The 62,211-nt window shown below is 40.1% G+C and overlaps 2 protein-coding genes across 2 annotated transcripts; one reads left to right on the top strand and one right to left on the bottom strand.

Annotated features, from left to right (window-relative positions):
• Positions 1 to 24,760: 24,760 nt before the first annotated feature.
• Positions 24,761 to 53,679, bottom strand: foxo1a (forkhead box O1 a). Its single transcript, XM_042486281.1, has 3 exons — positions 52,612 to 53,679; positions 29,602 to 29,793; positions 24,761 to 28,967 (listed from the first exon to the last, which is right to left on the bottom strand). The coding sequence occupies exons 1-3, from the start codon at positions 53,260 to 53,262 to the stop codon at positions 27,780 to 27,782; spliced, it is 2,031 nt and encodes a 676-aa protein (XP_042342215.1). The 5' UTR covers positions 53,263 to 53,679; the 3' UTR covers positions 24,761 to 27,779.
• A 1,394-nt stretch (positions 53,680 to 55,073) lies between these two features.
• Positions 55,074 to 60,394, top strand: slc25a15a (solute carrier family 25 member 15a). Its single transcript, XM_042486997.1, has 5 exons — positions 55,074 to 55,203; positions 55,317 to 55,362; positions 55,558 to 55,638; positions 57,635 to 57,893; positions 60,313 to 60,394. The coding sequence occupies exons 3-5, from the start codon at positions 55,584 to 55,586 to the stop codon at positions 60,392 to 60,394; spliced, it is 396 nt and encodes a 131-aa protein (XP_042342931.1). The 5' UTR covers positions 55,074 to 55,203; positions 55,317 to 55,362; positions 55,558 to 55,583.
• Positions 60,395 to 62,211: the final 1,817 nt, after the last annotated feature.

Genomic DNA, 62,211 nt, shown 5'->3' with positions numbered 1-62,211 from the left:
GTTGTAGTATAATATGTTGAAAAAACATGACATATATACTATACTATATATATTCTATGACATTATAAAAAATGTCTTAGTACTGTGTGTCAAAAAAATCATAAAAACTGTCAAAGTTTATTATGCTATAAAAACATAATTAACAATATCATTGTATAGTGTGTCATAAAAACATCCCCAAAAATGTGATAGTTTAGTATGTCCCAAAAAAACATTAAAAAATGTTTATAGTATATCACGCCGACAAAACATTATAAATATCATACTACAATATGTTGAAAATACGTCTTAAAAATAGTAATAATATTATTAGTATATAATAGTAATAGTATAATACGTCATAAAAAAAATAGCATTGTATAATATGTTGAAAAAAGAAATCATAAAAATATCATGGTATACTATGTCAAAAACAATTTAAAAAGGCTAGTGTATAGTATTTCATTAAAAATCCTCAAAAATGTCATGGTACGGTGTGTCGGAAAAAAAAAAACATAAAAAATGTCAAAGTATCATATCACATCATAAAGAATGTCATTGTATAGTATGTTGAAAAACAAAAAATGAAAAATGGAATAGTGTAGTATGTCAAAACACATCATGAAAAATAGCATAGTATAATATTTTGACAAAAAAAACCCCACAAAAATGTCATAGTATATGTCAAAAAAAAAACAAAAAATATCTATACAATGTTTTTTTTAGGATGTTTTTTCAACTTACCATACTGTATTTTTTATGATGTTCTTTAACATATTATACTATGACATCATAAAAAAAAAATCTTACTACTGTATGTCAAAAAAATAGATAAAAAACATAGTTTATGATGCCATAAAAACATAACTGACAATATCACAATATAGTGTGTCATAAAAATGTCATAGTATAGTATGTAAAAAAAAAAAAAATAAATAAAAAAATTGTTATACTATAATATGTCAGAAAAAATGGCATGAAAAACAGCATAGTAAAATATGTTGGGAAAAAAAATATAAAAAATACCATGGTATACTATGTCAAAAAAAAGTATAGTATGTTGAAAAAAACACATACAAATGTCAGTATATGTCAAAAAAAAGATTAAAAAATGTCATAGTACAATATGTTGAAAAAATAAAAAAAAATCATATTATGTCATAAAAACGTTAAAAATGTCTATACAATGGTTTTTTCTATTAAGTTTTTTTTTTAATTACTATGCTGAAATGTTCTTTTGACAGACTATACTATGACATCATAAAAAGACAAAAATCATCAAAATATCATGGTATACTATGTCAAAAAAAAAACAATTAAAAAGTGCTATTGTATGGTGTGTCCGGAAAAACATAAAAAATGTCATATTATAGTATGTCGACAAAACATCATAAAAAAATATCATAGTACATTATGTCAAAAAAAAAGCATTTAAAAAATGTCATTGTATAGTATTTCAAAAAAACATCATTAAAAATGCCATAGTAGGGTCTGTCAAAAAACATAAAAAATATATATTATATATAGTATAGTATGTAGAAAAAAATAACATTAAAAATTCCATATTATAACATCATAAAGAATGTCACTGTATAGTATGTTGAAAAAACATCACAAAAAATGTCAACTGAAATGGAATTTAAAACATTCCCAATATAAGGTCAGGTCTGAGTGCAGTAAACAAACATTAACAATAACAGAGAGCCAGAAAGCGCAGCTAGTACCGGTGTATCAACACTGCAGAAAATATTGAAATCATTTCAAATATTCAGAATCTATACTTTTGACAGCACTATACTGCTTTTAACTTCAGTTTTTTATAGTGTTACCTTTCTGAACAGATTTATGTGTTTGGACTGGGCTTGGAAAAAGAAAATACTGTTGGTATGCATTTTTTAGCAGTGACACCATGGTTCAGGTAAAATACCTTCTTCAGTTTTCCAGCTCTTATCTTCAAACCCAGATAACCTCCTTGCCATAGGAAGTTGTTGAGAATTCAATGACGAAATAATGGACTTTGTGCCACTAAAATACAATGTAAAAACACTGCAAGGTGTACAAATGTTAACGTGTTATCTGTTTTGATTACACTTTTCATTTCACAAATTGTGCTCTACCTGTGGATTATGGGCAGTTGCATCACAATAATGGGCAGTTGTGTGACCCCTTGTTAAACACTGAGCACAAACATTCTGCAAGAGGGGATGTTTTTATCTCCAATAATCTAATTCATCAGTCATTATGTGACGTGGTCTAAGTCAATACTTGAAGAGCGCTTTGTTTCTAGATTTCATCACCTCAGCCGAATTCTTGGTTTTAATTGAGTCAGTCATTCCCCTCACCTCTAACATAACTTATTAAGGCCATTAGAATAAAGACATTAGTTATGTAACATGCTCTCCATGCTTTGTGCACTAGCTGCTTTAAGCACAGAGCTTGGTCATCCATCTTATTATGGAGGCCAAAATATCTCCTGCCTCATATCAATACTACTCGTAATTACTTCATCACATCCCTTTTATTATTTGGAAAGGTTACCTCATGTCTAACCTCTTTCTCTTCGGAGGCTATTATGTAATTTGTCTATTAGCACAGGAAGGGGAACACTGTGAAGTACTGACCTGAAACACTAGTGCACAGTAATTAATTTTCTTCTCTGATTCTCTGCTGCTCCCATCCCCCTAATTAGCATTTCATTCAGTGCTCTCAACACAACACAAGGCTCCAGAAACTTCAAAACTGCCTCAAAAGTCAACATTTGCCGCTAATAATTTTGGCACATAAGACACGGTTATTAATGCAGGTCCATCTGGCACTGCTATTGACAGGCATACTCCCTGGCTGACCAGATGCATGTCCAGGTGGCCTGATAAACAAAGCATATCAGAGACACTAACAGCACAGTGTTTGGTTAGTTGTGGGATGAGAGGAGAGCGCAGAGATGACTGGCTCTCTCCGGCCAAAGATTAGCCAATGATGGAGCTGCCTTGCGCTGGCGCTGTTGGAAAAGGTTGGACCCCCCGATGGTGCCCCAGAATGCTTGTACAGTATTGCGTGTAGCTGTGATACTTCATTGTGTAAGCTTTTCCACCCAGCAGAAACATGTTTGCTTTTGCTGGTATGAACACTTTGTACAGTTTCCTGGGGAGAGCACAAGCATGATCACTGATTTTGGAATTGTTTCACTAATGACCAGATCTGTCCTGTGTTGCTGATTTTCGTCACCCATGAAAAATCTCTTACGTTTTTTTTTTTTTTTTTTCCTGGCATGAACATAAAGTGCATCACGAAAGACATTTTTGAATATGATAAACCTTGTGGCGGTGATGTACTTACAGATAATTTTTTGCACTAATTCATGTATATTTGGAACTGAAGAACATTTTTTAACTTTTTTAAAGATCACCAGGTTTGTCACCAGCACACAAACAAATCTATGAACCTGACAGACAGACAGACCTATTCACACTAACAGAATAGAGAACAAAAACATGTAACCAATTCACCATGATTAATGCCTCTGAGTAATCCAACATGCTGTCAATCATTACTCACACAGAGAACACTGTCTCCACTCTTGTTGGTCCGAATGTGGCCCTGCTGTGCACTTCTTCAAAGCACAGTCCCGTGACTCTCATCCTGAGGTGACAGACCAGTGCAGAGCTGTTAGGTGCAGGAGAGGAAAAAAGGGCAGTGAATATAGGGACAGGGGTTGTTCTTGTTACTGGGTTCATGGCCACAGACCTGGTCACTTCACTTTCATGTGTCCCTGCTCAAGGACAATAATCAAACATGGCTGCAAGCACAAAGCTATAGCTGCATTACACACGGCCGTGTTTTGATGCCAGAGTGCCTGGTAGGTGATGCAACAGTGGGACAGGAGGCTGTGACCCACTCAAAGGTGGCAACACGTGCACTGCTTCTGCACTCAATCACTCTACCTTTTGTACATTGGTGGTCAACAGATGAGATCAATTTGTATGCGGTCTCTACCTCACATTTCCTGTGTTATTTCTTGCTTAACCTTTTTGAAACCTGAGCAAAGTGACAATTTCTTTCAAAAAGGAGAAGGCAATGAGCAACATACCAAGACATGACCCAAAAAATGGTAAGAACTTAGTTAAAAGTGACAAATACAGGAAAATAAACACATAAACAAACAAGAAAATGACACAAATAAAGTGCAGAAAATGCAAAAAAAAACATAAATGTTTTTTTTGGGGGGGGGGGTTACTAAAACTCCCCTTTACCTTTTTTTTTTTTTTTAAAAAAAGTCAAAGTTCAAGTATAATTAAATTATTAGAAAAAAATATGTATTTTAAAAAGTTATAAAATTAGCAACAGATTCTACAATTTAATACCATATTTCCCATAAGCCCCTTTCTTATTTTAAAGTAAATATCACAGCTTGCACTGGCCTCATTACCAATGGTTCCTCAGTCCAAAGTATTTTCACTTTGCCTTCCTCAGCACTGTGAACAGGGGGAAAATGTTTACTGTTTGTACTTGAGTCTTTCCCTCATTCCAAATGATATTTTTGCCAGATTTTTAGTTTGAACATTTGCAGATATTTTGTTAAAACTATACCAACTAACTGTTGGTATAAGAATTTAATGACAAGTTCATGTTTGCATATTTTGACTCACCTTCTACTGTCTTGAAGGCTGTTGTGGCCAACCGCAGAAGTCTGTGGTCTGCTATGGAAGGGTCAACAGCTGATAAGGCTCACCTGGGTCCTGGGGCTTGAAAAGCTGGGCCATATATCCACTCAGTCTCTGCCTTTCTACAGCTGACATCCACCCTGCATCACAGACCTCTTCCACAGCAGACAATGTGACACGCCATGGCAATGAGAGCACAGGTGTATTCAATAATGTTACTGATAGCTGCATTCCACTCAGCTGAAGCCCTAGTGTTCTGCATGTTGGCTCACTGGAATAGCTTACTGGGAAACTATATGGAACTGAGCCATCAGTGCTTTTCCTACTTTCAAATGTCTGCTGTGAAAAAGCTCCATTATTGTTGGATTTTGCACCTTCAACACCTTCAAAGCCCACATGGCACACATCCTTTGGTGACATTGCTGATCCACACAATCAATTTTTGCTTTTGTGTTGACATTATTTAATTCAGAGAGGCTAATTTTTTAGAGTGAACAATAATTTATTTCATATTACACAATAAAGATGGATGGACAGTTCTTTGGCAATAAGACCCCATCATAATGTGTATATTTAGGGATTAGAGATGCCATGGGTAGTTTAGGAGTATTCCCGGTGGTGGAGGTAAAGAAGAGGGTTGGCTGAAGGCTGAAGATGATGGGATGAGGAGCTGGACTGGACAGGGGATTTGTCTGGAGGTGAATGGGGTGGAGGAGGGTCATTTCTAGTCATCCTGAAATGACACGTGACAGCAGAAGAGAGGAGAAAAATGTAAAATTTGACAGCGGTGATATGATTGTTTTAGGGAGATTGTTGCAAAATGTTGTTGGATTAGGTAACCAATTGAAACATGAGCAAAGTGACTTGATTAACTTCCAAAACATGGGAAAGCGGCAACGAACAACAAAAGAAGAAAGGACACAAAATTACCAAGACATTAGTAAAGTAAACAAGACAATTGCCTGAAAATTAGTTAGTTTATTTAAAAAAGGAAAGAAAAAGAAAGAAAGTCCAGAAAAAGTGCACAAAGATATAATAATTTTGAAGCATAATTTTAAAATTTTAATCATGATAATTACATATTATTTCCTTAGCTTTTTCACCTTTTTCCTAAGACATTGGAACATTGCCTTTTTCCTATGTCTTAGAGAGAAATCGTACCAATTTGTTCAGGACTCAAAGGTTTGCATACTTCTGAAAGCAGCACGAAAGGGTGATATGGCTTCAGGTTTCAAAGGGTTAAGAGCGACGCTCATAGTCAGCTGACAGTGCAGAAGTCGTATTTGCAGAGAGATTTGTGAATAAATTGAGAGCATAAAAAGAGTCTTCCTGACAGAACTTCACAAAATAAATTGTTGATTTTAAGTAAATCCTATGCATTGACTCCCTCTTCATCATATTCTTTGAGCCAGTAGCTGACCACAGATTGTATAAAATAATGGACGCACCTACTGTTATGTCACCCATTGGTTTATGTACTTCCATTTTGAAGCCTCAGGTTCGGTATTTCATCTGTCGCTGTTTTGAGTATTTGGGGCCAAAAGTGACCATATTTGGATAAGAGGCTGAAACTATAGAGGAGAAAGGCATTGATCTGACTGAGAAGCATAGGAAACTATCCACAGACAGCCTGTCATTCACAGTGGCCCACCCTTAATTATGCATAACTTAAGCCTTAATAAAATGTAAATGGGTAGGTTATATAACATATCAGCCTCTGAACAGTTGTTATGAATGGGAAAGTTGGGACCAAACTTGGGCATATTAATATGAATGTCTATGGGGATTGACCTGCTTCTGGAGAAAGCCTCAAGTGGTCTATTAAAGAAGTGCAGCTGTCATTGTTGGCTTCAGTGATCAGCCCCGGAGGTTGCTGCTTGTTTTTGACAAATATGTATGAAAAATGACTATGAAAACTAGAGTATTGCTTCACTGTTTCTTCTTTCAAAGAGAAAAGAGGTGAGAACACAGTGATACAGCTGTAGTGTGTGTGTGTGTGTGTGTGTGTGGTAGGAGGTGTGGGGGTGGTTGCACAGGAACAACACTAGAGGCCTGAGAGAGGAAGAAGAGAGCCCCAGTTACTGAATAACCCGGAGCAGCAGTCCCATACTCACCTTTCCCCTAATAGCCCTTCACCTTCCGAACCACGTGAAGTGGGCCTGTATGCTGACTCCCCAGAGTGTGCACTCAGACACACACACACACACACACACACACACACACACACACACACACACACACACACACACACACACACACACACACACACAAACAAACACACAATAAAGCTTAGCCAGTGACAGAGAATCCCAGCAGCACACACTCATAAGAACATTAAGTAGAAGTTTCCCTGGAAGGCAGAACAAGCAAAACAGCAGCAGCTTAAAAGTGGACGATGTGTCATTTTCGCTGCCCGATAACACAAAAAGACCTCACTCGGCCAAGATTCACTTTCACACACTTTGAGGCCCTTACGCACCAAGCATTGAGTGCTGTTGGGTTATGTGTGGTGTTTACTGTGTGATCAGTGCAGTTGGCTTTAGTCGGTCATCATCAGTGGCCTTTCAGCAGATTGAGCATTTTTTGAATTGCCGTTGGAGGCAGCTGGCATTAGCATTTAGTGACGTTTCTCAATGTTATGCCTTTCACCTTTGAGTCTTAACTGACTTCTTAAAGTGAAACGTTACGTTGCTCTTTTTATTTCATTTTTTATTAAATGGATATGTATTTAAAGCACAAGCCGAGACTGTTTAATCATATTCACTGTGGTTTGTTTTGTGTATCTCTCTACAGTGTTTTTTTTGGGGGACATCTGCAACTACTTAACAGTTTCACAGACACAGAAAGCACAGGCGTGTTGGCAGCAAACTGACCATTTACAAGAGTTGCAGGGATCTACTGGTTTTAAGGTATACCAAGTGCAACTTTTTACAGAAGGCATGCTGCATCCGTCAGTCTTTCCAAACATTAGTCCAGTCAGGGTACCTGACAGATTTCCATAAGCAACCAAAAACATACACAAAACATAAAACTCACAAAACATACAGCTGTGAATGCTAACAAACCTTGTGTTTCTTCTGCACTTTCTAATGGAGTTTCTATAAGCTAAAACATTTATTTTGAACGTCATTATTTGTGTCACTTACAGGCCACCATAGCCATAAGGACAGATTGGTGCTGTTGTTATTCATCAGGCACTGGTCGATTTTCATATAAGCTTATGCTGCCTTAAAATAAGACTCAACTAGACTTTGTGGAAGACATTTGAATATGACTGTATAGAGAAATGTGTGGGAATGTGTTTGCCACTGTGTCAGCAGAAAGCCACTCCTTCCCATTGTAGCACTTGAATGAGTAAGATGTCAATGGAAAGTATGAGTCACTAGACCTACAACTCACAACAATAATATTTAGCATGAGCAGAGAACTCGGAGCAGTCTGCACAAGGTAGATTGGTGATTAGTGGCTTTATACGCAGACTGGGAGTGGCTGTGACAAAACTGCTGGCCTGACATCATTAATCCATCCCAACCCACACACTCTCCATGCCAGACTGGTAAGGGAGGTACCGGTTGAAAGACAGGCTGCTAATTCAGTCCGGGGTGAGGAGCAGAACCAGAGCAATCCAGATCAGCCACACTGAAACCTTTGCCCGTTCCCTCATCATATGGGTGTGACTGAGAGCTTTTCTGGTAATGCTCTGTCTCAGAGAGAAAAAAAAGGAGTGTGCTTTCTCACACTACAAAGTGCATTCTTCCAGGTCATTACGCACATTCTGTGTAGGTAGTGAATGAGTAATAAATAAAAAAATGTGTTATCTCAAGGTAGAAATATGTAAAAATTTACTTCCAGTGGAAGAATATTTTTGTATGTTTAAACAGTTTGGCTGGTGTCCATCACTTTTAATCAAATATTCGATGAGTCGTTCACTGTTTTTTTACAGAAATTTGAATAAAATGTCCATGTTGTTTAGCAGTATGACGGGAATGAGAAGTCTGAATGAGAAACTTTGTCACTTTGCTGAAAGCTCTAAAATGTGTGATTTGTTCTAAAACAAATGTCCCTCTATCAGCGGACTCACTGCTGTTTGGAAGAGAAATCTGAACATAATTTGGACATAATTTCATTGTGAAAGTGCCACATTTCTGGCAAGAAAAAAATCCATAGTGTTCACATTGGTATTATGGAAGTGAAAAGGCCTTTTTTAAGGTTTAAGGTTTTCTAGTGTGTGGGATTTAGGGGCATCTATCGGCAGAAATGGTACCAATAACTCTGTTTTCGTCAGAGTTTAATGATGCAGTCTGGAGTCAAGCCTGTGGCCGATGCATCAAGGACATAGCCCCTGTTACATGGGACGCCTACTCTGCCAATCTTGTGACAACAATCAAGATGTAAAATATCCCTTATGGTCAAGTTAGAAAAGAGAGACACTTATTTTAAATTATAAAAACTGTGCAGTATTCTTGCTTTGAAAATGTAGTTTTTTCAAAACTTTCATACTGTAATTTTTGGCTTTCTGGTTTTATTGCCTTTTTCTAACACAGCTTCCATGTCAGATACACACTAAGTATTTATGGTGTACACATCAATTTGAGTAATCAATCAGATTTTCAAATCTGCCTGTGAATCACGACTACATTGTGGTTGAATTTCAAGTTGGTGGTGTTGAGTCAGAAAATGAATCACAGAACCTGCAGAGAGCCCAGATCATCTGAGCAGCTGTCCCAACAAGCTGGGGCCGGGGCCAGATCAGGCCCTGTTTTCACTTAGGAGGAGGAGGGAGCAGAGAGACCTGAGAGAGAGATCTGAAAACTTTCCACAGAATGTTTCTGAAACGGTCAGTTTCAAATCATGGAAGCAAATCAAACCCATGCTGAGAAAACAAGCTTTGGTATTTAACCTGAGTTCACAAAAGCAAAGAAAGTGTGTTATTATTGAGCGACTGGCATGGTGGGTAAACTCTTCAGCCATTTCCTCCCATTCATATGCTGAAAGGTCTTGACTTTCTCTTAAGTGATATCTTGGCTCCGACAGATGAAATGCTCCAGATTGATCAAGAAGTAGGAAGCTGTGTTTGACCTGAACTAGGAAATCGCAGTAGGAAGTTAGATAAAATTCAAGAATGGAGAATCAGGCTTACACAAAACACTTTTCCATTTGTCTTGCAGTGATTTATGTGGATTTGTTTTTGCCTTTGTCTGGGTTCAGCATCCGTAAAGGCAACATGCCAAATTATCAAAAAGATCTTGTTTGTCTCACAACTCTTACTTTCACTGGAGTGTAGCTTACCTGTGGTGCAAAGTCTATTTTTCTGCAGGAAAAGGAACATGATCTCTATGTTGTACTTATTTTGCTAAAACTTTGCAAAAATGCAGTATTTATGACATGAGTCCAGAATCTAGCTTCTAATTACATTTTTTGTGTGAGATGAAAGAAAAAGTTGTTTTGAAGGTATAAATTATGGTTGTCGTGGAAACAGTGTGTTTTAGCTTAGCGCTCTCATACGTGGGTGGCCCAACATGTGAGTCAGCGAAACAGACCACTCGCGTTGCATCTGCTGTCACGATATGAGAGGGATCATGAACTCTATCTATTTTTTATTCCCTGAGGAGCGGCCATATGGTCGAGCCTGCATTCTGCTGGTTCAGTCCTCAAACTGGGTTGTCTGATTTGTTTTTCTCCAGATTACAGCAAAAAAAGAAAAAAAAGATGTCAGATGAATCAGGAGCATTAATATGCTGCATTATGCAATGAAAAAATAGGTATATATGGCAGCCACACAAAAGACCAAAAGCATTTGCATTTGCTGCATCAGTGTACCCTCATAATCAATCTGCTTTATACAAGAAGCTGAGCAGGTGGATCCAAATTAACGCTTCTGATTTCACGAATTAAAGCCTCTTGACGAATGACTGACATAATCCACCAGTTATCAACTCTAAAGCTCACTCATTAACACATCATTTCAGGTTTGTTTGTGGCTCTTTTTTTTTTTTTTACAGAGCTCAGATTTTAAATTGGGACCCTCAAGAACAAGAAAGTCTTAGGTGTTGAGCGAGATTACAAGAAAACCTTACTTTCTTCTGTCTCATCATAAATTGTACTCAGCATCAAATGCCCTTCAAAGAAATCTCTTCAAAGAATGTGAAGTAAATAACATGTTGGAAGAAGCAAGTCGACTTCCCTCTAGACAGTGAAAGTCGGCCCACTGATGAGCTCAGGGAGTCCAACAGGCAGCTGTAGCCTTCCACCTGCTCCCTGGCTCAGGCACCCATGGGAGCAGGTCTGGATCACACATTGCATGCAGCGCTGTGGCCCCAGGAGATGCCAAGCTACAGAAGGCCTTGTCCAGACTTGCCATCTTACAGTCGAACTGACTCCCACCATACAGGTCAGGCCTGTTTTCCTCAGTCTAGCCTGGAGCTCTGTATTGGATAATTAGCAAACTTTCAGGGATGAGTATAACCCTGGATTAAGTGTAGCACCTGAGCCACCACCATGCTGTATGTGATCCTGTGTGAAAATACATACATACATAATACAAAAACTGTAAATATTAATATCAATTTGTCTACCTGGAAGAGTAAGTTAAGATGATGTAAAGCAGAGATTAACATTCCAATAAATGGTCTGTGAAAATCATCAATCTTTTTTTTTTTTTAGATTATTTTTTGGCTCTTTGCAAATCACAAATTCTAGATGCCTCTGTGGCAAGGGCACAGCCTTTGAACATGGGGCACTGATCTACCAGGTAAACTGCGGGCACCTCATCAATCAAAACTTTTTCAACTAACTACACTTTTACTACAGTTACTACAATTTAAAAAAAAAAATAAGAGTAATAAACCCCTATTTATATTGGGTTTAATTTGTCACATGGCTTTTTATATGATTAGCAAGCCAGCTGTGAAGGTTTTTCATATCCACAATAGGACAATGATACAGATTATTATGACCTATAATTTATTACTTGCTAGCACTTATAACTGCAGACTTGGTGGCTGAATGACTAAATAAAGGATCACAAGTTTCTCTTTTTAATAATTTACCAGGCCTGCAATTGTTATGTTCTGAAATTGTTAATAAATGCATTTTGGTCTCCAAAATGGAGTTCTAGGTGCAGGACAGAGGTATTTATACTACCACATCCACATATCTGAAGTGTTCATAGAATCGGCAATCCACAAAACAGCCCCCACTCACTGGTTCCTGCTGGCAAGGTGCACTGTGTAAGTCTCTCCACTGTTTCAAAACCTAGTTGATGCTACATTACTGTGTTGCACTGGCTCATTGGGAGCCTCAGGCCTTTGGGGACTGATAATGTCTGTCATGCATATTGTAGTAGCCCACAGATCCAAGGGTGAGAGCCATTTTCCTCACATACAGTGGGCCTGTGGGCATCAGCTGGGAAAACAAGCCAGGGCTGATAACAGATCAGGCACCACATTCCATCCCGGGCTGTGCTGAGGGACAAAGTAGACCACCAATTCTCACACACGGCGATAGCGATTAGCGTGGGAGTAAGGGTGAGGCCTACAGAGGCACACGGTTGGCGGTGTTTCACAGAACTCCTCTGCTTTGATTCTTATCTCATGTCACGACCAGGTTACGTGTCATGTGAATGCCTCTGCGAGAGATGAAAACAAACACATACATCTCACTGGCTTTATTCGGTGTCAGTTTTAGGCTAGTCTGTTTTTAATAATGTGAGGAATGGTTTGGCACTGTAAGGCCCAGGTGCTGACAGCCCTCCCGAGGCGCTGAGCACGCTCTCTGGGTCCATGCTGTGCAGGCCTGGCTGGGCCCGGCTGGACGGCTGAGTGCAGGTTGCCCAGCAGGCTGTGTTGTCTCAGCCTTCAGCCAGGGATGATGGATGGAGCTGGAAATGCTCCCAGAGAGGGGGTGAGCACATGTGTGGCAAGACGTGGCAGGTGGTGAGCGCTGACTTGACAGCAATTAAATGTACAAATCTTTGATTAAGCTCATGGGAAGCCAGTCATTAGCAACACTGAATCGGCTCTCCCCCAACACACACACACACACACACACACACACACACACACACACAGACATGCACAGCCTCTCTTACTCTCACGTACAGGCACACATTTTTCATCTTGACTAACACTAGCGCTACTGTAGTGACTCAACAGTGCGAAATTTGTACAGAGGCAGATCTGTTCACTTTTGATGTGCTTTTGAGCAAGGCACTTATTGTGATTTAGAATTTGAGATTGATATCTGTTAAATTGTTATTAAGGTATCTCATATTCATAAATTATTCTATACCACTCAACCAGTATGCACACCGTCACAGCCCTTTGTATGGAAACAGTAAATAAATAGAGTCTGCGTATGTACTTTGAAATGTTCTCTTAAAATGTATTCATGACATCTTGTGATTACCTCAACATGAGTGAATGACAAAAAGGATGGCCTTGGTATAATGCCATTCATGGTTTTAAACAGATAAATCACCTTATTAATGATGTCATGATATCTTAGTAGTATCTCCTATAAAAACGTTTAATACCTCACACACGTAATTGGTAAGATGGTTTGATCAAGCCCAATATGACATTGTGAAATATAACTAAGAACTCAAACTTTAAGAAATTCAACTCATGGTTAGCAGTGGTCTTTCTTTTAGATGAGAGGTCTATCCATACAGCAGTCTCTCACATGTAGAAAAGGTGCCCCCTTTATGCACAGTGTATCACACAGCTAACGAGTCCCCTTAGAGTTGCCGCTCTCTTCCTGGGGCTCACAGTAGTAACTTACCATCCTCTCCCCATCTCACCAATGACAGCGAGGTTGTTCCCTGTACCTAGGCTGCCCCTGGGTTTGGACATATCTCACTGTCTATATCCCATAATCCCATTGTCTTCGAAACGCAGGAATGCTTAAAGCTTTACACCTGACAAGCCTCCAGTGAATTCGATCAGCTCTTGGTAACCACACAGGATTACTAAACATAAATCAGTGCTCAGAGCAAAGTAACAGCTTTCAAACATCAATGTGCAGCTTAACTTGATATATTTTTTATATCAACTGGTATTTTTAAGACACTTTTTCATTATTCCGAGGGCAAATCTGTTTTTGTTTATTTAAGATTAAGCCAATTACCCATTTTTTAAACAACGGTTTCACAATTTGATGACAGTTTTGGTAAAGAGAGACGCTTTGTTTGTTCTCTTTAAAATCCAGAATGTCTCGTTTTAGAGCAAAGTCATTCTTCTTCAGTGGCTGTTGAGTGTGCTGCACCTTTCATGGGAATCTGTTGCTGTGGAGATGCGAAGGTGATCCCTCGCAGCCAGAGCCGGGGGAAACAGCAGCACATCCCACTGGACCCAATCCATCCTCAGAATTACAGCATTTGACTGATGAGATAATCAGAGACATGCATCTTAATGTGACGCCATTACATGACAATTATTCTGTACTTAATTCTAATTTAAAAGGAAATCACAAGGATACTGGAGTAAAAAACATTTAAATAGACTTAGATAAATAGACTTCATACCAGCATTAAAACACAAAATCAAACTTTCTAGAAAAAAAGGTGACTAAATTGCTGGTACTAATAAACAGCCTGACATTTACTAAAGATGATATTCTAAACACCTTTTATGGGATCCTTTTGTCCCAGGATAAATGTTTTCCTGAGTGTATTTTATGTTTTCAGAAGCAGCATCAAATGGCAGGTAAAATAATATTTCACCGAGTGTACTTTTCTCTACACATTACACCTGGGCCAGCAGTATATGGCGCTGGTGCAAAGGTGCAAAATCCCAGTGCAATAACCACTTATTAACAAAGGTATCACTAATTTCAAGAGTGACAAACAAATAATTAGACCCATATAAGTCCAACTCTCCTTTTAGCAGCCCACCTACCAGAAGAAACTGTTGGTACTGTACATTTCTGCAAATCACAGATATGTTACATTTTTACATTTCATATGTTCCTAAAGAGTTGGAACTCCAATTACATGTATATTAGCTGCTTTGTCACGGGAGGTGGAGGGAATGATGGATGACATAACACCTTGGCTAGATGGCTGCAAGCTTGAGACAACTGTTCCTCCTTTTTTTTTTAATTCTCTGTATCATAATTATTAAAAAAAATTCAAACAGTTCCTGACAAACAAACAACAAAACCATCCTTTTTAGCAAGGCAGCATTTCTAGCCACCAAAACTGAATATTTTAAGCGAAATCATCATTCTAACCATTAACAGGTGAGTTTTGTGCCAAAACATAACTAACGCTAACCACAGCGCTGTTGAAAATGTTAAGTTTGAACATATATGCTAAATATTAATGTACAAATGTTACATATCCATGGTTTGCATGTTTTGGTCATAACTTAAAGGAAAGTGACATTGACATTGAGTGTCATTGAACATAGTAAATGGATCCACCGTCACATATATTTATAACTTAATCTTTAAATTCTAGTCTGCTGTTAGAGAGATTTTAATGGTCTCTAATTGCTGTCTGAGAGAGATAATTTTAGAATGATAAATGTTTGATGATATTTTTGTTTTGATGAAGTCAAGATGTTGATCACATCACATCATTATATTAAGACTGCTCATGTTGATGATCACTAGCATTTCCTGGGTCTTGTTTTATTTCCCCATGTTACCCGGTCCACCCCTCTTCTAAGAATACGCCGGCTGGCCTAATCACAGGAACCGACCCAGGCTGGAGGTGCATGCCTTTGCACATGGCAGCACAAATTAAAATGTCTCCTGCCGCCCGCCTCTCTAATTCCCTGGCACTATGCCCTGGCCTGTCCCACAAATTACAACCAGACCTCTCCATATGGTGCAGCCAGCATGGGGCAGGCTAGCTTATTGACATGAGCTCCTCCCTGAACTCTCAAAGTCAATAAGCGAGGAACTCAGATCACACACATTAAGTCATTTGGAGTGCTAACTCCATAACAGTATTAGGAGGACTGGTAAAAGGCCTTGAAGGGTATCAGCAGTTTTTTTTGTCCATTATCAAAAGGAGACTGTCACTTGATACCTCAACACATACGCTATGCAGAGAAATAATCAAGAGTTTATCCAATCCTGGACTATTTCATCTGCCTTGAGCTGCACTGTGTGATTCTTGGGCAGGGGTCTCTGGATCACTCCTGAGTCTAGACTGAAAACAAAAAAAGGAATGGACCATTTCTACTGTGTCTTGCTCACAGTTAATGGTTTAAAAGAAACACGGTTTCAAAGATTTTCTTTTCTCTTTTTTTCGCTGCAATAATCTCGATAATTAAGTATTATTATCCCTCAACCACTGAAAGATGTTTGGTTTTCTCACAGATAATAAGTAGTGATGGTTCAGCTTATTTCCTTTTAGAACCTTTATCAGTCAAAACATGGGCATTGTCCATTTTGATAAAGTCAGAGGTTTCTACTTTTGGAGACATCAAAAAAGTTACTTTAAAAAGACAAAAAAAAAAAGTTATGTTACCATAGCAACAGTGCGGAGTAGGTGTTAATACTTGTATAAGTATTAACCATGGTCATTAACAAAGGCCATTAAAGCATTAAGAAAAGTGTGTTAGGCAACAATTGGCAGTTTTTAATAGTAGTGTTTCAATGAAGGCAAAAATATAAATGAAATCAGAGAAGAGCAAATGATCAAACAGGTCTAATGACAATTTATGACTTTAAACTTCATGTTTTCATATATTTCTGAGTTGTAAATGGAACCTTTTTGACCAAACTGAGAACATTTTGTTTCGGTGTTTATGTCTTGAACAAAACATAAACACATTTTACAGCTTCTTCATAGATATAAAACCTTCAAAAATAAACGTTTCGAACATAAATTTGAGGATGAAAGAAGTGAAGGGAGGTTACAGACCGAGAGCATTTAAGCTTAAATAATTGATAACTTGAAATAAAATGCAAGAGTGTTTACCACAACAAAGCGCAGACAAAACAAAAATCTTTTGGTTGCTCAAAAGATGAAAAAAAGAACCTATGCTATAAATCTGAAAAAAGGAGGGTATTGGTTTGCTATTTCCTTTGCCTTGTTCTTTGCTGGGTGTATCACTCGTTGATTTTTTTCCACGTCTATTCTGTCTGCTTCTCAGCTTTGTGCAGATGAAGTAATTAGCTAAAAAGCAGCCGCTAAGAATTCCCCTTTCTGTCGACTGCTTGACACAAACACAAGCTGGAATATTTCTCTTATTGTGAGCTTGCATTGATAAAAACGTAATTCCTGTATGTCAATTTCAACATACAAACTCAAGTAAATGTACTGTTGTGAGGCACAGCTCAGAGGCCGAAACCAGACAATGATGTTGTTGTTGACGCTGTTATCAGAAGACAAATCTTTAACCGCAGCAGAGATGGGACAAATCCTGTGGTTGGAGCATGGAGACGGACCGCCTCCACCTGCAATTCAGTGCCAGAGTTTTACAAACACACATGCTGCTTTGTTAGGATCAGCCATCAGTGTTTGTCAGCTGCACTGAGTGTTGTTGATGGTGTTGTTTTCAAATGTCCTGCTGATACTTGGTGCTCGCCCACATGTACCCTGGATGCAGATTATAAGGCCGGAGCTCAGGTAACCAATATGTTCCTGGATAAAACGTAAACAAGCGTGAAACACCTTATGACACACATGAGTAGAGGCGACACAGAATCTAATACACCTTTGAATAATTTCATCAACGGCTCAATGACCCACTGTTGCACCTTTTGCCCATTCCCTGCCATTGATGAGTAACACCTTAAAACCCATGACTTATGGCAAGGTAGAGCCGAGCAGTAATGAATACTAACATGTATGTCCTTTGACTAAATAAAAATGACATTTTGAGAACAACAAACTCAAAATAAAGTGTAATTCTCAGGAGCTAAAGAGGCCATTTGTTACGTAGGATGAACAGCTCCCTCAATGGAAAACCAGAAACCACAACTCATAGTTGTCAGTCATGAAAACATCCCGAGGCAGCTCCAGAGCAGGCAATCTTTGTTGGCTTACAGGTAATAAGAGACTTTAACAGTTAGAGAGACATTAACATGCAAATGGGTATTATTGTTCCAAAACCAGAGAATGGACTGTACCACGAGCCACAAGTTCAGTCAAAGCATCCTGTTTTTCTTAAATTTTAGTCTCTGCGGAAGTGTACAGCTGCAATCTGTTTGAAGGAGTTGTACATCCATTGCTGAGTTTACATGAGATAGATTTTTTTTTTTTTTTGGAGGTCATATGAAGAGAAAATGAATTTACAAGAAAGGAAATTTTGAATTTGAAAGTGAAAAGTTGGAGTTCTTGCCATTTGTGGTTAAAAAGATGTCTCTGTAAAACAGTGGAATTATGTTCAAATGTTAAACAGAAAGGCCATTTGCAGCACTGTATTTACTGTAATATAGATTTAACAAATACTTCAACATGCAAATAGATGCCTTCATTTTTTCCAAAAGTGCTTTGTACAGTCATTTCTCACTTTTTATTTCTGCCAATCAAACATTTAAATTTTTGCTATGCTGTTGGGTATTTAAATTTTAATTCTAATCTGGTTTGTTTTTCTGTCCTTTTGTTGTCTTTTGAACACTTTTAATACATGTCAGGCTTTATGCAAAGCAATTGCCACTATGTTTGAAGTTGCTACACAAACAATCATGCCTCTAACTCTTTTTTTTTCTTTCTGTTGATGTTTTCCTTTGTCCATATCTCTCACGTCTACTTTTCTTTTCTCTCCATCTTTCCCTCTTTGTCCTCATGTAACTCTGCCATAGAAACTTCAGTGTTTACATCCTGTCTGCCTTTCAAGAAGCCCATGTTTATTCTAGAGAGTGCCGGTGAGTGACTCTCTTACTATCATTCTGGAGGAAATACCATGAGTCGCGTGCCAGTCGCAGCTAACCACAAACCCAAGCTGGGTGGAGAGGGGCATTTTTCATATAAATCATGGAAAATGGCTGTGAGCAAGCCATTGCCAGGCTGCTGCACAGTCATAAATAGACTCCCATTGCATGTAGTAACTGCTCTGAGCAACACAAAGCCAGACTGTCGTAACTAAGGCCTGTGGAATAGCTGGTGAAAAGGGCTCTTGTTGTTATTGAGCATTGCCGAGTAAGTCATAAGATATTACCAGACTGTCAAGTTCAATTCATAAAGCTTTAGAAGTGAACCTCTGAAGCTGTTTCCAATGCTTAAAATTCCCTAAATATTCACTTCAGTCCTCTCCACCCAGCACTAGAGGGCTTGACAGTATGACAGAAAACTCCTTTAATGAACCCCACTTCAGATGTCAGGGACAGGCGGCTCTGACATACTTTGGTCTTCAACAAAATACTTACTCCCATGCTCTGCGCTGTCTAGCTCCACTACCAAAGGATTGCTTACATCATGGCATAAATGGAGCTCTGGGGGATATATTTTTTAGTGCTGTGATGAAAGATACTAAAATAATGTCAGAGGTGGTTAACGAGGGCTCCTTGAGCAAGATAGTGTGACAGTACAAAGGCTGCAGGGAGCCAAGACTGATGTGGAATGTAACTAACCTGGAAGCTGAAGTCAGATGGGGCTAATCGGTTCCAGTGATGCATGAATTACAATGGGAGGAACTGTGACGGTCAGCAGCATGGTCACAAACTGTGGAGATAAAACAAGAGAGGGTTAGAATCAGATCAGTGTGTGTGTGTGTGTGTGCGTGCGTGTGTGTGTGTGTGTGTGTGTGTGTGTGTGTGTCCTGACTGTTGGGTGTCTTATCAGGGCTGTTGGAGAGGTCAAGTCAGGACACAAATCACACCCCTCAAATTGGGCTGTCTGCTCTCAACTTACACAACAGTCGAGCTACATCTGTTTCTCTTTTACCCTCTCTGTCTCTCTACGTTTTTCTCTCCTGTCTCTTGCCACCACTGTAGCTCCTTTCACAACACCGCAGATACAAGTTGTTCTCTCACACAGAGAAACGAAACATACATCAAAACACTGCACACAGTGCAACATAAGAAGTTCAAATAAAAAACTACAAAAATGGCGGAAAGCACCAATATGCACAGAGTGGAGCAAATACCTCGTTGGCTGCTTGTCATGAAGAGTTCCAAAAGTGCACAAAAGTCCAAAATCCTTTCACTCCAACACTCCGACAGTCCACTTCGGCCTTACATATGAACACACAGTCGAGACCAACAACAATCTCCACAACAGACTACACACGGAAGTCTGCCTGTCTCACTGCAAATTGTGCTGCAGCAACACCTGATAAGAACAAATGGTTCCGCCACAGAAATAATGAATATAACACAATGAAATAACGCTAAAATATCAGAAATATATACTTTTTAACTTTTTACAATTAAACAACACGAAATTTATGAATTAAATTATTTTTTTACATATATTTATAATTTAGTAATGAACTTGTGCATGCATATTTTAAATTGAACAGTTTTAAACAATGCTTACAACTACTGAGGTTTCATAGTGACATATGTTTGCCCAAAAGTGGGGTTGCTTTGGTTCAGGGGGATGTGTAACTGAGTACAGCTTATCATCTGATAAGGCTTGCTGTGGGACAGGGAAGCAGGCTAAATATTTATGGTTTGTTTTGCCCCAAGGTCACATCAGATAAGCTCTTGAGACAATCATAGAAGCACATAGACTTACCATCAGGGCACTTGAGCCAACCAAAGGGTCACTTGGGGTCATCATGGGAGCACAATCGAAAACCAAAAAGACACTTGAGCCAACCAGACGGGCATTTGGAAAAACTGGGCTTTCTAGAGAGGTACTTGAGCCAACCAGAGGGACATAGGAGCAGCAATTGAGCTTACCAAAAGAGCAGTTGGAGTAACCAAAATGGTATCTGAGCTGGAAAAAACAACCAAAGGTGCACAGGGCTCAAGTAGAGTGGTACTGAGGCCAACCATAACAACACATAGGCTCACCAGAAAGTCTTTTTGTTCAACAAGAGGGGTACCTAAACCAACCAGAGTTACATGTTGGCAAACCATGTGCACTTGGGTTTACCAGTCGGGCACTTCAGCCAACCAAAAGGATACTTACCTGAGGGGCATGTGAGCAATTTATGGACATTTGGACCATCTAGATGGGCACTTGAAACCAGAGTGCATTGGGTTGACTGAACAGTCATTTGAGCTCCTCGGTTTTGCATTTAAGGCCAAAATGAAGCATAGAACCATCCAGTTAGCACACAAACATTGTCATTTTCATTTTTAAAATATACTTTCTGTTCATGGGGCCATAGGGTTCAAAAATAATATTTTTTCATCAGCCAAAACCATGGATATGCATATAACAAGCAGATAAACAATTTGAAAAAGGAACTAGATGAACTGGTTAACAAATGAAAATACTATGTTAAATTCTGCTGGGTAAATTCCCTCAGTGCAGTAGGCGGGCTCAGCTGATGCTGGGGACCACCCATGGGTCTGTCATTCACGTCTGCACCTCACTAGTTACAGGCCCTATTGCTTGGCGTCTTTTGGGCCCAAAGTCTCTCTGAGACCTATTTGTTTCACCTACAGAGCCCAGAGATACACCTCCAACACAAACACACGCACGCACACACACACAAAGGATGCATGCTCAGGCTTGCATGATAGCTGGAAAAGATAAATATAATTGTAAGTACAGTAAATACAGTAAGTAGTAAAATGCTTTTTGTATGTTTTCCTAATTGCGTTTTAAATTGTTTAGATAATGTCCCTTTGAAATATGTTGTAGGCTATTATATAATTAGATCCTTATAAATGTTATTTTGTAGCCCGACTACACATACAGGCACTAATAGAACCCTTCAAAGATGTTTTGCACCATAAAGTTTTCTACGTTTTATATCCACATCACTGTCTAATATGGCAGCAGTGAAATTGAAATAAGACATCCTTGGATTTAGTCCAGGATTTGATTGATTGTGTTTTAATGAGCTCTTTAATCCAGTCAAACATTTTTCTCTCTCTTTTTTAACAGGTGTATTGACCCAGTGTAACTTAGACTGTAACACTTTTTTTGTTTGCATAACTACAAGACCCTCACCTTTAAGCAGATGTTCCATGTTGCTTTTGTGATTATCTGTAAATATTCCTGATTAATTCTGACTTCTATTTTCCACAAAACACTTACGCTTTATTTGTATGTGACTCACTTTAGGCATTTCGTAAAAGCTTTTCTTATTTTCAGGAATTATATTGTGAAAGCTCATACAAGCACATTATTAATAGCCACATACGAGGAAGTGGCTGACTTGAATGTTGGCTACAGTATTCTTTATTAAGATTCTTGTGTTTGCAAATATTGACTCAACAGTCCTGCTAAGTGAATGACAAGAATTTCAATTTAAGGAGTTATTCCTCTTTTCTTTTTTTATCTCCCCTTTATTTTAAAATTCTGTACTTTTTATTTCTCATTGTCTCATTGTCAATTGGTTGGAAACTTTTTTATTTATTTATTTTTTATTTAACCTGTATTTAGCCAGGTCGGCCCCATCGAGATTAAGAATCTCTTTTCGAAGGGAGACCTGGCCAAGACAGTCAGCACTGAGAACACGAAGTTGCAGGCAGAGACACAAAGGGAGACGAAATACAATTCACAAGCAATAAAATTTGCATGAAAAAGAACTATCTGGGGTGCCTGGTGGCTCAGTGGATAGAGTAGGCTCCCCATGTGTGGAGGCTGTGTTCTCTCTGCAGGGGCCAGGGGTTTGATTCCAGCCTCGGCCCTTTGCTGCATGCCCCCCCAACCCCCCCGAAAGAGAGCTTTCTGGGAGTCAGTTGTACAAGCAGACAGGCTAAAAACATGGACATCTTATAGAATGTGCTTCTAGACTGGAGGTAAAAAGTGAAAACAAATGCAAGGAAGAGAATGAACTCCCTGGCATATTGCGTACTCGGACTACGTCTGTGTCCTGACATGGCCCCAGCCGTCTAACCGCATTTTGCCTTCTCGCACTCAGGGGAACATAAGGATCGCATATGCCTTTGGCAGGAGTCCACACCCACATTCCTCAGCTATGCACTCACAAGCTCCTCACTGCCCCTTTCTATCTCCCTCCCACTTCGCTCTGACACCAAAACCTTGGCCCACATTGCTTTGCACGGTAAAGAAATTCAAACACTATTTTGTTCCCTCCTGGACACAGGAGGAGGTGAAACATACAATGTGCCACTTCTTAAGCTTAGTTGAACCCTCCAGGTCCTCCACCACATGCTAGTGGCTAATCTGACTGTTATGCATGCAGTTTCTGGGATGGGATTCAGTTGTAGTTATACTAGTTATACTCAAGTTATACTCATTTCACTGAAATTTCCTGCAGTCTGACAGTAAGCCCTGTAGGAACGAGCAGGAGGAGAAAAATGTCATAAGACAGTGTTAAGCACTGGAACAAGTCTTGAGGCCAGCTTCTTCAGAGCACTTTTAGTCAGGGCATTTCATGAGACTAGTCCCTGGTGGCTTGTCTAGCTAAAGGTTATCTTTTACTCACAACTCAAAGTCAAAGACACTGGGGCCAGAGAGGTTGTGCAGTTTGCTGTGTGGGGTGACTGGGTTCAGTGGTAGGGGGTGCATAGCTAGGAGGAATCACTGTACGGAAGAAATGAGACGCCAGAACTGAGGGTGCAGCACATGAATTGAACATTTTCTTTTTTATAAAACAAGTCTCAGCACATGTCTTAAATCTGCAAAAAAGATTCTGGTTTATGCCCTTATTCCTAAAACGACAATATTCCTACTGAGCTGCTTTACATGGCAAATGAAAATTTATATTTCACTAATATTACCCATTTACATATCGCTGTACATGCTCCAATAAATATGCCCTGACATGTTCATGATATTTATGACATCAAAATATGGAAAAGTGAAATGGCTGGAGCTGCTTTTGCACATAAATGGGATTTTTTAAAAAGTTCTCCTGCGGTAGCAGACTTGTTCGACCAGAAGACTGCAGCCTCCCTCTTTCATTCCTTCAGCCACTTTCTCGCAAAGGTCAGTGTTAGGATATTGCACATATTTATAAACTTGTTGATATTCAAGTCTTTCCAAAATGTTTAAAAGTCAGTGTGTTTCTCCTTCCAATCAGAAATGTGGCCTTTTCTTTGGATGTGCATCTCTACCCCGCAGCTTTGCAAACTCAGCACACAGAGTTAACTGTAAACAGGCAAGATGCCATGTGTCACAAACAAATTAAACCCAGGTGAGACCCACATTCTGAATGTGCTGTATACATCTCCAAAGGATGCTTCTAAAACCAGAATACAACTGGCATATCCCCCACGGAAAAAACTATATTTAGAATAAAGCCTAATCTGGAATATCAAAACGGATTATGCTGTGCCCAGATGAAATTGAGAATATTTTCATATTCAAGATAGAAGTGGATTCTTATTGTATATGTAAACATTCCCAACGTGTGCTTTCCAACTTTTAAGTGTGGACACTGATTAGAAGACGAAAGTGGGAAATATACTTTGAATTTCAATTCACAATAGCTTTTGCCATCTGGTTTACGTGTTATTTTTCTGTTCCACACATAACAATGCTACATGTTAACTCCCTCTACACTTTGCAAATAACACTCTGTACTGCTCTTTATTTGATGTCTTGTCAAGTATTGTAAGTCTTGTAACACTACATGAGTAACTTTGACCTAGAAATGTCAGTTGGCTTTTTTAATTAGGATGAAAATTTGACCTTAGGCCAGAAAACTTCAGACAATTATCTCAAGTAAAGCCATTCTCCTGTTTAGTTAATATGGTACTGAGTACTAAAGAAGAAAAATAATATCATTTTGGAGTTTTGGGTATACAATATTTCATGACTGACTACTCAGGGAGCAGGAATCATTTGTAGTTACAGGTATTATGAAGCTCAGAGGTCTTGTTAATAGCTAAAAAGTTAGCTTTGCTGATTTTCTGAATGTAAACAAGCTACATATGCCTGTTATCCCCCTATTTATCCTTATCCTCATGATTCTGTACATACATATATTGGGAAAGTAATCGTTTCCCATCTACTTGTATTCTGAAGAATAGGCCCCTTGAACTAAATCAGGTTTGTATCAAATCCAAACCGATGCTCAACTTCTGCATTCAATATCATTCTTATTGTTAAATGAAAAATCTGACACATCTTTAACACAGAAGTACATTTATTCAGGTCTTAATACATTAATATTGAACAAGTTACATATTCTTGATTGCAAATCACACAGCACAATTCCAATTTATTCCCGTATATAAGTTCAATGTAACAGATTTTTTTTAAAATATGTAATGGGAACCCTTTCACTTGTCTCGAGGAGCACTTTGTTATAAAATGTAAGTAAAAGTGCAATGTCTTTCTACTCATAAAATTACAAAAAATTGGTCCAGAATCTGCTTTCTTAGCAGAATGTCACTGACAGACTAAATATTGTGTTTTCCATTTTAAAAATGCAAGATCTTTATATTTTTTCAGTAATTTGCTTTTTGATGCTATTTTCTAAAAACTGTAGCTAAATACAAGAAATACAACATTGTCAGTTTACAAAAGCTTAGCATATTAATCACTGCATCATCTATTTTCTAAATAAACTTCATTTTTTTCCCCATAGAACTATCTGGAACATAGAGTTTTGACAACAACGACACCATAATATCTCACAGCGCTATGTTACAATAAAATATCTCTGTCATAAGTTCAAAGAAAATGAAAATATAACAATAGCAACATAAAATTAAGGAATATAATGCATAGATTCAATCATTTAAAAATGTAGAGATATAATTTACTCAGTACAGCTCTTTTTACTTTTAGAGTGAATCCTGTGACACTGACTTCATGGATTCATTACAGTTTATCCTGACTTGAGTGACCGGCACAAATATATATAATTATGAATATATCACATGATAAAAATGCTAAATATATCACTTTGACTTCAAAGGCAAATTTGGCTATAGTACACTATGGCAAGTTTGGGTAAGAAAAGGCAACACCTGGCACCAAAGCCAAACAGCAGCTTCTTTGACGGCCTTTTGAAATGTTAAGAATTTAATTTTTATGCTCCCTGGCTTTCTTAAAAGGTCAGCAGTGTCAGATCATGTGCCATTGCTGATCTAGAGTATTCAAGTTTTAAATTTTGGTGTTTTAACTAAACACCAAACGTATTAACAAGCTTCCCCCTCTGGTTGAAGGTGAAGGACTTGAATAAAAAAGCTGCATACTCAAGAGTCTTTTACAACACATGATCAAGCACATGCTTATATATGTGGTTTCTGGATAAATCATGCAATACACAACATGTCGAATAGGCAGTTTTCAGTTGTAGTTAGGTCTATCAGCCACCAAATGAGTCGACTTCATCAGAAGCAGTCATGTTTTACAGACGCCATCTTCACAAAGGTAGCCATGATCTTGCACACTATTTGTGACTGTGCATAATAAGTCACTGACGGGCTGACAAGCCCATTGTTAGTACAGTGGTGAGTGGGAAAAGCAAGTCAGAAAATGCAAATATACATGCTAGATATTCAACACTTAGTGGCACTTTTCAGGGGCAAAGTAATTAAAAAAAGACATGTTATTAAGAAGATGATTGAAGCTATCAAGTCACATGTTACCTTTATATCAAATGTTTAAAAAGACATTGAGATATGTAGAGGTAGGAGGGGCAGAGTGAAAGTGGAGTCTCACTGAAAGCAGTAAAGCTGATCCTGCTGACAGCTTCAGAGGGCTCTTCTGGACACAAAGGTATCAAACTGTACTAACTCTAATCAGTCACACTAACCTTCTGAGACAAATAGGAATATAATAAAAAAGTTCTGAAACTGGACAGAGGACAGGCTGGTTACTCACAGTGACTTTAATGACAATCTCTGGCAGGTCTTGGACTCAGCCTTGATGTAAAAACGACAAAAGCACTGAGAATATCTCATATCCACCAACGTCCCTTGACCTCGTAACATTCACAGAGCTGCAAAGCGTTGAGGAAACCCTAACAACCCTAAAGCAGAGAATTAGAAGTAAAGAATTCACTGTATTTTTCTACAAGACTGCTGGATTTGAGTATCTTCTGGACCGTAGACATATACAGTATATAAAAACCTTCAAGCCTGCAGTTGATATCTACTTTGTTAGGCACAATAAATAGGCCCCTGTGGTATTAAGGTTCAGAGTGACGAATGACTCAGAACAATTCTCATGTCTGAGTGCAGGTTACGCACCAGCATAAATCTATATTAACCACAAATAATTTAGGTCTCAAATATATACTAAATCTAGTAAACATCTAACACATCGTTTTAATATACATTCTTAATGTATGTACAAGCAATCATGAATTGTGTTACCATTTTACAGCCTGATTGAGTTGAATCCTCAAGCACAGATCTGTACATTCGACATGTGTTTCAAAGAATCTGATCCAGTTTTTTAACTTGAGCTTGTTTCTACTGCCTTGACTTCTGCTTCCGCTCTGTAAACACTATTTACAGTCTAAGAAAATACACCAAGAGGCCCGATTTTACAAACTGTATGACGACGCTATGTACATTCAGGCAACAACAGAGTGAGTTATTATGTAACATCATCCGAGGATCCCTTGAGAAGTCTCTCACTTTACATGATGTCAGTCCACAAACCCAAGAGCCAGATTATCTTCATAAGTCTTCTGCAGTGGTAATCAAATATCACTACACTGTACATGCGAAAAGCTTGATTGTAGAAACAGTAAACATCATGGTGTGAGTTTGTGCACTCCTACAGATTGTGCTGCTGCTGATGAGATGTAGCTGGCAGTGTCACTTGCAAAAATTGCAGACACAACACAACTGTAAAGTATCTGTAACCTTGGTGAGTAAACCAGAGAGGTGTGTTTCAGTTTGGCTCTTATGTTAAGGCAAAAATGTTTGGCACTTAGTTTGTACAGAATATGTGATATTTCAAAAATAATTCTGTTTTCATCTTCACCAGTTCAGGGGCTCTAATGGAGATGCATCCTCAGCTCTTCACGACCTGTCTGAGTCTGCTGAAGTGGTCCGAAAAGTTCTTTTTGAAACAGAAATGTTGATGGTGAAGTTGGATTGAGGATTAAACATCCTAAAATACACTTTTTGTCTCAGATGAGTTCTGATTGTGCCTTTAAACAAAGAGCAACAGCACTACAGTCTCTACCCTGACACCCAGCTGTGTGTGGTGGTCTTCACTCCATGGGGGAAACCTTGTTGGGTCACCATTGGTTCAAAGTTGAAGTCCAGGGAGTCTCCGTCCATCAGAGTGTCATGGAGGACTGTCTCCATGTCAAACTCAAATTTCTCGATGGACATGTCATCCAGATCGCTCGGCAGCTTCTCCTGGTGTAAGGGCTGTGGCAGGCCTGGTCGGCCGTATCCGTTGGTGTTGAGAGGGCAAAAGCCACCAGGCATGCCTCCCGCACTGAGGTGGCTGGAGAGACCATAAGGCATCTGCATGGGACTTTTGGCTGTAGGCAGACGCGTGGAGCCCCCGCTGTGGCTCAGGGACATGAGCAAGCGGCCATTCATGGCTGGTGACGTGGCCGGGGCTTGGCTGTGCACGTTGTGGGGGTGAGTGTGAGAGAGACCATGCGGGTGACCGTTCCCTCCTCCCATGAGTTTAGCTGCATGCTGGCTACTGCTGTACGGTGGCAGCATGCAGCCTCCGCTGGACTGAGACACCACAGTTTCCACTGACGGCATGAGCTCTCCATGCTGGTCTGTATCTGACGTCAGCAGCTCCTTCAGAAGCCCCGCAGGGCAGCTGTACTGGCCCATACTGGGCCCGAAGCTGGGCTTGCTCTCCGGCAGCGTCTGCAGTGGCATGGACGACAGGCTGTTCATTCCTGCCTGGCCGTACACACATTTGCGGTACTCCTGCTGAGGCTGCGGAGCCATGCTGGGCGAGCTGTAAGTGGGATAACCAGGGCTCGGCTGCATCATAGTTGACGGGGAGGACTGGGAAGAGCCAGGGGTCGTTGCCCCTCCTCCAACCTGAGAGTTGTTGGGTGAGAGCAAGTTCAGGTTGTCCAGAAGGTTCTCCATGACATTCTCAGAACTGTGTACCAGAGAGCCGGTCATCTCTGTGAGACTGGGCAGTGTGGCTGTCATCTTGGCCCCGGGGGCTCCCGGGTAGCCCATGTGCACGTCTGCTTCCCCGAGGTCATCCTCAGGCATGAAGGGTGAGAGGCGACCACTCAGAGTGCTGGCGTTGGAGCTGGTCCGAGGCCTGAAGCTGTTCCACGCATCAAAGTCATCGTTGCTGTGGGAGTTGGGGCTGCCAGGCCACTTAGAATAGGAGCCTGGGCTGTCTGCGCCTCCGTCAGGGCCGGCCTGCAGGGACAGCTGTGGAGAGACAAGGAGACTCTCAGTGTACCAATAGACATACTGTATGTACCACAGACAGTCAGTGGAGCATATGTTTTTGGGCAGAAACCATTGGCAATGAAACACATGGTTGGATGGTACCAAAAAAAAAAACAAATACAGAAGTATTCTTGCTAAATATGTGTCATTAATGTGATAATATCTCAAAATGGCTTTCAAAAGATCTTTGCAGACATGACTACTTTAAGAAAGAATAAAAAATAAGTAAGAAGTGTGGATATGCCTCTACCAAACACATAGAATCATTCTTGATTAATTTCCCTCACCTTTACTAGCCACTAAGTAAAGATAATTGTATTTGTTATAATTATAATGCTTCCTTTAAAGCCAAGAAAAGAGCAATTGAAGCTTAAATATGACTAAAATCCTATATGATGTCTTGTGTTTTAATTGACGATTTAATCATTAAGAATAATTATAATTTGTGAAAAAAATATCAAAACACTATGAAAAATCAGTTTAATTGTTTTGACAGAACATTGAGATAAAAGAAAAATCTTGGCATGGTTTTAACCTGAATTACCCGCAGTGTCTAAGCACAAATCATGAGCTGGAATCTTTATTGTTTATTTATTTATTTATTTATTTTTACCTTTTTCTTAGCTGCTCTTCCTCTGCTCTTGGTGAACTTGCTGTTGTTGTCCATGGAGGCCGCCCTGCGTCGCGGGGACTTTCCGCTCTTCCCACCCTCCGGGTTTAGCATCCACCATGAGCTCTTCCCCGTCCCCTCATTCTGGACGCGGATAAAGCGGCTGTGCAGCGACAGGTTGTGTCTAATGGAGTTCTGGAGGAGAGGGAGACAGAGAGATGCTGGGTGAGGAGTGGACAAACAGAGAGATTTGTGTTTGCCCTTTTCATGAAACGCCACAGATCTGCTTTAGCATATAAGTGCAAATCCATCCGTACAGGTGGTTCTCTTTTAAAAGCACATCTTGCCTGACAGCTGACTTGCAGAGTAGAAAGGGGAGATTTTAAGGTCACTCAACAATTTAATGCTATGTGCAATTCAAAGAAACACATGTGCACAAACACACACACACACACACACACACACACACACACACACAAAACACACACACACACACCAGATGTCAATAAGTTTAGCCATGAGCAACACATCCTGAAGATAGCAAGGATTAAACTGCAGCTACTCTTATCGTCAAGTACACTGTACATGCAGACCTTTATTTCCTTTACAAAAACAGAGGGGCTCACTGTGAAACACCATTATAGAAACACTTACATTCCACCTGACTGTGTGTCTTGTCTGAACCAGCACAGAATCAAAGGGAGGAAACAGACTAATCTTTCCTCCTTACAGATACATTAATACAACACTCTAACGTTGCTTAGTGACATCCCCAGTGGAAAAACTAATTTTTGTGCAGGAAGCTAGTGAAGCATTATTAAAACACGGCAAACAAGAGCGACAATATTGAGTAAATGTCTGCTGAGCAAACCACAGAAAGTGAGACACCATCTCTGGCCTACTTAACTGGAATCACTACTGTATCCAGACACTTCATTTGCTTTTTAGTCTCTTATGATTTTCAAACTCTAAATCAGCCCCAAACTGTTAGTGAAGTGACCATTTACCCCCAGAGAATAATTTAAACGCTGGCTCTGTAGTTTTTCTGTGTCCAGGCCACAACATGAAGTAATGAGCCTTGGCCAGACATTACTGTGCATGCGTAAAGCTGGTTGTTTTGGAAGAAAAGGCTGGAACTCCCGGCGCACACACACTCATGCAGAGCTTAGCGTGCATCGTGGCTAACGTCATCAAGCCTGTTCCTGCTGTGAGTCACTGCTTCACATCTGGTTCACAGTCTGCCCTCTGCTCTGCCTTCACCTCGGCTTCTCCTCATCTCTACCATCTCCTCTCATTCGGCACTCTGAAATCTCGTCCCACTTCAACCCACAGATGTTGATTCATTTCTCGACTAAATAATCAACGATTTGTTTAGTTTATAAATTTGAAAAACCGTGAAAATGCTTGTCACATTTTTTCCATAGCCCAAAGTAATGTTTGCAAACTGCTTGTTTTCTTCCAACATCTTATATTAATATGAAACAGAGAAAACTACTTGCATTTGAAAAGCTACAAATGGCAATATGTGATATTTTTTATCTAATAATTGACTTTTGAGATTAATAGGGCATTCCAGCTATTGAGTGTTGCACTTCCATAAAGGTGGTAGACTTGCAAGAGACAAATTTAAAAAGAGAATGGTCAAAATTGAAGAAGAAGAAGAAGAAGAAGAAGAAGAAGAAGAAGAAGAAGAAGAAGAAAAAGAAGAAGAGATATTCTGACTTCTGGTCAAGCTCTTAAAACACTGGATCTTGCATTTCCCATAAGGGCAGTGACACACCAAACTGACGGTCGGCTGTTCGCCCAAGTTGGGCCAATAACAAACGAGTGTCCCGCATTGTTGGCCGTAGTCAACCCTCGCTGAACCTCGTCTGAGTTTTTTCCATTGATTGAGCATATTGAATCAGCGGTAGTGGCCGTGGAGCCCTTTGCTGAATGAAGTCATGCTGATTGGCCGTTTAGCTCAGCACATGAGAAGAGAAATGGAAGGGAGCAATGTAAACAAACAGCTAAAGTTAAAAGGGAGGGAGGTAGAAACAAACTTGTTACATGAGGTAAGACAGTTTTTCCTCAACCACTGAGCTCTTCACATAGACATTTCGTAATGGTTTGTGTCTTTGTTCATTGGTGCACAGTAAATATCTTTTGTTCTTTCAATATTGGGTTGTGTTGTTATTGTGCATGTGGTCTTTATTAGTTTCTCAGTTTTTAAATGACTGATACAGACGACCGCTGTCTGCTGGCATGAAGGGGTATCTCCTCTCATGCACGAGCAGAACATATGTACATGTTGGCCATCGGTTTGGTGTGATCCTGTGCAACTTTTGGCCGAGACACAGCAACATGAGGCAACACAGCAGAGGGCTTTCATCACTGCTAGTTCGCCAATGTCGGTTTGGTGTCGTGGCCTTTATGCACTTCGATATCATCTTTCATTAGACCTTCCATGTCTTCATCTTTCAAAGTACACAATTCCAATTTGTCACAAAGTCTCAAGCTCAAACTGAGATAACCCCGATGACATCACAATGACACCATCAGGGTTATCTTTTCAAACTTTGGAAAGGTCCTTCCACAGCAACAAGAGTTCCCTTTAATCGATTAACAGAATTGTTGCTGACTAATTCTCAGACAATCAACTGATCAATCAAATGACTACTACTTTCCTTGAGGACTTCAGGTGATAGGGCAAATGGGGGCCCGCCTGAACACCGGCCCTTCACAAATTAATGTAATTCTGAATCAAATGACCCAATGGACTTAGCCAATAGTCAAATGCTTTTCAACCCCCACCTCCCTCCTCCTCCTCGTGCACATTGGTAGCTATGACAAAATGCAAGGAGTAAAGTCTGGTCATGAGCCTCTCTTTCCCATGACCGCTAAGAGTGCTGGTAATTTCAGCTGTGCTGCAACAAGGAATGACTGCAATGTGAGCGCAGACGCCGGGATGTCCTGTTACAGCCTTATATCTTCCTGATGACAGGAAGGAGAAACTCATTGCTAAAGTCACCACTTCAGAGGCTCTGGTTTCTATTTTGGCTGACGTCACAGTCAATGCACACAGTATTGTGACGATAGAGAACTTAAAAAAAAAAAAACAGTTTAAAAGTCTTGATGCAATACAGGGAGTACAAGTGAAGGGTCATAAAAAAGTCCTCTGATGGGAAATACCAGAACTCGGCAGAACTCGGAGTACTGTGTGGGGAGTGTGGCTGAGGGTGTCTGGTGGAGCCAATGGAAAAGCCTCGTCTCCCACTGTGTGTGTGTGAGAGACAGCGAGAGAGAGAGAGAGAGAGAGAGCGAGAGCGACAGAGAGAGAACAAGAGCGAGAGAGAGAGAGAGAGAGAGAGAGAGAGAGAGTGCCAGCTCATGTATTTAGTGCAGTGGCAGTAGGACAAACAGCAGCACGGTATGGTTTTGATTTTGCTGCTCTCTCCACTAAGGCCAGTGATATTGTGGTTTGAAAACACACGCGATTTGGGATGAAAACACGCACATTACCACACACGAACACACACACACATACACAAACATGCATATATATAAATCTATGACAGAGCTTGCTACATTTGTGAATGTAGCTTATATATATATATATAATATATATATATATATATATATATATATATATATATTTACAAATGAAGAGTTTCTTTTGGATCCTGTGGCTGTATGTGACACCATTTTATCTCTGGCCGCAGTACACAGGAATCTTAACATTCCAGCTAATCACTGTGTGCAAAGTTCAATCGTAATCAGAGCCAACCTGTTAGTATCTCTTTGGAAACAGTAAAGGCAGGATTCCCAGCCCAGCAGCCATCACAATAAACATTCCTCTGCAAGGTTACAAAACCCACAATTTCACAGAACTGAACTCTGATAACTGTCACTCGAGGACGGCCCTATCTTGTGTTGATTTAGAGAAAAAGGCAATGACACATCCCATTTCAAAAGTGTTTTTTTTGTTTCTTTCCACGAAAAAATGCAACAAAAAGATGGAGACTATTTTGGCAAAGCCTGCAAAATAAATAACACATATTATATAGTTAATGTGAATAAAAACCTTTGTGTTGCGCTGAGGAATGTAATCATAATAAATGTTGTGTAAAAAGGCAGTAACCTGGCATTACTGTATCTCAGAAGGCTGGCTTGTGTAACCAGAGATAATAAAAACACTTTTCTCTCTTCTGCCCAAACCCACCTTCGTTCTCTGAGTCAACAGAACAGAGCGGCGCTGGCAAAACACGAGGAAGTGACCACATGAAAGAGGACTGTGACAGGAAACAGAGCTGACTTCCTGCCTCACAGGAAACGTGGCAGTCGTGAGGTAGAGAAAAAGGCATGGAATGCGGAGCCACAGCACTGTGAGTCAAGTGGACACCGCAAATTTAGCTTTTTCCCCATCCTCGGATACCCACCCCCCCAACTTCCAGAGAGTTTAAGTTTAGCAACAGGCATTAATCCATGATGTCACACTATATTTATTAGATGAAAGCAATGCTCACTTTGTCATGTGACTGCTGAGACTGAATTGCATGACTGAATACGTCATGACTCAACAAGTGGCTGCAGTATGGATGGCTTGGTTGCATGAGCGTGTATGTATGTGTGTGTGTGTGGGTGTGTGTGTGTGCGTGCGCGTGTGTGTGTGTGCGTGTGTGTGTGTGTGTGTGTGTGAGAGAGAGAGAGAGAGAGCGATAGAGAATGTGTTTTGAGTGTAGGCTATTTAAGAAAGAGAGAAGGAAGGATTGTGTGTGACAGAGTGGGCAAGGATCAGTAAAGAACACACTGTGCTGGTTTAAACTCCCTCACTGGCAGCACTACTGAAAGGCCACAGTGTTCACTACATCACCCTCTCCTCCTCTCCTTCCTTCCCGCCCTCTCTTTATTTCATGTCTCCTTCTACTCTGTTTAACTCCTCTCACCTCATTCCTTCTCTCTTCATCTTCTCTCTTCTAGTTGTCTCCTTTGTCTTTTCCTCTCCTTTATCTTGTTTCCTTCCTTCTCTCTTCACTCCTCTCCCTCTCTCCTACCCTCCAACTCCCAAAACTCCTCATCTTGTGTCCTTCTCCTTTTCATCTTGTTTTTTTTCCCTTTTCCTCTCCTCATAGTGTTTCTTTTCTTCTCACTTCTCCTCTCCTCTGTTTTCCTTCCTATCTTCTTTCACCTCTCCTCTCCTCCTTACTCCTGCAGACAGTAGTAACTACCTGCAGAAAAACGGAGACAGACAGCTGCTGGCACACTGACCGAGGTGCTGACGCTCTCAGAGCTGCTCAAATGTCAACTCGCCTAATGAAAAAATCCCCAGAAGAGTGCGGCACCACCTACTTGCAGGGCTGCTTTGAATCAAGTGAAGCCACAAGTGAAACCTCAGCTGCAAAGCCTGTACAGCTACAGGTATGAAGCATCTGCAGCAGCGCTCCCTCGTCACAGACTGAAAGCGTGCAGGAGGTACGAACTCACACGCCAGCAGTTCTTTTAGAAGTTTCACACACATTTACCCGAGATATGGAACTGATGAAAGTGAAAAAAATGTGGTTTCCCTGAGCTATTTCCACTGAACTCATTAGAGAAACGGTGCTGTCCTGAACAGGCTTTTTCACCTTTCGTTCCCCATGTTTCAAACTCAGCAGTAGGTATGTTCTTGCATCCTAACTAGCCATTTTCTGTGTAATGTCTGCGGCGACCTATAGAGTATGTAGTGCACCATTTCAAACCGCCAAAGTAAGTAGCCCTAAAGCCGTAGCTTGGTCATGTCTGGAGCTTTGTGCTGAGTCTGGCTGAGTTAGAGCAGTGCGGTTAAGACAGAAAATGTGTAAACCTGTTATTAGCCTAACACCAGCTCAGCAGGTCTGGCCGCTTAACAACAGCACAGGCCTGAGCACACAGCTCCAGGTGAGATGGCGGGGCGACAAGTGACGGGGAACTACCACTTGTTAGGATCTCAAAGTCATCAAAAGATACACTCCTGGCAGGTTTTTCCCCTTCATGTCAGACACACTATTGTGTGATCAAGCACGCGATTACGGCTGATTCCATTAGATTATGAAATCAGGTTAGCTCAAGGTGGTGTATTGTGGTAAACTGGCCTCAGACGCTAATCAAAGTGATAACACATGAGCATGAGATGAGTGGCAATGGTTATTTTTATAGAGTCAGTTCTTGGCTAAACGTACTGTGAGTCGATCCAACTTCAAATCGTTTTTTGGAAACACATTTCTAAACCAAATTACCTCAAACAGCCATAAATCAAAATTGATTTGTTTTTGGGGAGAATTTTTTATTTTATTTTGTGGAGGATTTCTGCCTGACTGTTTAATGGTGGGGATTTATGATTTATTGGACATAAATGATCCATAAAGACCAGATCAAAAGACTTGGATTGCACCTTAATTTGCTGCGTCAAAGTATATTAAGTCATTGGTGTAATAGTTCAAACTGGTGTATGGCAGCTCTACAGTATTTATCTCCAGGGTGATCATTTTAGTGTTGTGATCAGGCTGCAACCTCTGAGGCTGAGAAGTGACAATAAAAGTGCCAAAAACTGCAGCTCCTTGAATGACCACTAGAGGCTGGCTCCAAAAGAGGGTCAATCCCCATAGAGCTCTATTTTAAAATGCCCAACTTTAAAGCAAATCTAAGCATGATTACAACCTGGCTCAAAAAACGTTTTTGGACTCAACAGATCATTTTGACGTCTGTAAAAACTGTACATTGGGTTATTATTATTATTTTATTGCATTTGATTAAGGCCCAGACACATGGCTTTTTAAAGTCCAGGCCCCTTGAATATCTGTACAGCCTATGAGTCAGCTCCACCCTTCACTCATATACAGCTCCAACCTCTTGTCCAAATATGGTCACTTCTGGTTCCAAACAACTAAGATGGCGCAGCCAAAATGCCGAAATTGAGGCTGCAAAATGGCAGTCCACAAAGCAACGGTTCATCAACGGTGCCATCATAGCCACATCTATACATGAAAGGAAAAGAAGCTGTTACAGTCTGGACGTACTGATCTTCAGACAGCTCTCTCTCTCTCTCTCTATCTCTCTCTCACACACACACACACACACGAAGAAAATTAAGCATTACAACTTTGCATTGCCACAGTCACAAAGTAATCTCAACAGCCTGCGCTGACTTCATGTGTTTGCAGTTTGATAAGTTATCATCAGCACCAACATTGGACTGGCTAGTGATAATCATTGACCTATTTACTAAAGTCAATACAGCAATGATCATAAAAGGTTGTGGAAATAAAAAGCAGAGCACAGGAAATGTAAACCTGTGACCCTTAATGCCACAGCTTTCATTAAAACAGCCTGGGAAAAGGAAATGAGTGTTGTCATTAATGTTGTGTAGCAGCGAGCAACACAGCACAGCGCCTCAGGTTCGACTGAGGGAACATATAAATGTGTCACTGTTAGCCGTGATATAAAAATAGGTCTGTTCAGCCACAATCTCTGTTTTTAAAAACATCCCCAGATTAAAAATGGAAGCTGACCCTAGGACATGGTTTGAACCAGAAATAGATCATTTCTGCCCTCTCCCTCCATCCCGCCCCCCTTCCTAAGACTTCTATCCCTCCCTTGTCCTTTTCACGTGCTCCTCTGGGAAACATGCATGTACACTAGTGGCCACAACTGATCGCACACTCGTGTTGCAGCAAAAAAGGTCTCTTTCTCAACCGCTGACGTGAACTTCCAATTATTCAATTTGGCAGAGTGAGGGGAGAGTGGAGGCCTGGGACAAGGAGCGCTCAGTGTGAAGCTCCTTAAATTCCCTTAAATTCATTTTAGAGGTCTAGATGAGCCCAAGTAGCAATCTATGACTTCCAGGAAAGAAGATTTTCAAAATGGTCATTGTGAGATGCTGAGTTATATGACCATCATAAAGCGCAGATGGAAAGGCAGAAAACGCAAGTCATGCAGAGGCAAATCTGTCTGCAAATGTATTTACTGACGGCCTCTTGGCAGGATCTCCCTTTCACAATCCTCTGCAAGGAATCTGAGTGCAACCGACCGCCCTCCCCCAATACACACACACACACACACACGCACACACACACACACACACACACACACACATATACACAGAGCTGACCTTGGAAGCCTGAGAGGATGATGACTGGTAAAGCTTAAGATTGATCGGTCTCACAATCGCTGCAGACACATGATAAATAGTCTGTGAGCGGTTTTGCGCTTACAGTGAGAAGCAGCAAAGCCACTGACACTCTGGGATCTTTCATCGCCGTATGATAGTGTGAGACGAGTGGTGGAGTGGAGGGGCTATTAGCGAACTTCCTGCTGCATTGTATCCGCACAGGAAGAGCTGGTCGTTCCTGATACTGATCCCACCGATGCCTCTGGTTTCTATGTAAAATGCTGCAGAATAAGGCCCCGGTATGTGAACTGCAAGGGACCAGCTGAAGCAAACAGTGGGTTCAAGAGGCACTACTTCCTAATCAAAACTGTGCAGTCTGACTGGGCAAAACAAGAGGAAAAAGGAAAGAGGGGGCCCTTGTCCAGGTAGGCTTTTCCAGCAGGATTACAATGGCGGATAAAGCTCTTACTGTACATTTTAGAAACAGTTCCCCACTTATGATTTGACCTCTTTATGGATCCAAACAAACACAACTTGGTGAGAAAATAATAAATCATTGGTAATTTCCTCTGCTTTGGCCATGTTTGACATTAGAACAAATTGCTCCAAAAGAAAACTTAGCTGAATAAGCAAGTGAGTGACCACCTTTAAACATAAATTACATGATCAACAAGTCAAACAGTCAAAAAGGTTGTTGATAGAGAAATCAAGGCTGAACTTTTTGTGTTTGTTGGCTATAATCTTCTCAGTTTAATCTGGTTTTTCGTTCTTTCATGCTTTTATTTCACCAGACCAATAAGAAAAGGATGACAAGTTGCCCAGGAGGATGATGATGATGATGCAGGAGAAATATTTGTACCAGTGGTAAGCTATCAAGTAATTTTGAAAAAAAAAAAAAATCAAATTCATGTCTCTCAGTGATTAATTATTATTCCCAATTTGTTTTCTTTATTTCTCATGCAGATTGGCGTCTAACTGACATTTGTATATTCATTATATGAATATAAAGTATTTACTGAACTTTATTAAAGTACAGTACAACTGTAGGGCCCGCTCAAAGGGACATTGCAAGACTGGACATTATCAGTCCACTTGATAGGGGCGAATTCAACCACAGGTGCTTTCCCCCTAAACAATTTCTGTCTGTATCACTAGCAGCCATCTCGTTGTTTGCGACAACACAAGATAGCCAGAGGGACACTAAGTTTCACTGCTGCATCTCTTTGGCCCATTTTTGGCTGCTTGTCCTAAACTTTGAAGAGACTATATTTTTCATTGAGAGAAAATCTCTCTTTTTCCCGCTGAAGTCAGTGTGCATAAAGCACCACCCTCAGGAAACCAGCCTGAAGCAGAGGGATCACAGGGGGGCTAGGGATCATCACAGAGTAAAAAAAAGAAAAGAAAAATTAAAAAGAAAACGAAATAAAAATAATAATTTTTGTACGAAAAGACCCCAAATTTACTCTGTAAGTGGATAACTTAATTACTATACGAAAATTATTTTAACAGCATTTTTATAGGAACTTAGGAAGTATTCTTGGTAATCTTCTTTTATTCATATAGAAACTCAGAAATTTATTTTGATCTGTGAATAGTTAAAGCTAAAAACTAAGGGAAATTAAATAGATTTTATTTTATAAAATGGTCAAGTTGTCCATTTAAATTTGCATTTAGCTGCTCTAAAGGAGAGCTTTTAAAGATTAAGAAATGTTTACTTTATTGCCTCATTTTGTAAATTTCTGTAACACAGCAAACTGTTATTAAAAAATAATTAAATAAGTGCCTGAACTTTAATGAACTTAGACTGTTTCATTGCTTTAACTTCAGCTATAGCTCTGGGATGAGTTTACATGCTGAGCTCTCTCTTGTGCTTGCTGATTTCCTGACTCAGACTCAAGCAGCATGCAGCTCATGTGTACAGACAGGGACTGGGTTGTGCTGGCTAAGCTTACCATGCTGAAATATGTGCATGTGTTGCTATGTGCAACACAATGTGAGTCTGTAAATGCACAGAGCTGTGTCTGTGGAGCAGGGATATTTTTCGCCTCTGATCAGCAGAGCGGCTGGGCTGGGCCGCTGCCTGCTCCGCCTGGATAAAGATGCAGTGTGTGGACCACGGCTGGGTGCCTGTGTGGCAGCCTGCGTTCACAGGCCTGACCCACCACGGGAGGGAGGGTGGAGGGAGTGTTTGAGGGGTTATATTTATACGCCTGTTACCCCAGTTCAACCTGGCAAACACAGGGATATCCCCGAGCTGTTTTTATGGCTAGATCTTGATTCCAATAAATCCCCTTTTAGTTACAGAGTTGAAAGAATTTCTCATTGGTACATTTCCTACATTTGTTTTATTACACCATAAAGCACTAATAACAGCACTTCAAAACTTTCTTCATGAAAAAAAGGCTGTATACCAACATTTTTTTAAAGGAGTACAAATGGAAAAATGGAAGAAAAATGGCCACCCAGACTGTTTGAATACAGTTTTCTAAAAAGTGTAGCTCTTAATCACTGCAGTGATCCCCGCTGAGCACCAAAAATATAACCAAATTTAAAACCCGACATCACTTGCAAGTTTGCGCTTGAATAAGAGGGCACATACTGTCAATAATGTTCCCAAATTAGAGAGTGATACTAATGCCATGGCCTGAGTCTAAAGTCATAATTAACCATGATGTTTCAAGAAAAAAAAAGATTTCCTAAAAAAAGACATGTCCTTGGCTTTTTCTTGTCCTTTTAACTCTCCTTTTAACTGTCCCTAGATATGCACAATGTCTATAAAGCAGTCTGTACATCGTAACATTGGGCTACTTGCCAATTCTAAAACTAGCATCCTTCATGCTTCGCTTTAAAAAAAATTGTTTTAATAAAAAAAACAACATTGTGAGACCTACAGGAGCCATTATAATCCTTTTATTGCAAAATAGCTTTTTTTCATGGGCTCATTATAAAAAGGGTGACACATCACAAAATAAATGTATCTGTGAAGCTCACAGGAAGAGCACTCTGGGATTTCATTCAAATGTTTTAACAGAAACTGCTGACTAGATTTTGGCTCTTTTTCATTTTCATCGCTATGTTAATAAGATATGTTCATGTGTTTTCAAATGCAAATACAGTTTGTTTATTAGAAATATATTGTTTTATTTAACACTTGTGTATATATGTTGTTTTTTAAATTATCACCTGTTATTTGGCTTATTGCTATTAAACCACTGCCATCAAAACATGGGCTATTCAATATATTGTAAGCGTGTTGCCATGCTAAATAAATCTTTTGGGAACAGTTTTATTGTGCTACTATGTGTTCATTTTCGTGGTGGGAAGAAGTCCAGGGATCACATGGTACAAAAAGGTGCTATTATGTTTAATTTGGAGCTAGCAGTTTGAAGTGTCTGATTCAAGAAATGCTGCCTTCTCAATAATAATACATATCGGTCGTGGTGAGGGCTCACACATTTGTGAGGGACAGTAGATAGCAAATGTGACATTAAACCAGGGCACAAAGACCACGACTTGGCATCCCAGTGAGAGAGGCCATTATCAAGCTGGCTGCAGTACAGGTCAGGACAGAAGCCATACGTGAGTAAACCAAAGCCTCACTCCAGCATTTACTTTGGCTCTATTCAACTGACGTTCACACATTCTGATTTAGCTGAGTACCACAATATCTCAATTTGAGACTTCTGAGAATTTGAAACAATGATTTGGACAAATAATGAGCAAGAATACTGATTCATTTCATTTCCCAGCTCTGATAGGAGATAAGCAGAAGAATGACCAAAAATGACAGAAACACTGGAAGAGGAAGATGCTACAGAATCTGGTGTCGTGCTCAGATTCTCAGTGGTGCTTCCTCTGCGGATGACATCACTACCCTGGTGCTGCATACCTTGTGCTGCTTTCAGAGCACCCACTTCCTGTCAGCCATGAAATGTACATCTCTTTAAAGGGACAGAAGCAAGTGGGGGAAGAGAGAAGTCATAGATTCTAGAGAAAGGATAATTCATGCAATCACGGCGGCCAGCTACATGTCCCGAAACTGTCAGAACTAATATACTAGACAGATAATGGCAATAACTGTGCTTATTCCAGTCACCATGTGCAACTTTAAATAAATCCGTTTTCCTGAGATCATAAGATTCTGATTATTTTTTCTTTCAAGTCAAGACAAAGAGAGAGACAGAGAGAGAGAGAGAGCGAGAGAGAGAGAGAGAGAGAGAGAGAGAGAGAGAGCATGTGAGTATCATATCTCACATGCAAAAATGGAACCATAAGATGACAAAGAAAACTTTTTTTAAATAAATTTCTCAGCTTTTGGTTAGAGTCTGTGAAATAATTATTACATAGCTGGATTAATCTGAATACAAATCCAAACGGCAGTGTCTTTAAACAATGAGAATAATGATTCTGGGTTCTTTAGATGACGACATAAAAGCCAGTGTCGTCAACAGATCAAAATTCCTTTTTACTCTGGTGTCTCCTTCATCAATTACTTCAACCAAGACATGAATGATTCATTGAGAGAAAAATGAGTCCACATGTGGTTACACGTCTAATCTGCCTGACTGGCACTGCGGCATTTCCAGGAATCCAATGCAGGAACCCTGAGTGGAAACTAAAGATGTTGCCCTCAAATTGTAAAGCAAATCTGTCCTCAAAAATATTACATCAGTGCTTAGCAGTGCCCCGGATACGCATAAATTCTTCCAGGAAAATTACGGTGATAAAATACGAGCAGGCTTAGCACTTGCTTTGGAAATTATAAACAGAAATCTGTTTTGGATGTGATGTTTTGGTTTTAGTCTATAAGCTATGTGCTAGTAGAAGCTAATATGAAGTGAAACCTCACTGCTGGTAACCTCTCCTCTCCCAGGGAGGTGTTTCTCTTAAAAACACTATATCGGCCAAGAGCCTCGCTATACAACACAGACAATAGTGCTGCATTGTTGCAACACCGATGCAAACCTAAAGCGAACATACCTGAGGGTGGTTCTGTCACACCGTTTTGCACTGAGACCTGAAACAAACTATTAGTTCCCATGACAACAAAAGCGGGGAACCTGCTGTCTGACACACTAACAGCACTTCTGATTAAAGTGTGCATTTAAATTTCCACCCTTGCCAGTCAGCTACACAGCTTCTGTGAGCGTTCATGTATGTGAACACAATCACACATGCCTGAATGCATGTGCGATTGTGTGATAATGCCCGGCCAGTCTGACAGGCACCGTGCATAATCGCTTTAGGGCGGGAATTGCACAACAATGTGGGTCTGGGTAATGCCTGTGGTTTGGGGCCCTCAGCAGTGAGCAGTCCTGTAAAAAGTGTTGCTCTACTCACTCCCTGTGTGTTTGCACACACACACACACACACACACACACACACACACACACACACACACACACACACACACACACACACACACACACACTATGAGAAATCAATGGGAAACCCTGTGTAAAGAAGTGCTGAGGGCTTTCACTTCTCATCTGAATGGTGAAATTATTCAACATCCTTACAGCGGTTCCTCTTCTCACACTGTAAAACAATGCTGAGGTCTTCCTGTTAACCCCACAGGACATTTTCCCAAATTTTCTGACTGATGAGAAGTTGTGGTGGCAGAAAGAGCAGCAGCACACTCTGTGAGACAAACATCCATGCCTGGGCAAACCCTCTGCCAAAACACATGGTCACGTGATCTTGGCCTGCTACTACCAAACCTGCACTGAGAAAAACAAAACAATATGACTCATCCTAAATGACTGTTTACCTGACCACGTTGCTGGATGTCAACTTTGTTTTTTTTAAGGCTCCAGAGTAAAGCAGCCTGAGTGGGCATCTTTCCTCTGTCCTGCTCACTGTGCTTCTCCTCTCTGCTGGGATCTTTTTGTACATCACTTCCACTCTCTGTGCAGTAACTGGACTCCACACTCACTGAATGATCTGTCCGCTGGTCCACTGCCAGATAAAGACAGAACTGACAAAACAAAACTCTGGCAGGAGTGCCGCTGGGTTATGTGATGCCAGTGTCTGAGGTGGGTGGAAACACCCGTGTACACATTTGACATGATTTGTTTGAATTCACTAAATGAAAGGGGCACTTTACTGGGATTTTCCTGGGTCCTTTCCAGCACGATAAAGGCTCCCAAAGTCTGAAGTTACCAGCTGCAGCAACAGCTGTGCCACTAACTGAGGCTGAAATGATCACTTATGGTTTAGTTAGCAATTTTTCCTCAGCTCAGTAAACAGATAGTTTTAGTAGATCATGCTCAAATTAAATGGTTAACATAACTTTCATCAGTTTTAGAAAACTGGTTCAAAGTTGGTAGCTTTCATTGAGCTCTAAATCTCCAACGAATCCAACTACAAAAACTGGAGTTTCATTGAAATATTATTAAAATCTAAATCTATATGAAAGGATTTCAGAAAGATCCAAATCAACAGCTGTATAATAGAACCAAATTTTCTTTTTCTGCACTGACAAGCACTGAAACTCATTACACAATCATACATTTTAATATGAAAGATGTTTTTTTTCAGCTGTCAAAAGTTTCTCATTGGTGGCTCGGATCGATGCAAGAAAGTTCTTCTTGACGCAGAAAAAAACCTTGACTAACTTCTGTTGGACACCAAAAAGCAAATCAACCCCCTGTAGACACAATTTGGTTTTGTTCTATGGAGTAACAGAAATTATTGCCACCTTAATGTAAAACTTGCACATTACCTCAGTTCTGCATATTTCTGGAATATTTCAGCGAAGAAATTCATTGTGTTTGCAACTCAGCACAGCAATGACCCAACTGAATCTGAAGCCTCTTTGACTCAAACAGACATGAACCCGTGTGTGTGGTATGTGTCTGACAGCTTCTGTCATTGCCCGATGGCTTTGTCCCATAGCACTCTGGGCATGCTGTTACTGTGAAACAATGACCCAGACTGCGCCAGCAAGTGGAATCAACTGTCAATACTCATTTGAGGTTGAAGTGATGTGACTTCATAGCTACAGAATGCAAAGATCCATAAATAAACACGTGTACCACACACAGACATAAACACCATTTGATATCCCTGCTGTGCCACACTGACCTGCTTTCTTTTTTATTTCAGTCTGTTGAGGTTTGAGTCATTAATATCCCAAAATGTTTCTCTGTAGAAGACAGACAACAACAGAGAGTGCTAACGCCGGCGCTGAGACATAAACAAATGTGGAGCAGGACAGAAGGACAACACGAGGTTGTGAAATAATCTGTGGGGAGGCTTCACACTGTTGCCCAATAAAATCAGTGTGTATGAGCACAGTTACATGTCTTTGAATGTGACAATATGTTTTACTCATCTGCATTACATTTTTTTCCATGCTGTTCCCAAAAACACCTGAACGACTTGATCTTAGTATGCTGAAACAGTCAGTTCAGCAGAACACTTTGACCAATAAGTCATTCATCAAAAAAAAAAGATATTCACTGGTTCTTAACTAGTCTTTTAGTTTTTGAACTTTTTGACATAATCGACTCAAAAATTTATGGAATAAACAATCAACAACAGTCAACTGATCATGAAAATAATCATTACTGCAGTGCTGGCAGGACGTCTTACACAGCAGGTGATGTAGGAATTTATTAATTGATAAAATATGACATAAATATTCCTGTTTTCATTTCCTATTTTATTTACCTTTGTATTAAACCCTGTTTACTTTCCTATTTAATTTTCTATTTAATTTATGTTTTATGAAATTTTGAATGTATTTATTTTCAATTTTTAAATGTATTCATTTATTTTTAATGCATTTTTGTATTATATTTCCTTTTATTTCCCTAACTGATTCATTTTTGTATTATTTTCTTTACACATTTCTTCTTCATTATGCAAATGAGGGGATGATCATTCAAAGTGTGCTATGGCGTCGACATTTTGTCTATTAGCTGATCAACATCAGAGAGCATAAACTGACTACGTTCATAAATACTCAGCTGCTATTTAACACCAGTAGAGTGCCAGTTATGGTGATTCAACACATCAAAGCTCTAAGCGGTATGGAAAGCGAAGATGCAGGCAGTTGTGAGGAGATACTGGATTAAAATCAACTGGGAAGAGAAGGAAAGTCAGAATATCACGCCACAATAAGAAAGATATAAAAGCCTGTGCAGGAATGTTCCCTGTGTCGGCCTGTCTGTCTGTCTGCCATCGTGTCTGTGCATCTGCCAGCAGCAGGGCTTTAATTATGAGGCCCAGGTTTATGTGCACACGCACACACACACACACACACACACACACACAAATACACACACAGGAGACTAGCGTCCCACATATCTCTAACACAGTGCCTCACAGTTCCGCTGACTAACCAGTGGCACCAGACTTTGGCCTGCGGCTCCCTGATTCCAGTAAATGTCTTGTTATGCAACTCCTAACAAGTGTCACCCAGTCTGAACTTCGAGCATTCTGGGTCTCTGCTCCTCTCTCTCTATCTGTCTTTATCTCTTAATTTTTCTCTGAAGACAGTAGCGGTTAGCTTCTCAGGGTTTGGGGGGGGGGGGGGGGGGGGGGGGGCAGTAACCCCTCACAACATTAAGTGTGCCCTGCTTTGTGCAGAGGCAGAAAACCAGGAATGGAGAGGCAGGCGGAGCAGGCAGGAAATGGGGAGGAGGGTGAGGAGAGCTCCTCCAGCTCTTTGCCTGAGAAACACAGCTGCCCCTCATGTCTTGGGGCAACGCCAAGGTTGGACTCCTCGACTGCCTCAGGGGGGTGAGAGGTGTGTGTATGTGTGTGTGTGGTGTGTGTTGAACCAGTACAAACAGGAGGACTGCTGTTCTGTCCTGCTCCCTGTCCTACTAATACACTTTCAGAGCCAAAAAAACACACAGTTTGTGATTGGTGACAAAGTACAGCCAGCTCTATGCAGATTCAGGATAAGGACACCTTAATTCTTAGCTTCTGTATTTCTTTAAGCAGTATTCCTAAGGTGAATGCGAAAAAATATCTTAGATAACAGCAATTACAGACACTTCTGCATACTCACTCAAAAATAATCTGTTAGGAAAGTTAAATCATCTAAATTTAAAGCTAATGAGACAAAACAGGTGCACAATGCGACTCAAAGACATGACACTCAGTTAAAGTGAAAGTTGTTAGAATTACCTTAAATCTGATGTTTAAGTTGCCGAGCAACATATACTGCAACAAAACAACAGAAATCTGTCAAACTGCAGTGATTGTGCTACACTATTGAAACCAATGTGGCATCCATGTTGCTTCATTTTATCTATAATATTTTAAATTGCTATAATTTAACCTTTAGCTGAAAGATTGTTACATAATATAGTTAACCCTTTGACACCTGGATCATCAGTTTTCTTGTGCTGCATTCAGATGCCTTTTACTAGCATTTAAACCTCTGAAACCTGAGAAAATTGATTTAAAATTGGTGTGGTTTGGTATAAGCTCTTTCAAGAATGTGATAAAAAAATGCTGCTAAAAAATTAGAAAAAGGTGACAAGGAAATCACCTGAAAATTAGCTAGGGGGTACTATCAAATAAATATCATAAAAAAGAATACTAGGGAAAATGCCCAGAAAACTATATATTTAAAATCATAATACAGACATAGAAAAAAATAATATTTTTTAGCACTTTTTTGAGGTCATTTTCTTTTGGTTAGTTTTTACTTAACTTTAATTTTCAGGTAATTTTCCTGTAACTTTTTACTAAGTGCTCATTTTTGGGCCATTTCTTGTTAAGCTGCTTGTCACCCTCTTCCCTTGTTTTTGAAAGAAATCAAGCCAGTATGCTCAGGTTTCAAAGGGTTAGATGTTCTACTGTTTTCTAATGCATTTATTTGTCAATGCAAGATTGAAATGCTCTGGAAACCTGCAATTACAAAGCCGGGGTAAGATTTATTCAGGTCCCTGGCATCCATGACCTGGTTACAAATCAGAGATGTATTCCACACACACTCATATCTTGACTAGCTACACGACCTATCTGAGGCTCCCCTTTCGGTGATACCTCCTGTGTTTACTGTAAGACTAAGAGGGATTGGAGTCAATGGGGGCATTTACATGGTAATGACCCTAGTGTCACTTGCTGTACAATCTGCTCGGACCTACATGTTTGTCTGCTCCGGCAAAGTTTGTTTTGAGATCCGTGGGAGTGTTTACCAGCGTAGGTTGAGGAATTTCAGGTCAAGAGAGCACCGTGTACAGAGAAAACCTCTGACCGAATTGATCTCGATACTGACATCAAAGAGCACCTGAGCAGTCCAGCTCCACTGGCTGAAACCAAATATTTATCATGCGGTGACGTACGTGTGCTGGAGAAATACAAGAGAGAACAGAGTTTGTTAGGTATCCAAAGATGTGTGTGCACTGTATATATTGTACTGTCATAATGAGTGTGTACAATTTGTGTGTGTCCTGAAACATTTTTTGCAATACTAATCAAAAGTGCGGCGGTTCAATCCCTGGCCCTCCCAGTCTACATCTTGCCCAAGGATACTCATGTCGAAGTGTTCTTGGGCAAGATACTGAATCCGAAATAGCTATGAGTGTGTGTGCATGTTATTGATGAGCAGGTGGCATCTTGCAATGATAGCCTTTGCCACCACCAGCGTATCAATGTGTGTGTGTGTGTGTGCGTGTGTGTGTGTGTGTGTGTGTGTGTGTGTGTGTGTGTGTGTGTGTGTGCACGTGTGTGTGTTTGTGTGAATGTGTGAATGCTAGCTTGTGTTGTTAATCACTCTGAGTGGTTGCTAAGTCAAGAAAAGTGCAAAATAAAAAAAAATAAGTGCAATCCATTTACCATTTTATGGTGTGAAATAAAGAAAAATGGGAACGGGACATTATTAAAAATAAGTAATCAGCTCTGAAGAGAGGTTTGGTAATACATAATTTGCGCCATCTGTTCGTCTTCCTGTTGGATGGCGCCCTGTGCCAGGGCCAGTGTCCAGTCCACTTGGAGCGCTTCTCCAAGCTGGTCCCACCTGGCACAACTGTCCTCAAAATTCACACTGTCGCAGACGGCCCGAGAAGTGTGGAGGCTGTCATGACTCAGTTCAGACACGACCGAATGTGGAGGATCAGCAGCGCTGTGAAACGAGCTCGGAGTCAAACAATTACAGAGCAGACAGCCTTAATCACAGATTAATGAAAACTTCATGTGCTGCAACCCGTTCCCTTCAGGAGAGCCCCATCTGCTCACAGAGATCAGTGACACAGAGAAATGATCCCTTTTAACTTTAAAAAGACTCAACCTAAAGTGATTTACGATCAATGTGTGAGGGTGTTTAACACTCACTGGTGCCTAGAAACAAAGCAATCGTGTCGTGACCTCTGTCATCATAATCACTGTCTTACAGCACAAAAGGAGCCACCACAAACTTCACTTTTGACCTCATGTGCAACCAGCAAATCTGCCCAATATTTCCACAAACCACAGAACACATACAGCACTCCCTAAGGTGGTTTGATTCTTTCTTGAAGGTTCAGTCAAAATCGAAGGTTGATAGTTAATCGTTTTGAGATCTTTTGTTTAAATGTCTTGAGTAATTTTGCAAAGCTGCTGCCTTTGGAATGAGGTTTGCCACACAATTTGCATACTTCTCTGTTTCCAATTAGTCATGTCACCTCAGTCGAGACAGAATATAACAAGGCAGGCGGACATGAAAAAGCTATACTTGATAATATGTGTATTTCAGCAACTTTTAAATTGAGAAAATCAAGGAGTTAATTACTAATGAATGAATTAAGCCATCTGGAAATTACTTTTTATATCAAGAGGCCATTTGAGAAGAAAAACACAACAATAAAACACATGGCTAGCCGCAAAATTACCATTTCACATTGTCATGTTTCCTCAGCTCCACTCTGGCTCTCGCCCCGGCTCATAAGTAAGCTCGCTCTGAAGAGACAATGTGTGATAGCCCCCCTGTATGAAACCAAGGGGAGCTCTATGAATAACTCCCCTCGCAGCAGTGAATGGCACTTTGCTTTCCCACAGTATTACTCAGTCTACACCCCCAACATGGCAGGATAAGCAGCGAGCCCAGGCTGTGGCTGAGCGCCCCTCTCCGAGCTGCAATCACAATAACTGTTAAACAGAAAAATGCTAAGAACTTGTGTTTATTTTTCGTAAATCATGAGGACACAGAGACAGGCTCTCAGTCTTTGTCAGTGTGACTCTGCTGCATGCTTTGCAAAATGTAAATGATCTACTTTTGTTTGGGTTAGGGTTGCAGTCACTTGTCTTGAGTACACTCTGCTATATAATAACTTCCCAATTACACTGTAACCAGTGAGAGAGTGTTGATCACAGCCATGTTTCATACTCATTGCCGTGTTTCATGGTTATGAGGTGCCGGATACCTTTGACACTCCTGTGGCCACCTGACAAGACTTTCTCATCAATTTATTACATAGTATTAAAAAATAACAATGGGAAAGATGGTTCTAAATTCAACATCAGTCCTGATTTTTTTCCTCCAAAATGCCGCAACCTCAGACTCTCAGAGACTAGTGCTGTGTGAGTGTGTTTTCGAGGTGTCACATTACCACACGCTGCCTATAGATTCTTTTTTCGAATCCCCATTAGTTTCCACAAACTTACAGATAATTATCCTGGGGTCCATTCACTTTAAATTTCCCACACCAATGCATCCCTATTAATAGTGTAAATTCTTCTATGCTCACTGATTAAAAGCATCTTTACCTAATTGGGCAAAAATGTCAACGGAGGGCATATTATTGTAGAAGCGACCCTGTATTGGTAAGCATAACCGAGACACACACACACACACACTCTCTCTCTCTCTCTCTCTCTCTCACACACACACACACACACACACACACACACTGTGCACACTCAGAGTTCGATTTGTGTGCCACTCTGGTTAATGGAGTGATCAGAAAAGCATGTTTTAAGTTAAAAGCAGCTTGCCTATAAATCATAACAACCCAAAGAGCAGGACAGATGCTCAACCTTTTAAAGTATCCATGTATTCTGATGAATAAATGATAGGAAATGTTGCTTTTCCTTTAAGGAACAACCTGGACAGCATCACCACCACCCCAGCAACACGTGTTCAGTGTATGCTTTGTTTACTGGGTATATTTCACCACACTGATGCGGTTTTTCCACTCTCATATAATTTGACTGACAGGACTACATTTGACAGCTCAACACAAGTTCTGCGCGTTTTATAAACACTGCGGTCAAATGGATGATTATGAAGCAGGGCGTCGCTGAAAATTTGTGCACAGTCAACTTTAAAAACAAAAAAAAAGCAAAATGGAAAATTATAAAATTGTGACTGAATTATTATCTTTTGTATCTGTCTATGTGATTCATTTAAAACTAAAAACAAGAAATTCTCAGTTTGTGCCTGACATGAATGTGTCACATGATTCAAACATGGGAGCCTGCTCTGAAAGGGGAGGACAAAAAAGCCTCCACACAACTGCTTTAAATTTCACTGGCAACCCCAGACAGCCTATAACAGAGGGAAGCCATAATAAATCTCTCCATGTGTGAATGCAGGCTTAATATGATTTCCCGCTGGGAGAGTAGACTGTCATCAATTTACTGTCAGACACCACTAAAACTATGTGTCCCCAAAGGGAGGTTTACGCCCTTCAATAGTGTTCAGTGGGAGGGCTTGCCACACCACATCAGAAATTTTAAGTCTCCCTCTTGTGTAATGTTTTGGACTGTTTCCAGGACACATGAATGCTTCTGGTATCTCCTTACAACACATCCAAACACAGTTTCATTCAAGGCACACTCAATAATATGAAAAACTGTGATTTAGCCTTAAAATCTATCATAAATTTTATAGTACCCTCAGAGAGAGGAGCTGTCTATGCCAGAAGTCAAAGCATTTTCGAAAAGCACACTGAGGGAAGCAATAAGGCAAAAAGAAAAAAAACCCTGTTGAGTCAGCAGACTCATATAAATCACATACTGCAGGGAGAAGTCAGATGACTGTCGGAGGTCATGGTGGCAATTGGCCAGTTTACTGAATTGCCATGAACTGGATGGATGACAATTAACAGGGACATGGTTTCACAAGACCATGGAGCAAATGATCAACAACTCCACAGATTTATGCATGCTCTTCTGTCAGTGTAGGAAAAAATTTAAGACCCTAATGTTATCCAAATAGATCTCCTTGCAGAAGAGACAAGGACTTGACAAGCTGTGCTCACTGGTTCCTCTAGGCCGTTTCAAAGCACTGTTGCAAGACTTTTGTATGTCACCTTCTAATGCCAATGTCAGGGTGAATCTTTGCTGGGTTTTTTATATTTTATTGTTTTAATGGTTTACTTGTAGCATATATTACCATACTTTTTGGTCCTTCCTTAGAGGAACTTCATTTCCTGTTCTTTTTGTTTTTTATATTGTCTGTTTTGAGTTGTATATTTCGATTTTGTAGCCTATTTTTTGTCCTGTGTTTTGTACCAGTAACTTATGTTGCTGCCTGTCTTGGCCAGGACACTCTTGGAAAAGACATTTTTGATCTCAAGAGGTTTTTTTTCTGATGAAATAAAGTGTAAATAAAATGAAAAGAATGAAATAAAGTCGCCTACAGATGGAGATAAAGAATAAAGAACTCTGATAATGCATTTATAGTAAACTGACTATTGGACGCCACAGAGAAGCTAGGACTCCCCTGGAGGGATATTACAGTAATACCGCGGGAGATTAAAACATATACAACACAATGAAGTCCCTGTCAGCGTTCAGTGCCACAGAAACTAAAACTCTCCTCTGGAAAACTTTGTAAGAGATCTGGCACAGGCAGCTGCTGCGTCAGGCACAATCAGCAGCAATGAGCCATGCTGTAACCTTCCACACTCTTACGCACAACGTATCTTCTGAATAAAACTACCAAAACAGAAGAAAAACAAACGTACCTTCCAGCCTGCAGAGCTGTTGCTGTCTCCCTTGTCCTTGAAATAAGGCACACTCTTCACCATCCAGTCATAAATCTGAGACAGAGTTAGTCTGTTCTCGGGAGAACTTTCGATAGCTTTGGTTATGAGGTCTGCATATGACATATTCCCCCATGCGTTTCGCCGGGAGGAGCTGCTCTTCCTCTGGGCAGCGGCGGCAGCTGCAGCCGCGGCCGCTGAGGACGACGATCCGACCGGGGAGGAGAGCAGAGGCACCTGCTGCTGCTGCTGCTGCTGCTGCTGCTGATGCTGATGCGGGAGTTGCGGGTTCGGGTGCTGCTGCTGATGTTGTTGCTGATGTTGCTGCTGCTGCTGCTGCTGCTGTGGAGGTTGCTGGTGGACGCAGTTCTCTTGACACTGGAAATCGGTGCACAGGATGACAGGCTTCTGCTCCGTGAAGTCCTCGGTCTCCTCCAGCAGGCTCAAGTTGTTGATGAACTCGTTGCCGGTGGGCTCCTGCTTCACAGACGGCACCGGCGAGGACGTGTTGGAGTCTCCCGGGTTGATGAACTCAGGTCGGGGCAAAGGCCAAGTGCACGACCGGGGCCGTGACAGGGGCTCAAAATCCGGGTCGATTTCCACCAGGTGTGGCTGCTGAGCCGCTTCCGCCATGGTCGAGAGGTGACGGCGCCAAGTGTTACAATGTCACGTAAATGCGACGAACCTGTCGCCCCGAAAAAGTCTCAACTTCGCCTCTGAAATGTGCGCGAGCACGAGATAAATCTGTCCGGGAAAACGGTGCTCCGCCTGGGCGCAAAGTCTGCTCTGAAAGTCACATCCCAAGCCGGTAAAAATATGTGTAAACAATCATAAAAAGTCGGTTTTTAAAAAGGACTTTCCTGTAAAAAAAAAAAAAAAAAAAAGTTGTGTGAGTGTCCACGGTGTGTGAGCCGCTGCTTTGTTTTTGTTATCCTCTCGTAGTGATGTTCCGTGTGCGCGCCGTCCAGCCTGTTGACTCTCTGTGTTGTACAGCATGTGAGGACTTACTGGAAGTATCGTTTGTCAGCTGACACCGCCCACATCTGATTGACAGCAGAGGAGCTCCAATGAACGGCATCAAAAGAGTTGGATGAAAAAATGGTCCTTGTTTTCATTTTTTCGTCTAGTAAACATCCAATCTGATGAGCAAAAAAAAAAAACTTTTCTCTATCAGCTTTGTTTCTCTCTCAGTAAAAATGTATAATACCACCGGTAATTTATTTCAAAACTAAATGCAGCCTAATATTTTTCACGTTACATCTGGGGAGTTGTGGTAATATCTAATAGAGCACTTTTCACTACATGTCTGTGTTTGGATGTAAAGACTTAGACTTTGTTTTTGTCATGCCGTTGATAAAATGTAAGTCATGTGACAATATCTTCTCATTTCACAGCCTAAATGATTAATTCAGTGGGGTCAAACATAGTTTTGGTATAATTTATCTGATAAAATAAATATCCCATATGATATGACAGTAATACTTTTTCATGTACAACTTACATTTGAGGCAGCAACCCCACACCACTCCTTGTGAGTAGGCTTTGACATTTTCTATACAAATGATTCACATAAATACTATTACTGCTGCTTCAGCTGCTGTAGCCAATAATCATAGCGCGTAGTCATTTTAAGTAGTTTTGAGTGTTTACAAACCTAAACAAAAACATAGCACTTCTAGATAAAATCTCTCGAAACACGGGGTAATCCAGCTATAAATATCGCTGCTTAATAATAATGATAATAATAATAATAATAATAATAATGAATAGTGCTAAATGAATTCCACAAAACCGTTTCTGTCTTCAGTTGTAGGTGGACAGCTTGTTAAACCAAGAGCTGTCAACTTGTCCTCAGCCAAATATGGACTTCATCACCATCTTGTGGCGAGTGTGAGGTATTACAGCCAGACACGAACAGCATTTCTTCCGCATTTAGCTTTCTATTTAGTAACCGTGACAGAAAACATACACCAAAATACATGTTTGTTTGTGTGTGCTTTTTTTGCTCCATTTACTTATCAGCTACTCCATGCTGTAACTTATTGGCTATCAAATGAAATATTAAGATATGCAGCAGGCTATCTTTGTTCCAACCACATCAACAGTACAAAGCCACTCTAGGTCAAAAACGTAGAACATATCTGTTAGTTTCAAAATGAAATAAATTGCGTTTAAATCGACTAATGAATCATTCAAAGAAAAGATAAGTCAACAAAGATATAATAAAAATCCCAGCAGTGCCATCAGATGTTAAAAGTTATTTTAAATACAGAAAGTACGTGGATCTGATTAATATATGTTTCCCTGAATTATTTTGACTCCCCCTGGACAGCTTGACGCAACTCCTTACTCGCTTTGTGTGCGTAAAGTGCACAGTTTTACGCACGGCAGGCGAGCCCTGTCGCAATCCGCAAAGAAGTTTCACAAGACGTTTTTAAGAAAGCGGAAGTACAGAAAGACAAACTCCCAAGGCATGGGTGAAATTAAAGTAGATTTAAACACTTTCCTGCTTCCAACAAAGCAACATTTTTGCGTACGGTGATGCTCATATGGAAACCTATTATGTGGTAGTGTGTAGGTAACTTTGTCTATTCAATAAGGTCTAGCTCATATTGTGTCCATGTGCAAGGTGACAGCCTGTAGTGCAATAAATGTTTTCACTGTTTCTTTTTGGGTGGGAGACATAGATTACGCTCAGAACGAGTGGCACACAGCACACCAAGGAGACTTCAGGTGAGCAGAAATACTGTATTTAATCTTCCAGTCTTGTGCCTGTTAGTCTTCAGGACCGATTCGATTGTGACTTTATTGTTCTTTAAGTTTTTAGATTTATATTTTCGCAGATTAGTGACTGATTTACAGATACTTACACGTTTGTCTTTGTATGTGAAAATGATGCCACAGTTGATACATGGCGTAATTTTTCAGGAACACAATTTTTTTTACGAACCATCATGGCTCCACATCCCATAATCCAGGCGATTATCGATTTCTTGGCTGGAGCAGCAGGTGAGTTACTGTTTAGACCAGTGATCCTCAATGACTTAAAGGATGATATTTTACTTTTTAAAATGTTAACTATTATCCAATGCATGCGCAAATAACAGTTTTTCTTCCTGGGTTTCCACTGTGTTACTTCCACCGCTGCCCCTCCATCTACTGCAGAAACAAGTTTCAGTTTCTTGGAGAAAAAATGGCTTCTGTGTTTGATCTCAGTTTTTATGTATAACTATTGTAAATATTGTATTATAAATAATACTTAAACTGTATTTAGATGATGGCTTGCTAAAGATCCAGAAACAAACTTGTGATTCTCTTTTGATAATATTTTAAAGAATGATGCCCCCTCTATTTAGGAGTAAGAGAGAACAGTTTAGCTTTGCACAGGGAGAAGTCATGAGGTCAGCAGCATTAGTTTATTTCAGTTTTATTTAAGCCCAATATCACAAATCTCAGTTTGCCTCAGAGGGCTTTACAGCATATGACATTCCTCTGTCCTTGGACCGTCACAGCAGATAAACAGAGACTCCTAAAAAAAGGTCACTGGGAAAAATGGTAGAAACCTCTGGAAGAGCAACTGAGCGGGGTTCTTTCTTCCAGGACTGACCGGCATACAATAGATGTGGTGTGTGCAGAACAGATCATTAGTTGAGAAACATATTTATGTATCTACAAAGTCATGTTTTTGAAGACTAAATCTCCCCGACACAGTGGGTCTGTGTGCTGTATGTGCATCTAGTTGATGAAGCATGACAGGACAGTTTTTCTCAGTTGCACTGGTGCATTTCACAGATCATGACTGAAATTCTCAAAAACACTTGTTCACCCTTCACATCATCTAGTCACTGTTGCACATCATAAAAGCAATTTCTCTTTTGAACAACTGCAAATGCTTATGCACATGTTGATCAAAAGGCATTATGCAGCTTCTCTGTTGAGTGGTCTTACCGCACAAAACATCTAGCTATTGGCCCTTCTCACAGTAGACATTTTAGATTGTCACTGTAGCAAAAGCACTACAATAACACACAATACAAATAACACTAACAATGCCTGTGCTCTATTGAGAGGTACAGTTAGCCAGCATGCACAAGACCAGGACATTGAAATCAAAGGAGCTACATGGGAAATGGGATTTAGTCATCATTCATTTCACTATTTACACCTGTGCTTTTCCTGTTGTGACATGTCAAAATGTCTTTAGTGGGAAAAAGGTCTGTCGGTTCATTGCACAAGTCATTAGGCCTACATGCAAAATGGTGGAACAGTTGTCATAATCTGTAAAACATATTTTCAACATAATGCTATTAGACTTATTTTGAAAAAATGATTAATTTCTCTTAAATTAATCTTGACTTATTGAAGGTGAATGTGTGAAGCATTAGATAAACCAGTGATTAACCAGCTCTGTAAAAAGCTCTCAGCTTCAGCGCTACATGTACAGCTCTGCCCTAAGGGGTATTTCCTATGTTTACATTTCTCTCACATTTTTCCCCCTCGTGCTATGCAGTGCTTTAAAAAAGTCCCGTCTATTCTTTTTCGTATCGCAATAACATGGTCTCTCAGTGAACAGTACAAGAGGTTGTTAATTTGAATCCTGACAAATATCTTGCAAACATTCTCATATATACATTTCTGTATGTTATGTACCCTACTTAACCAGAGTTTACATTGGAAAACACTGAGCGTGCTGTAATATTGACAACATGGCAATACATTTCTGATGGCACTGACATGTTCATCAACATAAAAATCTCTCTCTTTCTCTCTCTTTTGAGAGAGAAACCAAGGATTTTATGCAAGTTACAGGCTTTTGCTGTATGATTTGTTTTGATAAATGCACTTACTGTTTTGCAAATGTTAAGGATGATTCAAGTAATGTACCAAAATGACTGAAAAAAATGTCAAATGTTCCAGCTGCTCCCTGGACCTCATCTTTGGGCACTTCTGGTCTGATAAGTTGTGGCATTAGTTGCATTTCTCGCCTCTTGAAATCATTCCTCAGGTGGGACAGCTTGTGTGCTGAGCGGCCAGCCGTTTGACACCACAAAGGTGAAGATGCAGACATTCCCCACCATGTACCGCGGCTTCATCCACTGCTTCATATCCACCTTTAGGCAGGCGGGGCTACGTGGTCTCTACAAAGGCACAACCCCAGCCCTCATAGCCAACATCAGTGAGAACGCTGTGCTCTTCTTGAGTTATGGTCTTTGCCAGGATGCCATCCGCTTTGTGTCTAGGATGGAGAAAGGGGCTGATCTCAGGTTTGACATATCCTTGTATTTATTTGTGTTTCGATGATAAGCTCCATTACTGGCTATATTGAGGAGCAACATCACAAGCAACATAAAAAATATTAATATTAGGCAGGACTGTGAGCATCAGTGTGACTTCTTAGAATTTTCTTTCATCATAAGTGTAAAATCCACATTTCCTCAGCTCCTCCACATTTCCTTCTATGTCCTCCATGACTTGCAGCTTCTCCTGTCAACACCCTGTGTAGTAAACATTTCAGGGTGCACTATTGTGCAATGCTACATCACTACTAGATGTGATGACATAATTTTCTACAATTCTACAATTACTACAATTTCATTTAGCAGACGCTTTTATCCAAAGCGACGTACAACACAAGCAAGAATTTAGACTTAAGGAAAAAAAACCTCTTAGTAAGTGCAAAAAGTGCTTCAGGTGTGATTGGTTACAGGTATTGCCGTCTAGTGGCAGAAGTGCCGCACAGCCCCCCCCCCCCCCCCTTTTTTTTTTTGAAACCAAAGTAATAACCAGTAGCGATCTCAGCATCTGAGATTCAACAATCTCAGTATCACTACTTACGATGACAGTCAACATACAACATCGCAAACTTTGTCAGTGCTAGATAATCATTAGGTGCTTGGGTGATTGAGTTTTCAATTGTCTCTTAAAAGTAGAAAGGGACTCAGCAGAACGCACAGAGTTTGGAAGTTTGTTCCACCATTTGGGAACAACAGAAGAGAAGAGTCTAGCTAGAGATTTAGAGCCGTGCTGGGCTGGAAGCACCAGGTGTCTTTCGCATGCAATTTTATATGATTGTAAACAGAAGAATATCTTGCACATCTGTTTCAAAACAGGTGTATAGCAGGAGATGGACCAGTAAGACACAGTTTGCAGACAAACTCCTGCACACTGTCTAACTTGCAAAAGAAATATATTTATTTTAACATTTCGATAACTAGTTTGCCCAATGAAGGTCTAGTTACCGAAACGTCACAATTCATTTCTTTTGAAAGTTAGACAGTTTGCAGGAGATTGTAAAATATTATTGTAAACAGCAATGGAAAAAGGGCATATGCTTAATTATATAGTTATGCTTTAGGGAAATATGGAGCTTATTTTACCTGAATATGGAGTGCCTTGGCTGTTTTTCTCAATGGTTGTGTGCATTAATTTGAGACTTTTTTGTGTGTTTTTGAACTTTGACCTGTCTTACCAAAGAACACCTGTCATTAGAGCCAAGCAGCGCTCACTTTATCTATTTTAACATATATTAATTTAATTTATAATATCTTTGGGTATTCTGAGGACTGTTGACCCCCATTACGGGGAAGCTCAGTGGGGTAAAACAACACTTCACCACTGATCCAAATCAACCATAAAAGACACCTTCAAAACAATTAAATCCATGAAACTTATTGACATAAAACATGCTAATAAGACAATAAAATCCCAGAGTAATAGGCAGCAAGATAAGCAGTCCCCATGCCAGAGGCCCCTCTGTTCTGCTGCTGGCACAGGAGCTCTTTATCAGCTCCTTGCCAGGCCAGGTGCTCCTAGCTGAGCAACGCACCTCATCAGGTAATGCTGTGCTGCATTACCTGTGCAGAGTTAAAGGGAAAGCCAGACAAGAACACGTACAGCTGTAACAGGGAGAAGCAATTAGTTAAATATTAAGTGTGAGATAAACCACAAACAATATTAATTGCTTAGTTGCACCATGAAATAGAACTCATACAAGTTTTACAATACAGACGTGTCAACTGTTACTATAACCCTTAAACTCAATAAATGTTTTTTTTAAATGGGAATTTGAAAATGATTACTTGTTTTAATCTAAAAGCAAACCTTTCTATAATGTGAACCCTCTTTACTAGTCAAATATTTGACATTGCTGTGACTCAACATATCCATGTCAAACTTCCAGTGAGTAGCACCAGAAGATAAAATAAATTGGGACAAAGAACAACATGTGTCTTGTGAATTGTTGCAAAAAATATTAGATGGGATGGACTCTTAATCTTAACAGCACTTTATTCCAAGACACTTTGAATGTGCAGCCAGGAGCCAGTCCCTTGATATTTACAGAGAAGGTGACTTTGTGGACTGAATGGTTTTTGTTTGCACTCTTTGAGATAGAAAACAATTCTATCAGATCTGGACCAGGGAATTTAATCGTAGAGGGTACATTTACATGATTCCATTTAGTGTACTTTAGTGCACTTTAGTGTAAATGTGCGGCATTTGTGTGTCAGCAGAGCAAATGACCTCTTATTTGTGGTTATGATAGGAAGGAATTTATGTTTTTCATCTAAAAATTTAATTATTCTAAACGACCCTAAAGACTGAGGCAGGTAGCCTTCATGTACACATGCTAAAAACCCATTTTTGTTTATTACTTGTATTGTACTTCTTATCATTGCTCATCAGTGATATTCAGAAGGCATCCGCAGGGTCTTTAGCCTCCATCTTCTCCTCCATGGTAGGGGCGGCACGGTGGCTTTGTGGTTAGCACTTCTCATAGCCCTGGTTGTCTGCGACCCCCTGTGCATGTTCTCACCCGTGTGCGTGTTCTCTCCGGGGTCTCCGGCTTCCTCCCACAGTCCAAAGACATGCAGCTCAGGTTGATTGGTGACTCTAAATTGCCCTTAGGTGTGACTGTGAGTGTGTATGGTTGTCTGTCTATATGTGTCGGCCCTGCGATAGTCTGGCGAACTGTCCAGGGTGTACCCCGCCTTCCGCCCGATGACAGCTGGGATTGGCTCCAGCTCCCCGCGACCCTTACCCAAGCGGTTACAGAAAATGACTGATGACTGGCCATAGAATAGATATAAAAATCATAAAAACTTCATGGTGTAGTATGAAATTTTAATGTTAACAACCAGAAGTCTCAGCGTAATACCTTTGAAAACATTTCATCATGGCCGATGATTTCTGGGTTGTCCCTTGCCACACATTGTTCAGTGAGCACTCACAAAAGATTTTGCCTGTTAAATCATAGAAGAACTTCATAGAGCAGAATATGAACAACCAGTTTATCCTGTTCTCTGTGTAGTTTAAGCAGTCAGTTCTTTCTGCTCAGCCACACCAACACGATGACATGTGAGAAGAATTTTGTCAACCCAAGTAAACGCTCAACATGTTCTAGCTGAGGATAAGTTAGAAATAGAAACAAAGTAAAACTGCAAAAATTAAGAGTCAAAAATCAGATTATGAAGACATGCACTACAGATGGTTATGTTTTCACTGAACCTATGCAGTATTTTACTTCTTGTTTTTTTTTTTTTTTCTATTTTCCGTGAATTCAAGCAAAGTCTGAGCTGCTTGTCACACCAAGAGAGGGCCCTGCTCACACTCAACCATGTCTTTTTCCTAAAAAAACGTCAGGTTTTTAAAAGAAAAAAATACAAATTATATCGTAAATTAAACTATGAAAGCTGTATTAACATTTTATGAAGTTTCTGCAACTTAAAATGACAATTGAATTGCCCTGTTCTTTCTAAGTGTAAGCAACTTCTGTAAACAAAGTTTACCTGACATAACTTGATCATGTTGTCAAAAATCATGGAAAAGAAGTCATAGTACATAGTACAAAAAAATGATAGTATGTTTTATCATCCAAAACCATGAAAACATGTCATAACATTGAATGTTATTGAAAATCAAGAAAAAAAACTTCATAGTATATTATGTTGTCCAAAATCATTAAAAGGATGTCATAGTATGTCATCCAAAACCATGAAAAAACTTCACAGTATAGTGTGTCGTCCATTCTACGAAAAAAGTCATAGTATAGTGTGTCATTAAAAATCATGAAAAAAAGCCATCATGCTATTGTATGTCGTCTAACATCATGAGAAAACTTCGCTGTATAGTATGTCGTCCTAAATCATGAAAAAAAAAGTCATAGTATAGTATGTCGTCCAAAATTGTAGCAAAACATCACGATATAGTATGTCATGCAAAATTTGTAAAAATAGTGTCGTAGAATAGTAGGTCGTCAAAAATCATGAAAAAAACGTCATAGCATAGCCGTTTAAAGTTTGTAATGGATTTTTATCACAGTGAAACTTAAGAAAAGTAGGAGGTAATCATTTGAAAAAAAAATAAAATTAGCCATCTGCTTATGAAACCAGATTTTTCCCGTTTACAAAAAAAATGAATGAATAAAAAATCAGACACTTACAAAATGATAGCTTACATTTTTAGCTCAAAATGAGCTCATTGTATTCACAGCTTCATCTGTATTTACATGTGCCCCTCATGTACTGTTGTGAGCTGGCTGTCATGTGATCAAGTATCATCTAAGAGATGATGAAAGTCACCTCA

This window comes from Plectropomus leopardus, chromosome 5 (genome assembly GCF_008729295.1).
Source record: "Plectropomus leopardus isolate mb chromosome 5, YSFRI_Pleo_2.0, whole genome shotgun sequence".
Taxonomy (NCBI): Eukaryota; Metazoa; Chordata; class Actinopteri; order Perciformes; family Serranidae; genus Plectropomus; species Plectropomus leopardus.
The sequence above is the reverse complement of the archived record's forward strand: the minus strand, read 5'-3'. Positions and strand labels throughout refer to the sequence as shown.

Coding starts and splice junctions, on each gene's coding strand:
- foxo1a (XM_042486281.1), bottom strand. CDS start 53,262: ATGGCGGAAGCGGCTCAGCAGCCACACCTGGTGGAAATCGACCCGGAT. Junction 29,794..52,611: donor ACAGCTCTGCAGGCTGGAAG/GTACGTTTGTTT, acceptor CCTCTCCTCCAG/AACTCCATTAGACACAACCT. Junction 28,968..29,601: donor GAAGAGCAGCTAAGAAAAAG/GTAAAAATAAAT, acceptor GTCTCTCCACAG/CTGTCCCTGCAGGCCGGCCC.
- slc25a15a (XM_042486997.1), top strand. CDS start 55,584: ATGGCTCCACATCCCATAATCCAGGCGATTATCGATTTCTTGGCTGGA. Junction 55,639..57,634: donor TTTCTTGGCTGGAGCAGCAG/GTGAGTTACTGT, acceptor ATCATTCCTCAG/GTGGGACAGCTTGTGTGCTG. Junction 57,894..60,312: donor GAGAAAGGGGCTGATCTCAG/GTTTGACATATC, acceptor ATTGCTCATCAG/TGATATTCAGAAGGCATCCG.